This window comes from Coenobita brevimanus, chromosome 51 (assembly GCF_032717465.1).
Source record: "Coenobita brevimanus isolate Jiangsu-jjx chromosome 51, ASM3271746v2, whole genome shotgun sequence".
Taxonomy (NCBI): domain Eukaryota; kingdom Metazoa; phylum Arthropoda; class Malacostraca; order Decapoda; family Coenobitidae; genus Coenobita; species Coenobita brevimanus.
Genome location: NC_137004.1, coordinates 5086944 through 5159032, shown reverse-complemented (window position 1 = coordinate 5159032; position 72089 = coordinate 5086944). Strand labels below are relative to the sequence as shown.

At 43.1% G+C, this 72089-nt stretch overlaps 1 protein-coding gene across 1 annotated transcript; it reads right to left on the bottom strand.

The window, feature by feature from the left end:
• Positions 1-24257: 24257 nt before the first annotated feature.
• Positions 24258-38671, bottom strand: LOC145400288 (carbohydrate sulfotransferase 12-like). The gene is made up of 4 exons (XM_080272847.1): positions 38552-38671; positions 27493-27596; positions 26857-27012; positions 24258-24522 (listed from the first exon to the last, which is right to left on the bottom strand). The coding sequence occupies exons 1-4, from the start codon at positions 38669-38671 to the stop codon at positions 24258-24260; spliced, it is 645 nt and encodes a 214-aa protein (XP_080128973.1).
• Positions 38672-72089: the final 33418 nt, after the last annotated feature.

Genomic DNA, 72089 nt, shown 5'->3' with positions numbered 1-72089 from the left:
TATCTATATATATATCTATCTATCTGCGCCAAAGTGTAGTTGCTCATGCCTGTGGGGTGGCATCAGGATTCCAGGGGCTTATATAATGAGTAAATGAGTGTGTGGCCCATTTATTAGACAGACATTTCATAGTTTCTCCTGTCAGTTTTATTTTCTGGATTCCTACGTCATCATAAATTGGGAAAAGTGGTCTGGGTGATGATGATGGTGGTGGTGATGATGATGATGATGATGATGATGAGGAGGAGGAGGAGGACGGTGATGATGATGATGATGATGAGGATGAGGAGGAAAGTGATGATGATGATGATGATGATATTGGTGATGATGATGATGATGGTGATGTTGGTAATGATGATGATAATGGTAATGATGATGATGATGGTGATGATGATGATAATGATGATGATGATGATAATGAAGGTGGTGATGATGATGAGGAGGAAGGTGGTGGTGATGTTGATGATGATGAAGAGGAGGAGGAGGAGGAGGAGGAGGAAGGTGATGATGATGATGATAATAATGAAGGTGATGATGATAATGAAGGTGATGATGATGATGATGAGGAGGAAGGTGATAATGATGATGATTATGATAATGAAGATGATGATGATGATGAAGAGGAGGAAGGTGATGATGATGATGATGATGAAAGTGATAATGAAGGTGATGATGGTGGTGATGATGATGGCAATACTCAACCCGTTTACCCCTTCAGCCTGAGGACGTATTTTCATTTTCACCCTTTCCCTTCACTGTCATATTCATTTTATTTTCGTCATGTTCAGACGGATTTATTCTGCTGTAGGGGGATTTATTTGAGCTGGAGGGATTAGCTGTGGCCTTAATTAATCCCCCCCCACTACCACAGCCCCCCCCACTACCACAGCCCCCCACTACCACAGCCCCCCCCTACCACAGCCCCCCCCACTACCACAGCCCCCCCTCCACTACCACAGCCGCCCCCCTACTACCGCAGCCGCCCCCCTACTACCGCAGCCCCCCCACTACCGCAGCCCCCTCACTACCACAGCCGCCCCCCCACTACCGCAGCCCCCCCACTACCGCAGCCCCCCCACTACCGCAGCCGCCCCCCCCACTATCACAACCCCCCCCAAGCTGAGTAAAATCGTCTGGAAGTAGCACAGGTTACGAAAATGAAGCCCTCCAGTTGTTGTTGTCGTTGATGTTGTTGTTTGAGTAATCCTGATCTCACTGGGCGAGTAGACCCATCAACTGCAAGCAAGCAACCCCCCCGTAGTGCCATCCCCTGCAGTGAACCGATATACCCGTGTGATGGGCAGTGTAGAGGTTCGGTTCTTGGATGGACGCCGCATTTGCGTCTCCACCCCGTTAACAGGGGCACAATAGTAGGCGCCGCGTCACCCCGTTATTTCATTATATGGTTACCACCCAGCGTTGTAAATGGTTTCCTGGGTTACAGAAAACCATTAGAAGAAAAAACGGAGACAGGAAGGATGGGGAAAATTGGGAATGAGGATAGAAGGTATAGAAAAGGAATGATGAAGATGAAGGAAGAAATAGGCAGCACCACATCGAGTGAGTGGATGATGGGCACCACCACCTACCCGTTAGAAGAATTATATAGCCAGTCTTCGAATGGAAGGGTTTACGATTCTATCCCCAGACGATTTTTTTAAAAGATTGGATACACATGTAGAGTCACTGAGAGAGGGGGGGGGGGTTGAAAAAAAAAAAGATAAAAGAAAGTAAAGAAAAATCACACCTCTCTTTAGCCCACTCCATCCCACCCACTCCTTTCCATCCACTCCATTCCACCCACTCCATCCCACCCACTCCTTTCCACCCACTCCATTCCACCCACTCCATTCCATCCACTCCTTTCCACCCACTCCATTCCACCCACTCCATTCCACCCACTCCATTCCATCCACTCCTTTCCACCCACTCCATTCCACCCACTCCATTCCATCCACTCCTTTCCACCCACTCCATTCCACCCACTCCTCTTCGCCCACTCCTTTCCACCCACTCCATTCCACCCACTCCATTCCATCCACTCCTTTCCACCCACTCCATTCCACCCACTCCTCTTCGCCCACTCCTTTCCACCCACTCCATTCCACCCACTCCATTCCACCCACTCCATTCCACCCACTCTTCTCCGGAGTGGGACTCTTAAAAATATTTATGGTCGATTTTTTTTTTTTTTTTTTTTTCCCCAGAGAGACTAAGAACGTAGAATTTCCCTCTCTCTCTCTCTCTCTCTCTCTCTCTCTCTCTCTCTCTCTGTTTGTGTGTGTCTGTGGCTGTGTCTATGTGTTCAGTCTATCTATCTATCTATCTGTCTATCAATACACCCATAACCTAATGCCAGAGTTCATCCAGAGAGACGAGGACAGAAATATTCCCTAGCTCTATCCCTACTCCCACTCCAACCTACCATCCCTCCTCTATCAAAAGAACAATTATCTTTTTGTGTTCTCCTTTCTGTGTTTATAGTCGACCCTTTTGTCTATTCGTATCTATTTCCAGACACATAATTCCAGGGATGATCTAGGAATTCCAGGACAGAAATCTCTCTTGGTTCCTCTCTCTCCACTCCCAGTCCAAACTTCCTTCCGTAATCCATAGAAAGGACAGTGGGCTTCTCCTCTTCCTTCATCCCTGTCTTTGTGGTTGGTCTTTTCATCTAGTTCCAGACGCCTTGCCTTATTCTAGAGCTTATCCAGGGTAGTTGTGAAATAGAGCACACACACACACACACACACACACACACACACACACACACACACACACACACACACACACACACACAAGGAAATCCAGTCTTCTTTATCTCCACTCACATCCAAGACACTTTCCTTCATGTACGCGAGGTCTGTGAATTTCCTTTCCTGTTTACCTGTCTATCTTGGGCTCGAATTCCGGTCAGGTAAGGCGGCTCCGTAACACCTTTTCCCCACCGATTTATTTTCCAAACTACCCTTTAATATCCTCATCTTTGCTTTTATTATCTTTTTAAATCTCGACATAGCATAACACACAAGAATATAGTAACGACGTAGAATCGCCAGTAAACCGGAAAGGAAGAGATGTTATACTCTCTGTACTTCAACTTGGCTCAGTATTGACATCTCTCTATAATTAATCCCGAGTTATAAGAGTAGATTAGAATATGGTAATAATTAAGGGCGAATTATAGCACATCTTTCCAGTTCCCTTTTATTTCTCTCCATTCATAACTTATTCACAAATTCATTCCATTTCCCCATCATTCCCTTCTTCAGCCTCAACTTCCAGTGTCGCATCCACATCTCTTTTCGTCTCCTTTTCATTCCTTTTTCCATTTCCTCTACCCTCTTCCTAGTTATACATCTTTCAATTTCTCATTCCTTTTTCCAGTCCTGAATTCCACCATCATCATCTAACTTTCCACATCTTTATAAACATCCTTCCCCCCTGCTAACTCTTCTTTCCACTCCTTTTCATTCCCTCCTCCAGCACCTCTACCACTTCCTTCCTACGAGCACTTCTTTGAGCACCCCCTTTACTCCCTTCTCCAATCCTGACTTCCATCCTCGTTCCAACACTTCCTTCAGTTTCCCCTTTCATTCCCTTCTCAGCCTTTTCTCCATCTTCTAAATAAGCTTCCTTCATTTCCCTAACCATATTTTTTTTTTTTTTCTATTTTTCGTTTCCGTCATCTCCAATTTTAACTTCCGTCTTCGCTTGAGTTCCCCTTCATTCCCCTCATCATTCCTTGCTTCACCCCGTCTTCCTAAAAAACTTCTTCCATCTTCCTAATCACTCTTCTTCCCCCGCCTCCACACACCGCTGCCCAGCTTCAAGAGAGCAGTATCCTTCTTAAGTCTCCTATAACTTTTCTTACGGGTCTTCTCTGCTCCTCTGATTATTAACACTTTGGTTTTCCTTTCCTTTATTTCTTCTTCGTTGGCCGTCTTGGTTCCTTTAATGTCCTTTCCTTTTTTTTATTCCATTCTTCTCTGTTCATCAGGTGCTTTATTGCCTCCTCCTTTATTTCTCTCTTTGTCTTTTTTTAGTCCTTATTTCATTCCCTTTTCTCTTTTCCACATCACCATCTGCTTTCTCGTTTCTCATATCAATTTCGTCTTTCATTTCCTATTTCATAAATCCATCCAGTATCGCCATACTCTGCACAGAGTAACGTACAAAAAGATCCTAGCCAGCCATATCCAAAAATGAATCGCTATGGAAGAGGTGTTAATCTTGTATCGACTAATGTTGTTGTATTCTTGATTTATGACCTACAGGACATATGTACATTTATGTAGCCGTGAGGACCCCGTTTTGAAACACTGTATATTGCAGTCACTCTTCATCTGAAATTTATGTGATTATGATGATGATGATGGTTATTATTATTATTATTATTATTATTATTATTATTATTATTATTATTATTCACAGTAGTTCTCGTTTTTTTCCCGGCCATTTGTAGTGGGAAAAATGGATGGGAGGAAATTTCTCTCTCTTCTCGCTCCTGATCCTAGACTCATATTGCATCTTAATCATCGTCTTCTCTGCAACTAAAGACATTCGGAAAGACCATTATTTATTTATTTATTTACTGGTTTATTTTATTATTGTTTACCTTGGCACACCTTTATACTCCTCTCCCAGTCTCATCAACTCTCAGGTAAACCCCATCATGCGAACGCAATTTTTGGCTCATCTTTCACCCCGCTTTTCCTCTTTCCCCTTCCATACCTTCCCTCCCTCTCCTTCCCCTCACTCTCCTTTCCCTCCCACTTCTTCCCCTCCCTCTCCTTTCCCTCCCTCTCGTTTCCTCCTCTCCTTCTAAGCCCTCTCTGACTCACTGGATAGATAATTATAGTCGTAATCTACACAGGCCCTGAAAAAAATAAAGAGGTATAGCGCTGTTTCCTTTATACTTCCTCTCACGCCATTCTTTTCCCCTTACCCACTCCCACTCCCCCCTCTCTTCCCACTCTCCCTCCTCGCCTTTTCCTTCTCTCCCCTTATTCCTCCTCCCTCCCTCTCTCTCACCGTACTCCTCTCCCCGTCCTCTCTCTCACCCCACTCCCCAGGTCCATCAGCCTCCCCATCCATTTCAGTGCAGTTTTTAGTACAGCATCTTACCTTTCTTTCCCTCTCACTCTTCTTTCCCTCTCACTCTTTTTTCCCTTTCACTCTTCTTTCCCTCCTTCTTTTTTCCCTCTTACTCTTTTTTCCCTCTCACTCTTCTTTTCCTCTCACTCTTCTTTCCCTCTCACTCTTCTTTCCCTCTCGCTCTTCTTTCCCTCTCGCTCTTCTTTCCATCATACTCCTCTTTCCCTCTCAGTCTTCTTTCCCTCCTACTCTTCTCTCCCTCTCACTCATCTTTCCCTCTCACTCGTCTTCCCCTCTCTTCTCACTCTGCACCCTCTCATCCCACTCTCTGCCTTCTTATCCCATCTCACCCTCTCTTTAGACTATTCATACCGCTTCCTCTCTTTTCCTCTCATCCCTCTCCCCAGCCCAGCGTCCCTCTTTCCCTTTCATCCCTCTCTGCTGTTCCTTCGTCATATTTCCCTAGATCGCTACCCATCTTCAACATATTTCATTTCCCACTCCTTTACCCCACTCCTCTCCCTCCCTCTCAGCTCCTGTCCTGATCGCCTCTTGCCCTCTCATCCATCCCACTCACACCTCTCTTCAACCCCACTGCTTGCCCTCTCACAGCGCTCCCCTCCCTCTCAATTTCTCCCCTCCCTCTTACACCACTCCACCTCCGTCTTTGTCTTTCTCTTCCCTCCCTCTCACCCCTCTTTCCTCGTATCCCACTCCTTGCCCTCTCATCCCTTTCCTTTTCCTCTCACCCCACTCAATGCTCTCTCACTGAACTCACTCAATTCTCTTTTCTCTTACGCCTTTCCTCTTCCTCTCACCCCACGCCCTCTCACCCCACTCCCTCACACCCCACTTCCTCTCACCCCACTCCCTTACCCCACGCCCTCTCACCCCACTCCCTCTCATCATGCCTCACATATACCTAGCCAAGCGAATACAATTTTTTGCCCTAACCCAACACACAGCCCAATCCCGGAGTTTGATTGGGCCATTACCCGGTGCCTTGGGAGAGGGGAGGGGAGTGGTAGGGGAGGGGGTGGTAATTGGGGGGAAGGGGGGAGAGGGGAGGGGAAGGAGGGCAGTGCAGAGGGAATTAGAAAGTGGATGATGGTGCGGTGATTTTTTTTTTTTTTTTTTTTTTTTTGCTGGGGAGGAGGAAGTGAGGGAAGGAGATGCAGAAGTAAGGAGGGGAAGGGATAGGGAAAGAGGGGAAGGGATTACACAGGAAAGCAAACAGCAACAGACCTTATGGTCCTTTCGAGGCTGCTTGTTAGAGAAAACTATGACTACAAGATCTAACTCTACATGTTGAAGGATAAGGATAGTAAAGCAAGAAGGCTCCCCCCACCACCAAACCCTCCAGGAAAAAGTGAGAAATACCACCATGCAGCATGGAAAAACTGACATGGAAATTTTATAGGAAACACTGGAAAGGAAAAGTCACATTCTATACTTTATCTATAAGCTACCCGATAGAGTAACCTGAAAGAGAAAGTAAACAAATAAAATAATAGTTACGGCATGACATTATAAACCGGTTACATTGAGTTAATGGGAAGTCTGTGGACATAACGTGGAAGCTACACACTGCACAGTGTGGATGTTTAGGGGTGGTGCAGCAGCCTTGCCTGGCGCTTTTAAGGTAGGCAGCAGTCAATCAGGCCCTAGCTCCGTTTGCTCCACTGAAACAAGGAACTCTCCCATGTGGGACAAGTACACAAGTTTCATCCTGAAGCAGTGACCCCTGGTACATTAAAAAAATCCCGATGGTGGTCATTTGACTAACAGGGACCCTCAGTGATCCACAGCCCATCACAGGTCGAAAGTAAGAGTAGTGACCATTAACTCAGGGTTATCTGTGCAGATCCTAATCTGTGCTTATATTGCTTTCTTTGCACTGGGGAGATTGAAAAGTATATAGGACGGGTGTCTTAGATAAAAGGGGACTGCACAGTGTGGATGTGCAATGCACAGAGTGGATGTTTAGGGGTGGTGCGGCAACCTTTCCTGGCGCTTTTTAGGTAGGCAGCAGTCAATCAGGCAATAGCTCCGTTCACTCCACTGAGACAAGGAACTCTCCCATGTGGGACAAGTGCACAAGTTTCATCCTGAAGCAGCGACCCTTGGTACATTAAAAAAATCCCGATGGTGGTCACTTGACTAACAGGGACCCTCAGTGATCCACATCCCATCACAGGTCGAAAGTAAAAGTAGTGACCGTTAACTCAGGGTTATCTGCGCAGATCCTAATCTGTGCTTACTGTATATTACCTCATTTGCTTTGGGTAAATCGAAAAACGTATGATGACGTGACGTGACGCTATGTTAAGTTTACGGGGTGTCCTGTAGACACGAGGGGACTGCACAGTGAGGATGTTTAGGGGTGGTGCGGCAGCCTCGCCTGGCGCTTTTAAGGTAGGCAGCAGTCAATCAGGCCCTAGCTCCGTTCACTCCACTGAGACAGGGAACTCTCCCATATGGGACAAGTACACAAGTTTCATCCTGAAGCAGTGACCCCTGGTACATTAAAAAAATCCCGATGGTGGTCACTTGACTAACATGGACCCTTAGTGATCCACAGCCCATCACAGGGCGAAAGTAAGAGTGGTGACCGTTAACTCAGGGTTATCTGTGCAGATCCTAATCTGTGCTTATATTACTTTGTTTGCACCGAATAAATTGAAAATGTATAATATCGTGACGCAACACTATGTACGGGTACATTGTTTACAGGGTGTCTTGTAGACTAAAGGGGCATGAACTTACATGTACCGTAGCTATAAAAGCAAGTTATTCGGACAGAAAAAGAGTCAGCTGAGGATTTTCGTGCAAATACTTGTTTAATTTGTTTTTGAATGTCTCAATTGAGATACTGTTCACGGTATCTGAGGGTAATCTGTTCCAGATATTTACAACTCTGTTAAAGAAGAAGTATTTTGCTTCGTGGGATTGGAATCGCTTTCCCATGATTTTGCAGCCATTACTTCTGGTTTGACTCGACCGGTCTGTATCAAAATATTTATTCATGTCTAAGTTGTCATATCCCTTCATGATTTTGAAAACTTCAATAAGGTCCCCTCTTAACCTGCGCTTCGTTAGGCTAAATAATTTAAGTTCTTCAAGGCGTTCCTCATATGGTTTGTTTCTAAGTCGTGGTATCATTTTTGTGATTCTTCGCTGAATTTTCTCTAATTTTTCAATGTCCTTTCTGTAGTACGGAGACCAGAATTGCACACAATACTCAAGATGGGGGCGCACTAGCGAGTTGTACAAGGCAAGTATGACTTTTTCCGATTTAAACTCGAAAGTTCTTCCAATAAAACCCACTAGCTTGTTTGCAATTTTAACCGCATCGGTACACTGCTTGCTTGGTTTTAGGTCATTTGATATTATCACACCAAGATCCTTTTCACTGTCTGTACTTGATAACTGAATATTGTTCATTTTGTAATTTGCATGGACATTGTTACTTCCAATATGAAGTACTTTACATTTTTCTGTGTTGAATTTCATTTGCCATTTTTCTGCCCAGCTTGCTAAAGTATTAAGGTCATTTTGTAACTGCTGCCACTGTAATTTTGAAGTGACTATACTGGTTATTTTAGTATCATCTGCAAATTTGGATACTTTACAATTTAGACCCTCATCAATGTCATTTATATAGATAATAAAAAGTATCGGTCCAAGTACTGAGCCTTGGGGAACGCCGCTGATCACATTACGCCATTTGGATTCCTTTCCGTTTATCACAACTCGCTGTTTTCGGTCTGACAGCCAGTCTTGTAACCATTTTTGCGTCTTTCCTTTTATTCCATGTGCTTCTATTTTTCTCATGAGACGCTTGTGAGGGACAGTGAGTTTGAAGGGATGGGGAAGGGTGGGGAAGGGGTGAAGGAGGAGAGGGGAGTCCATGGGAAATTAGACGATGAAGCGTGGTGCAGAGATTATCATTATTATTATTATTATTATTATTATTATTATTATTGTTGTTGTTGATGTTATTATTTTATGGGAAGGAGGGAACAGGAGGAATTACTTAGTGCACGGGAAGGGAAAAATTATTAATTTTGTAAAAATAATAATAATGATACTATAATGATGATAATAATAATCATCATCATCATCATCATCATTTTTGTTATTATTGTTATTATCAGCATTATTTTTATTATCTAATTATAATATTAATATAATTTTTATTTCATCATCATCATTATCATCATCATCATTATCATCATCATCGTAGGAGAGGGGGTGATAAGGAAGCGTGAAGGGGAGGGGGAGTAGAGAGAGCGATAAGGACGAGTGGAGCGGAACAAGGGGAGTGGGGAGGGGAAGAAGGGGAGGGGAGAAGGGGAGAGTTCCGTAGAAATTAATGTTTAATGGTGCAAATTTTTTTTAAAGAGAGAAAAGAGAATGAGGCGGCAGCTAAAGAAGTGTTAGAGAGAGAGAGAGAGAGAGAGAGAGAGAGAGAGAGAGAGGCTGGTGGTGCAGAGGGGAGACCTTTTTGATCCCCCCCCTCTCTCTCTTTCTGTCTCTCTCTCTCTCTCTCTCTAGAGCCTGGGAGATAAGGAAAGAGGCTGCGATATAATGGGACTGAGTGGGAGGATTGGGAGCTGGCAGGATGGGCGGGGGAGGGGGAAGGAGGGGGTGATAGGGAGCAGAGAGAAGGGAGGGGTTGTGTGTGGAGTGGTGTGTGGGGGGGGTTGGGTTTGTGTGTGTGTGTGTGTGTGTGTGTGTGTGTTTTGTCTTACACAATTTCTATACATTTTTCTAATTCTAGGAAACACATCTTTATTTCTAGGTGTTAATGAAGCCCATATCTAAGCACTTTACCTTGAAGTATCTAAGAAGCTGAGTTAATTGACCTATGGTCGTACCATTCTAAAGTGGCGGTTTGGGTGGGGCACGAACCCCTGTACAGCGGTGCCACGTTTTCCGTACTCGTGATGCCCCTCTCTCTCTCTCTCTCTCTCTCTCTCTCTCTCTCTCTCTCTCTCTCCCCCGGGGGGATGTGCATCACCTTAGGGAATTTTGTTTCTTTTATGTCTTATAAACTTGTGCTTTCATTTCTTTATTTTGTTTTTTATTATATTATTGTTTTACATATGACGCCAGATGACCTCGGTGTTACGGCGCCTTTTTATTCAGTCATTCTCGCCCTCCTTCCTTCCTTTCCTTCATCTTTCCCTCAGCTTGACAATGCACTCAACACTGCCAATTGCCTGCCTTCTCTCTCTCTCTCTCTCTCCTTGGGGAGATGTGCTTCACCCTCGGGAATTTTGTTTCTTTTATGAGTGACTTATAAACTTGTGCTTTCATTTCTTTATTTTGTTTTTATTATATCTAATTATGTTTAAAAATATTATTGTTTTACATATGGCGCCAGATGACCTCGTTGTTGTGGCGCCATGATTTGTTTTCATTCAATCCCTCTCTCCCTCCTTCCTTCCCTCTTTTCCTCCATCTCTCACTCAGCTGCACTCAACACTGCCCCTGGTCTGCCTTCCCCCCTCTCGCTCTCTCGTCTGTGGTATTTTAGGATACATTTTGGTTATTTTCTTTTACGTTATAATGTACATATTGTAATTTTGGCTTTATTTCCACACCATCCAGGAGGTTAAAGTCTTGGCGCGTTTTTTTTAAGAGGTGTCCCCAAACAGGCCTATTCCTCTATCCCTCACAGATGACCAGGTCGGACTGGGTGTGTGTGAGTGTTGCCTCTCACGAGGGTTTAGTGTATATATTTTTTTTACTAAGAAACTGGCATATACTGTATTTGCTTATATTCCTGCACATTATCTTATAATCATAATTGTGACATTATTACCAACCCTAGAAAGACTGTAACAGCCAATAAAAGTGACTGCTTTTTTTTAAACACACTGTAAAATAATTATGCCACGTTTCTGTATTGCTTTATAAATATTTTACGCATAATCAGTTTACTGTTCTTTCATATATTATAATACACACGTTACGATTATATTCTTATGTGTTTATCTTATTGTTATGCCTATAACATATATCAGAGCCGTTCACATAGCGGGTATGGAACACGTGGCACCACTGTACAGAGGTTCGTGCCCCACCCAAACCGCCACTTGAGATTGGTACCACCACAGCTCCCTCCCATTCGTCTCCCTTTCTGTTTTTACTCTCTTCTCCTCCCCAAAGTTCCCCTCCATTCATCTAATCTCCCTCTTTACCTTTCTATTCTCATATACTTTCTTCACCTTCACCTTCCCTCCTCCCTCCGTCTCCCTCTGTCCTTCCTACCATCCCTTTCCTCTTTTAACTACCCCCCCTTCTCCCTTTCCACTACCTCTTGCTCCCTTCCATTCACCTCTTCTCTCTTTTTGCCATGTCTCCTCTTCCTCCCCTCCCTCAAATCCATTCCGTCTGTTCCATAATCAAATTATTTCACATTTCACATAACAAACACTCTCTCTCTCTCTCTCTCTCTTTCTCCATCTATCCCATCTTTTCACTCTTAACTCTTCCTCTATCAAATCAATTTCCATCTGTTCCTTTCACCACTCTTTCCCTCCTTCAATCATCTCTTCACTCCTTTCCACCCTAACTTCGCATCACCCCCTCCCTCCTCAATATTCACTTCCATCTGCTCCCCCCACCACCCTTCCTCCCCTCCATTCATCTCTTCTCCCTTTTATACCTCTTCTCTTCTCCCCCCTTTCGAGAAATCCACACCCATATCCTTCCACGACCTTCCATCCATCTTCTTAGTTTTCTCTCAAACTCCTCCCTTTCCCCCCTCCCCTTTAGCCCCCCCTCCCTTGAAATCCATCCTATCTATCTTTGCACCCCACCTCCCCTTCCCCCTATCCCCCCCCCCGAACCCACCTCCACTCCATTCCTCTCCACATACCCCTTCACTCCACTTACCCCTCCACTCCACTTACCCCTTCACTCCACTTACCCCTCCACTCCACTTACCCCTCCACTCCACATACCCCTCCACTCCACATACCCCTCCACTCCACATACCCCTCCACTCCACTTACCCCTCCACTCCACTTACCCCTCCACTCCACATACCCCTTCACTCCACATACCCCTCCACTCCACTTACCCCTCCACTCCACATACCCCTCCACTCCACTTACCCCTCCACTCCACATACTTCTCCACTCCACTTACCCCTCCACTCCACTTACCCCTCCACTCCACTTACCCCTCCACTCCACTTACCCCTCCAATCCACATACCCCTCCACTCCACTTACCCCTCCACTCCACATACTTCTCCACTCCACTTACCCCTCCACTCCACTTACCCCTCCACTCCACTTACCCCTTCACTCCACTTACCCCTCCACTCCACTTACCCCTCCACTCCACATACCCCTCCACTCCACATACCCCTCCACTCCACATACCCCTCCACTCCACTTACCCCTCCACTCCACTTACCCCTCCACTCCACATACCCCTTCACTCCACATACCCCTCCACTCCACTTACCCCTCCACTTCACATACCCCTCCACTCCACTTACCCCTCCACTCCACATACTTCTCCACTCCACTTACCCCTCCACTCCACTTACCCCTCCACTCCACTTACCCCTCCAATCCACATACCCCTCCACTCCACTTACCCCTCCACTCCACATACTTCTCCACTCCACTTACCCCTCCACTCCACTTACCCCTCCACTCCACTTACCCCTCCACTCCACTTATCGGTACCCCTCCACTCCACATACCCCTCCACAAACCTCACCTCACCCCGGACATCCCGCTGAGGCTTCCTGTTAATGGAGAGGCCCTTCTGAATCAAAAACACCTGACTCCTTCATTTAAAAAAAAGGAAAATAAATAAAAAAAAGAAATTCAATACCGCACTTGCCGCTCCCAGGTATATCCATCAAGTTTTCGAAAAATTACAGGTAATTAAAAAAACTACCTGCGGCTGAAATCCCATCGGCCCAATTGTTTATTCTCTCTCTCTCTCTCTCTCTCTCTCTCTCTCTCTCTCCCTCCCCTGTTTACTTTACATACTTTCCTCCACCATACTTCTCCCCCCCCCACCTCTCTCTCTCTCTCTTATAGGCCTATACTTCATACAACTAATACTTTCCTCCACCATACTTCTCCCCCTCCCCCCTTCTCTCTCTCTCTCTCTCCTATTTATACAACTATTTCTTTCCTCCACCATACTTCTCCCCCCCCCTCTCTCTCTCTCTCTCTCTCTCTCTCTCTCTCTCTCTCTCTCCTATTTACTTCATACAACTAATTCTTTCCTCCACCATACTTCTTCCCCCCAATTCTCTCTCTCTCTCTCTCTCTCTCTCCCTATTAATACAACTAATACTTTCCTCCTCCATACTTCTCTCTCTCTCACTCTCTCTCTCTCTCTCCCCGTAAACAAGAATACCCCTCTCTCAGTACCCCATTAACCCCATTTATTCTATTAACTCGCCTCCTGTGTTGGAATAATGGGTAGAAACTCTTTTAAGATTCTGAAAGAGAGAGGGGATGGGGAGAGGGTTGGGGAGAGGGATGGGGAGAAGAGGAGGGGGTGGGGATCCGGAAGGGAGTGAAGGGGAAGGAAAGGAAGTGGACTGGGGAGACAAAAGAGGGCTGAGGGGGGAGGTAAAATAAGAGTGATGGGGAGAAGGGGGGAGGTTTTAGCTGAAGAGAAGTATAAGGGATAGGAAAGGTAGGGAGGGGAAGGGGAGGGGGAATAAGAGGGAGGGGAAGGAGTGGGGGGGATAAACGAGGAGGGTAGGAGAGGGACATCAGAGGGAGGGGAGAGGTGTGAGCGAGGGAGGGGAGAGTAGGGGAAGTATATAGGGGAAAGGAGAGGCAAAAAGGGGGAGAAAAAGGTAGAAGTGGAGAGGACAGGTATAAGTGGAGAGGAAAGAGGCATATGAGGGGGGAGGGGTAGAGACATTAAGGGGAAGGGAAGGTATGGGGGGGGAATGTTTAGGGAAGGAGGAGGGGAAGGATGAAGGGACGTTAAAGAGTGAGGGGGGGAGGGGAGGGGAGGACAGGTATGAGGCAGGAGGGAGTATAAGGGGGAGAGGAGGAGTATGAAGGGTATAAGGGGGGAGGGGGAGGTATAGGGAGATAAGGGAAGGGGAAAAAATGACTTCTCGAGCTACCTAACTGCAATCATCAATCTTTTCCTCCCCTACCCTTCCCTTTCCCCTTCTCGTCTCCTTCCCCTCTCTTTCCCCTTCCCGTCTCCTCCCCTCTTCCCTTCCCTTTCCCCTTCCAGTTCCCATTCCCCCCTTCCCCTCTCCCTCACCCACTCCTTCCCACTCCTTCCTTCCTCTCGCCCTTACACCCTCTATTTTTCTTTTCCCTTTCCTTGTTTTTCCCTCCCTTCACTTTCCCTCTCCCCTCCTCCTCCTTCCCCCCTCCCCATTTCCTTCGTAAATCCAATCCTTTCCTCTTCCTCCTCCTCCCCTACCCACTTCTTTCCTCTCCCATACCCTCGTCTTTCTTCTCTTTTTTCCTACTCTTATGCCTCCTCTCTCCTCCTATCTTGTCTGTCTGTCTGTCTGTCTGTCTCTCTCACGGCCCCATACCATTCTTTTTTCTCTCCTTTTTTCGTGAAGTTCCTATTGACTCAGAGATGAAGCGACTGGCGTTGTTGATGAAGGTACGTTAGTTCGCTCTCCATTTTATTTATTTATTTATTTATTTACTACCTCCGCCACTCAGGTTATGTTTTTGCCGGCGTTGTTTGTTGTCTGTCTGTCTGTTAGCAGGGTTACTCAAAAAGTTATGCACGGATTTGGCTGAAAATTTTGGAGGAGTGCGACAGGGCCCAAGGAACAATCCATTAGATTTTGGTGGTGATCCAGATCATCATCCGGATCCAGGAATTTTTTGTTTGTCCACACGATATCTCTAAAACTTCTCAATGAATTTCATATGAAATTTTGTGGAAGAGTGGACCACTGGCCAAGAAAGAACTGAATAAATTTGGGGGCGGATCCGGATCCTGCAATGGTACTGGTGGAGGTATGCGTTCTCTGAGTGATGTCTAGTTTATTTATTTACTTGTTGCTGCAACGGCCCAGTCAGCTTTTGTGAGGTGCGAACAAATTTTTCCTACCTCATGATATAAAAAACTGACCATGCAGCCAAAACACCAAAAAAGGCAAACAGCATTAATAATAAAAAAAAAAAAAAATGTAAATGGAAAATGATGGCGAGTAGACACTGGCAACGTTGACTGAGCCGTACCCGCAACACGTGAGAACTGGGCTGCGTAATTTATGAACCACCCTGTATACCGCATTTCAACCCCTTCACTCCGATGATGGGATGACAATACTTGGGTCAGGGTGAGAATTTTCGCATCACGCTCCTTCCCTCCTTCCTCCTCTCACTCTTCTTTGTCTCTCCCAGGTCATCTTCCTTATCTCCTTCCTTCCTCCCACGCCATCCTTACTCCCCCCAGCCATCCTCCTTTCCCCTTCCCCCCCAAACTATCCTCCCTTTCTTCCTTCCTGTACTCAAGCTTCCCTGAGTGTGGTGGAGAGGGTGGAAAAGGTGTGGTGAAGAAGGTGGAACAGGTGTGGTGAAGGTGGGACAGGTGTAGTGGTGAAGGTGGAACAGGTGTGGTGGTGAGGGTGGAACAAGTGTGGTGGAGAAGGTGGAACAGGTGTGGTGAAGGTGGAACAGGTGTAGTGGAGAGGGTGGAACAGATTTGGTGGAGGGTGGAATAGGTATGGTGGAGAGGGTGGTTGAAGATGTGGTGGCATGAATGGAGGAGATGAAGAGTTATGGGAGTGTGGAAGAGGTGTGGATGTATGGAAGAGGTGTGGAGGTGTGGAAGAGGTGTGCAGGTGTTTATGTGCTATGAAGGTGTGCAAAAGATGTGGAGGTGTGGTAAGAGGTGTGGAGGTGTGGAAGAGATATGGAGGTGTGGAGGTGTAGAAGAGATATGGAGGTGTGGAGGGGGTGTGGAAGTGTGGAAGAGATGTGGATGTGTGGAAGAAGTGTGGAAGAGATGTGGAGGTGTGGAAGAGGTGTGGGGGTGTGGAAGAGATGTGGAGGTGCAGAAGAGGTGTGAAGACATGGAAAAGGTGTGGGAAACTGTAAGAGATGTGGAGGTACAGAAGAGATGTGGAAGTATGGAAGAGGTATGGAGTGCAGAAAAGGGGTGGACTGTGGAAGAGGTGTGGAGGTGCAGACAAGCTGGGCGGTGGAAGGTGTTGGGCACGAGCTTTTGTCTTCATGGCATCAGTATAAGGCACACAGGAATTGAGTATAAGATGGAAGGACACTCTCTGACGTCAGGGGAGGAACGAGAAAAATCTAAGACGGAATACAAAGCCAGCAGGGGATTCTCATCGAACTTTTGCTTACGACTGTACTTTAGAGAGGAACATGGACAGGCTGGAAAAAAGTTTTGGTGATGAAAATGATTAGGAATGAAAGTTACAAGGCTACAGGGGTGCACAAGGTGATGCTGTATGCGTGGCTGTGATTATAACCTACAGGTGTGAAGGCGGGTTGAAAGGGCACAATTGTGAGTCAGGCAGGTGTGATGGCCTTGATGATTTCAGGTGTGGTGAGAAAAACAGGTGCGACAGACTATGATAGGGTGTGGTGGCAGGTGGGGTTTCAGGTGCGATGACAGGCGGGGGATGCAGGTGACGTGGAAGGTAGAGTTGCAGGTGCCAAGGAAATTAGGCTTTACAGGTGTGGAAAGGATTGGAGGGAGGGGATTGCGGGTGTGGTGATGTAGTGTTGGGGGGTGGAATAAAAATAGGAAGGGTGGAGTTTCAGGTGTGATGCTAATTGGGTTTCACAGGTGTGGGGGAGATTGGAGGGCATGCGATGCGTGTGTGGTTGTATGGTGGAGGGGTGGAGTGGATTGAAAAGAGTGTGGTAGTAGATCCACTCAGTTTATACTCTCTGCACCTTGAATGGAGAAGCACTGATATAAAAGGACATACAATGAATAAGTGGCGTGCAACAGAATATGGTACAGCTTTAAAGGCCATCATTATAATAATTTCATATTTCTATTCCTAGTATTAAAATGACGCGAGCATAACCCAGACACACGAAAAGGGAAAATCCATTTGAAAAAAACTATCGCGAAAGTGCCCAGTGAAATAAGCTTCATCTCCATTCATTGTCAACTCAATGGAAGGAAATTCTTATCTTTTACAGGACGAAAAACTGTCATTACAAATTTCCTTATTAATAACTTTAATTACTCCTTTTCATTTCTCTGGACACACTCAGGCCTAGGTAATTAATTTTAACTAATGCCGGAGAGCTCCATACATCTAGGAGTAAACATTAGTAGTTATAAGGTTAATGTATGATGGCAATAACAGCAGAAATGATACTGTAGTGTGTTCAGGTGCAGTGTCTGGGTGATAAGGTGTGAGTGATGAGATGAGGGGGTGAGCGAGACAGGGAGAGGAGGGGAGAGGAGTGTGGGCAGAAGGAACCCCAATGACATATCCAATTGGTGGGAGGCGAGTGTGGGTAGCAAGTGGGAGATTGAAGGGAGGAGAAGAGATATACATAGCAGGAGAAACAAATCGCTAAGAGAAATGTGCTACGAAGTCTCCTGTGCCACCCGATACATGCCCATCTGCCTCTTATCAAGTCAAGATCATTCCCCGTCCTCATCCACAAGCCAAGCAAAATGTTCGATCACACAGGTTGAGATGGAGGGAGAATACGTGCTGTCCTTCCACTATAACTCCCCTCCTTATTCCCATCACAAAGAATAACGTTGAAATGAACACCAGATATCTGCGGTTCTTCCACTGTAATTCCACTTCCCATCCACAGGCCATGAAGCTGCTCGATCACGTACACCTGGAGATAAAGGCAGGTGATGTGCTGTTCTCCCACCGTAACCTCCTCCACGCCACCGACCAGCAGGACCGAGATACACAAACGCATTCACGATCCACTTCTCGTCGTAACTCAGGCTTTGATTTGCAGAAGGGACAAAGAGACTGTTGAATCTTCCTCTGCCTCCTGTTCTAACTTCACAAATATATCACAATTACGAGACGGAAATTACAGCGGGTTATAATCGTTTTCTGCAGATCAGGGAAAGGGGTACAAAGTCGTCGTCTTCGTCCTGTAAAAACATAGCCGCGTTACGACGGGGAAACCATTTTTGATATGTCTGAGAATCCCATCCCGGAACCGCTCCAATCGCCGCCACTGCGTCTTCATCTAGGTCTTCAACAGGGCATCCCACCGCCCCTTCATAGACCACCGCCACTCACGCCACACACCCCTAAGGCATAATTCCCCCAATCCCCTCGTGGTCAAGCGGTTCAAACTCCCCAGGGCCGATTTGTCTGGGGAAACTCAGTGCCTCGTAACTATGGCTTGTAGAACTTCACGCACCCACGACACCGTAGAAGCTGTAGAAATACCTGGTTGTATCACGTGAAGATAAACGATTGCAGACACCTTCCTAGCCAATACCTACGTGTTATGGATTTTCACGCAACCAAGACTTAATAGTTAGGTTATGGGAGTGGTCTAGTTCCTTGATCGTCATTATTATTATTATTATTACTATTATTATTATTATTGTTGTTGTTGTTTGTTGTCGTTGTTGCCGTTGTTATTTGCCGTTTTGTTATTGCTGTTATTATTATTATTATTATTATTATTATTATTATTGTGTCCCAATCCACTGTACCTTGCATCATCTCCATAGGTTCCTGACTCACTCCTTCTCAAGTCAAACAAAGAGGAACTGGGAGACAAGTGGTTCCTTCACCATACTGATGCTAAGTCCGTCAGAAACGTACACTCTAGATGGACACAAACATTAGTCTAATAGAGTCCAATAGAGTTCAATGGAAGGACACAAAAGTTTGTCAACATTTCACCTCTTGTATGGTCGGGAACAAAACTCATGTCACTTCTCGTACCTCTCTCTCCGTGGGCTTTGAATATCAGGCTCGGGATACACAGACGCACTTACGATCGATTCCCTGTCGTAACTCAGGTTTTTATTTGTAGGAGGAACGAGGAGGTTGTACAATATTCATCTTCCTCCTGTACTAACTGAATGAATAAATCTTAAGCTACGACACGAAAATTATGGCAAGTTATAACTGTTTTCTGCAGGAGGATCAAGGAAATGAGTCTAAAATCTTCCACTGTCTAGTTCTTCCTCTAAAAACATATCTAAGTTACGACAGAAAAATGATCGTAACTGTCACAGAATCTAGTGACAATTATTGCTCTATTTTACCTTTCATGAGTTTCATCAGTGTCACTTGTTCCGGATTCAAGAAACTAAATTTTAATGATCATGGAGAGATAACTAGGAGAGGTGACAGGACTGTAGATGTTGTGAGTACTTGTCATGTTCCTCTGCTGGCTAATATTCCTGATCTGAGAGAGGATTGGTAAGTTTCTTGGTCCACACTTACCGGTATTTCTCTTTGATATGATGCGTCAGGGAGGAAAGTGACGGACATTTCCCACACGTAAAGCAGACGTAGTGGAATACTAGGTGAACTTTTTTCCCCTGACTGAACAAGGTGCCAAAAAAAGTACTTTTACATTTTCCATTGTTCTGAAACAGTGAATGAAATTTGGAAACATTCTCCATAGCTCTCTTTTCATGCATATGCCTGCTGTTTCTATGAATACAATAGATAGAAACTTATACATGAATCAATAGCGTAGATTTAGAAATATATGTCTTAGGAAAATAAGCATTGTTGCTGTGCGTTTTTTTTTTTTATTCTACTTCTGAAGGGATAGAGAATTTCACAACATATACAGAGTTCCCTTTTCATACTGTATTAAAAAAAGGAAAGCACATTCACAAAAAGATACTGGAGAGCAATTTCAAACATTTCGTCCACTGTTTCAAAACATACAGACGGAAAGTTTCAGTTCTGGAGCGCGTGTGCAACTGAAGAAAGGAAATTAATATCGTTCCACTTTATAGTCTAACCATAATAATAACCTTACACAGTATTCTGAAAACTTTGGCAGGTTTCATAGGTGATATAACTGAGTTCCAAAAGACAATGTTCACCGTCTCATTATCTACTGCCATGAAGCGAATCGAGGTGTTCGGAACTGTAAAACTGGGGATTTGAATGTACACCAACCACTGTGGGTCATATTCTAGGTCAAGACTGTAACCTAGGAAATAAAGTGCGTGCCTTAATGAATTTTGTGTAGTTGACTGGTACTGATCCTGTCCTTTTCTTCAACGATCAGGATAACAATGGATTATCGTGAAAAATCAAATAACCGAAGAAAACTGCTTCAAAGAATAGGGATTCGTCTCTGATTTTCACCTTATGTTCCCGTGAATAACATGAAAATCGCAGGCTTTCTTCATCATCAGTTACACAATTAACCCCTTGAATCTGGATGACGTATTTTTAGTACATTCTTGCTGATACTAAGCGTTTTTATTCAACTGAGGAAATGACTCTTGTATTAGAATTTATTAGGGATGCATCTAACGTGCTTAGTCCAGAAAGTCTAATTTTAGCTTAATAAAATCACCGGATGGGAAACATAAATTGAAGAAGAGATTCCCAGACTCAGTGGGTTAATTCCTGTGAAGTGCTGAACGGGGAAGGGAAATGATACAGAATCAACATTTTTAACTATATAAGGACCAACATTTTTAATTATATGTCATTCTTCATCTTTTGGGCTTTGGCTTTACAGGATAATTTAATTTGTGTTTCTATTAATTTATGTACTAGATTAATTGCTATCTATAAACAGTATCTACCTGGTAATATCAGTTTTTAACACTTACCTATCTATAAACATTACCTGGTATCTATAAACTTAATCCATGGCTACCTATGTATTAAAACACCTGTCTGACAACATTCCGACACGACAATCAATATAATAAAACGTTACATCAATACGCGACACAGCCACAAAATATTTACAAGGAGGAGATTTGTGCATCTAATTTTGCCACAAATTTCACTGAATATATGGAGAATATTGCTGAAAAAATGATGTACGGGACTGTCAGTGAACACGATTTATGGTCTAGCTATGAATGTTCACCTCCATCATATTTTCAGGAATACTATTAAGTACTAAACTATATAACTGAGGTAGGTTATCAGTATGTAAATATTTAGGTTAATGACTTACAACTGGCACTGTAAAGAAAATATATACATCTGAAATTCGACTCGAGTACTTTGGGTAATCTTTCATTCTCTTAAACTGGCAAAATATTTCCCTTGGAGTTAATGTAAGCTCTCTTTCTAATATTAAAATACTTTCATTATAACTAAAGTAAGCCATCATTCTCATACCAATATTTTTTATACAGTCAAGTAAGCAGTCATTCTCCCATGCTAACAAAATCTCTTCTTGCAGTAATAATAAGCTCTCATTCTCTCATACTAATTTTAAAAGTTGTTTAAGTCAACTCTCAGTCTCTCATACTAACATTTTTTTTTTTTTTACAGTTAAACCAAGCTCTCATTTTCTCACACTAACAACGTATTTTTCTTGTAGTTAAAGCAAGTTTTAATTCTCGCACACTAACAAAATACTTTCCTTATAAACTTTCAAGGTGTTACAAAAGAGTAGTATCTTTTTCTACTAAAATCTGAGATGGGTCGAGTGAGTTTGCTGACACTTAAGTAAAGCAGTTTCGTGAGTACATAAATATTGATCTTAAGTTCAGACAAAAAGCTATTCACTGTTTTGCATCTTTCGTCATTAATCAAAGAGATGGTTTAATAGGAATTTCTGGTCCTGATGTGCTTGAAAACCATTAATATTTTGCAAAACCTACTCGTGTATTAAGGTATGTTGCGACTTTTAACTGTTGATTTTTCATTTACGGTGAAGGGGGAAAGTTATTATACCAAAGAGAGAGATAGAGAGAAAACCAAAGTTCATATTTTCCACACAATGGTTCCCCACACACTTCAACGATCAATAACGTACGACTGTGTTAATTTTGTAATCACGTAACTGTACATGAAGTGCTGGCACTGGGTCACCACTGTTTTTTTCAGATTCACGCACAATACACTCGGGGGAAGTACTGAAAAAAATCATAGCCAATTTTTATAATGAACATCTTCATAAAAATTAACTACCCAACTTTTACAACATACAAAATCTCTATAAATTAACTGTTATCACAGATAGTTTGGCTTTTCATATTGTGTCATTGTAATATTCACTACAACCTGATAACGAAATACTTGGTGGCTGTACGAGTGACAGCAATCATATATACAAGCAATCTTATAAGCAACTTGAGGTAAGGAGACCTTATAAATACGTCCATAAATCTCAAAGACACAAGTTCTTCTTTAGCTTGTACAACAAGCAAAGTTAAGATTTGCCCAGGGCTTAGTGAATCCTCTATAATATAAAAGTTGTTGTGCTTCCGTCTGCAAGGAAGCTTGCTAAGTCATCCTGCTGGTGGAGTTTGGTTTGGGTGGGTACCCAACAAACACACAAGGGGACAGGTTTATTTTGCTAAAAAAAAACTGTGAAAAAAGTTGAGCTATTCCTGTTACACACAAATCGACATAAGACTCGAGTTATTTTTCTAGAACTGATCATAAGCTTCAGAAAAAACTGGAATAAAATAATTATTCACTGATTCTACAGAAAGCAGTGTAAACCATTAGCTTTATTACTATCACTGAACTTAAATGTCAACATCATATTTTATCATTTTTTTTTTTCAGTGTGATTTTCATGTCAAATCCTTGAAGTCTTCTGTTCATGTTCCTTATGAGGCAGCATGCTTACTGAGAACATCAAAATTTCAGCCATTCACAAAAAAGCTACGAAGAATTTGTTACTCTTGTTTCTATTGTAATAAAACCTTTCCACATGGTCTGTGGGCACCTGTGGTGTTGGAATATGGCACTGGAGAATATTTTTCAAAATGAGTATGTAGCCATGATGAAGTGAAACACCTTCCCAGCTCCTAATTCACTGTCTGAATGTCGTCACTGTTGCCTGTATAAGCACGGTTGGAAACCACAGGTGCCCAGTGATAGTGTGGATGGGTGTTTATTGTTTCGTTCTGGCACGAGCGGCGAGGATGGACGGAACCTTGTAGCCGAACAATTCCATGTCGATCTGGTAATGATGAAGGACCCTAGCGAGGAGGCGTGAAGGAAGATGAAGGTAGTATTCCAGATAAGAACGGTCCAGCGTTAAGTAGTCCCGGGATCTTGTATCTTCCCCAGATTTTCCACTCCTGAAGCAATATATCTATATTATATAGGTTTGACAAATGTCAAATTCCGCTGATCACATACGGCACAGCGGGAAAGAGTGTATGTGATGACAGGATAACAGCACTTTGGACAGACTGCTAAAGATAGGTACAGCTGTACAAAAAGAGGAAAATGAACAACAGAGAACTTGGAACACTTTTCACATATCATGAGCGTGTAACAGACAAGCAATTTACCAAACATTAGGTACCAAAGCACAATCCTCAAAAACATTGCCTCTGAAGAATAAGGTCTCATTAATTTGTTGCTAAAGTTGCCCCAGGTTCATCTAGACGTGAACCTGACCGGCTTCATGCAGAAAATGTCCTACTGCCGCAATCAACCATCCTCTTTCAGTTGACAGGGAGGGAGATGAAGGACGTCTGTAAAACCTGATGCTGACACAATCCTCTTCCTGCACCCTTCTTGCTAAATGGGATCAGAGCAACCTCCATTAGCAATGCAAATTATGGACAGCTTTTAAAACTATTCAACCTGCCACTAGGTGATTTTGCATAGGTTACGAGAGATGCATCAAGTTGAAAGGGTAGGAAACCGTTTCGTAAACCCTTCCAGTATAAGGTCGACTTTTCCTTGCAACTGCCACACACTTTTTGTTGCGGAGGGGCGGGGAAGGGGGTGCTTAGAAGAGACTCCTCAGCCTGAAGAGATTTACTTATTCAATTAAACCTTTAGGCTGTGAATGACCTACTGTTTACTTTACTTTGGTTAATGACAAATTTTACTGATGTATTTAAGAGAAATCCAGGGTACAAAAATTGTTTAAAAATATCATGGTTAACTTTTCGCAGAGAATAAAGTACTTCGAGTCATATCCCAACTTAGGATGGGCGATTTAAGTGCTCACAGAAACTCCCCTAAGGGTCAATTCTTACGACCAATATGAAAGACGAAAATGTTTACTTCTTGTTGCTGTGTTGACTGAGGTTGATGGTGGAGATGTTGAGTGAGGAGGCGAGGAAGGCGAGGTCCTCACTGAAGGTCTCCAGCATGAGCACGTATTGGTACGGGACTCGGCAGGGGGAGCACGTACGGCCGATCGGGAGCCAGTGCCTCTCTGTTGGTTTCTTGTCCAGTGCGAACTGCACGAATTCTGCAAAGGACACCTGCAATGGCGGCCGCGTGCTTTTGTGCAGGTACCTGAGCGCCGGCTTCCAGAAAAACCTGTAATCCAAAAGAACTCTTGCCAATGCTAACTATGCAGTGAATGTCCTTACGGTGGAAGGGATGAAGATAGTGTATATGGGCTGTATCTACAAGGAGGGAGTGTACAGGCGTGAGAAGCGTACGGGAGAAAACAAAATGAGGTTAAAAGAACAGTATTGGTGCACTAGAGGATATAAAAGACAGGGTCGACAAAACCATTGAGGAATGTCAGAGGATTAAAAAAAAAATCTGGATGAGAGTCAATACTACGAGGAAAATGCAAAAACAAATTAAAGATTGCCAACATGTCCACGGGAATACACGATAGTCTCCACACAGCTAAAGTACACCGACACTAATGAACATAAAAGGGTATTAGATCTGAAACTCTGTGCCGGTGCAGTTTGACCTCTGACCCCGAAAAACCCTTTAAAAAACCTAGGCCAAAAAAAAAAAAAGGTATCTGAGGGGTTTTCTTCAGGGAATAATGATATCAAATTTGAACAGAATTAGAAACAAAAGAAAGGAATCCAACTGAAAAGCGTTTGGATGAATGAAGAAGAAAGTAACAGAGCAAATACAGTAGGTCTCCATCACAGTTAGAAGACTCGGTAAAATAGTAATGGGACTGTAAAACGTTGTAACAGATTCTGATAAAAGTGAAACAGAGATGCTGAGAGAATTTACAGAAACGTTAGAATGTAAATACCGAGAATATTGGTTACTGCTGATTTTCACGATATGTAGGCTGCTGGGTACGATAAGGTAGGAAAAGAGGAAGCAGACGAAGTGTTAACAGGAAGCAGACGAAGCAGACGAAGTGTTAACAGGAAGCAGAGGAAGTGTTTATTGGTAGCAGAGGAAGTGTTTACAGAAAATGAAATGTTTGAAATCAGTATGAATGGGGCTGTAAAAAGTGCCTCGAGAATGGGGAGAGGGGGGGGGTTACTGCTTTGTGGAATGATAAATTGGACCTTTCCTTTGTGTCCTACTGTTATAAGGTACGGCGAGGATTAATGAAGCAGGTATTATGAGGCTGTTGAAAGGTCGGGGCAATTAAAGTTTACGTTCATATAAAGATACTGTTTACGGTATGCAATTCATGTGAAACAGGGGGCTTCGTATCATCTTTTCCTCTGATATTTATTTTGCACATTGCACCTTAAAATTCTCTTGCAGACGTGGGACGGAGATGAAAGGAAAAATGGGTGAAAAGAGGCGTGTTTATTCCCCACTGGTTTCGCCTACGGATAGTGCTGTTACCGATACGATTCGCCAAACCGATATTTCGCCGATACTTGCATTTTATTCCAATACCGAACCGATACCGATATTTACGGTCGATATTGATTTCTCGGATATGGACGGAAGAAAAAGTAAAATGTTCTTTATTGATGTTTCCGTACATTGTTTTGCCCGACTTTGCGTGAAAATGTTGTTACCTTGACACTGTTTTGCAGCTTAATAGACTTGCTGAAAATTATTAAAGGGTCAGAATAAAATGTGTGTGTGTGTGTGTGTGTGTGTGTGTGTGTGTGTGTGTGTGTGTGTGTAGTAGGTAAATGGTGTAAACACGCTGTCGACATAAGAGTGAACTGCCTAAAATCATTAGGTCTTATATTTTTTATCTAGTCGCAATATTTACCGTCAGTCTTCTCACCGCAGTCTAAATAAAGAGGTGATTTACTGTATATTATAGGAGAGACGGCAGTAGATGGGGGTAGTAATGGGATAGTAACTCTGGGACAGCGGGATGAACGACATTTGGAGATTTCGATCATTCGCAGCTTCTACACCAAAACAATCCTTTAGTTGACAGATAAACATTACACTACATGTCTAATAAAAGGCTGGGAATCTATGGCCGCTTCTCTGTCATCAATACATCACAGATCCGGGAACCTGTGAACTGAAGGGTCAACAGTGCTGGATTCTGTTTAAGTCAGATCCACGTTCAGGTGTCTATCTTGTTGGTGTGTTTACATGCTAAATATTACTTTTCGAGGCTGGATCACCTCTTGCAATGAACATCACCTGTAAATATTAACTGTAGCTGCTAGGTATGTGGCATGAAATCGCTGAATGACGAGCTTTCAATTGCCCTAATCCTCCTCACTTTCCAAGCCAAACAACGGCGGCGATACATGAACAGGTAAGTTTCACCTGTCTGGTTTATACAGACTAACGAATACTAACGATAGAAGGGGGATTGGTAACGGCAACTCAATAGAAAATCTGGGAAATCTTCAGCTGACAGGTATAGATGGACAGACTATAGCGTAAGACGAAAAAAGACAATGATGATGATGATGATGATGATGAGACTATAAGGTAAGATACGGTAATTCTCACCTGTAATGCCCTGCTGACTGCGGCGCTTCCAACTTGCGACCGTCAGCGAACTTGTCCCTGAAGGCCGACACGAGGCGAGAGAGAGGGTGTCTGACCGTTACGACCGTCACAGCGGACTTGAGGCGTCTCTTCGTCTCCTCCGTCCCCAGCACGTCCCTGGCAACACCATGTCACTGAGGGTCGTTTCTAAGGGTCGTGCATTTTACAGCTTTGGAGGTACTCTTACACCTTCTCCTTAGCGAATTAATTTGCACACTAGGCCTTGCTATGGGAAGTTGCGTATCACTTTAATACATCTACCTGTTTTTCCTGTTTTTCCACTGCCTTTCCCCTACCATTCTCCTATTTCTCCGATTTTTTCCCTGTTTTTCCTCTACCTTTCCCCTACCCTCACCTTATCCTTTCCCTGCGTTTCCCAGTTTACCCTACCATTCTCCTGTTTTTCCCCCTGCCTTTCCCCTACCATTCTACTGTTTTTCCCCCCTGCTTTACCCTAACATTCTCCTATTATTCCCCCCTGCCTTTCCCCTACTTTTTCCCCTGCCTTTCCCCTACCATTTTACTGTTTTTCCGCTGCCTTTCTCCCACTTTTCCCCTGCCTTTCCCCCACTCTTCCCCTGCCTTTTCCCCCCTTACCTTGCCAAGACCCTGCTTTTCCAGTACTTGGTGTGGAAATCCGTGATGTTGGGGTGGAGGCCGCGCATGTGGATGAGATGCGCCAGCCACGTGGAGGAGGCGACCTGGGAATACAACAGGGAATACAAACTGGGAATACAACAAGGAATACAACCTGAGAATACAACACAGATGCTAGGCTGGGGAAGGGAATACAACCTGAGAATACAACACAGATGCTAGGCTGGGGAAGGGAATACAACCTGACAATACAACACAGATGCTAGGCTGGGGAAGGGAATACAACCTGACAATACAACACAGATGCTAGGCTGGGGAAGGGAATACAACCTGACAATACAACACAGATGCTAGGCTGGGGAAGGGAATACAACCTGACAATACAACACAGATGCTAGGCTGGGGAAGGGAATACAACCTGACAATACAACACAGATGCTAGGCTGGGGAAGGGAATACAACCTGACAATACAACACACATGTTAAGGAATACAAGCTGGGAATACAAAAGGAATACAACACGGATGCTGGGCTAGGGAAGGGAATACAACCTGGGAATACAAACTAGGAATACAACAAGGAATACAACCTGGGAATACAACCTGGGAATACAACCTGGGAATACAACAAGAAATACAAACTGAGAATACAACAGGGAATACAACAAGGAATACACCTGGGAATACAACAGGGAATACAAACTGAGAATACAACACTGGGAATACAACAGGGAATACAACCTAGGAACACAACCTGGAATAAAGGGTCAAAACAAATCGCTAGGGAAGACGTGTTAAGACATTTCCAAACCCACCTAGAGCATTTTTTTTCTCCTCTTTAACTGCTACGATTTCTCTGGGCTGAAAAAAATCGTCTAGTTTTACCCTAATGATGTTATATAAAGTTACAGATACACAGACCATACAGACCTAGGGGTACCAATGGCTGGGGAAGCATTATTAGTGATTTTGTAATTGTTTTTGATGTCGCTGATTGCTAGGATTAATTTTAGTTCCATAAATTTTTCTAGTGTTGCCCAAAACAGAAAAACCAATTGTTAAAAAAAAAGTAAAGACTGTATTTAATATTCTTTTACCCAGCCTTCATTGGGAAAATAGATAGGTATGATGATGATGACGACGATGACGACGACGACGACGACGACGACGATGATGACGACGATGATGACGACGACGACGACGACGACGACGATGATGACGACGACGACGACGACGATGATGACGACGACGACGACGACGATGATGACGACGACGACGATGATGATAATGATGATGGTGACGATTCTGCTGCTGCTGTTACTGAGGCACTCCTTTTGCTGATTACGGTTCCCTTATAAATACCACCACAACAACTTCTTCAATAAGAGGTTTCTCCTATTTTATACCAGGATTTTATTCAGCTTTAGACAGACCTTAGACGATTTCCTTCAGCTTATAGAAGGGGCGTCTGGCAATATGGAGGTCCCAGACAAATTTCACTACCACCTTTGGAACGAGAGGTGTATTAATAAACTAAAAAAAATCGTCTGGTGATGAGAATAACCAAGAAAAAACAAGAAATAACCAAGAAATAATCAAGAAAAAACAAGAAATAACCAAGAAAAAACAAGAAATAACCAAGAAAAAACTAAGAAATAACCAAGAAAAAACAAGAAATAACCAAGAAAAAAGAAATAACCGAGAAATAACCAAGAAATAAACCAAGAAAACGAGAAATAACAAATATATAACCACGAAAAAAAAGAAATAAACCAAGAAAAACAAGAAATAACCACGAAAAACAACAAATAACCAAGAAAAAGTAATAACCAAAAAAAAAGAAGAAATTAAGAAACAAACAACAAATAACCAAGAAAAAACAAGAAATACCCAAGAAAAAACAAGAAATACCCAAGAAAAAACAAGAAATACCCAAGAAAAAACAAGAAGTAACCAAGAAAAAACAAGAAGTAACCAAGAAATAACCAAGAAAAAACAAGAAATACCAAAGAAAAAACAAGAAATAACCAAGAAAAAACAAGAAATAACCAAGAAAAAACAAGAAGTAACCAAGAAATAACCAAGAAAAAACAAGAAATGACCAAGAAAAAAAACAAGAAATAACCAAGAAATAAAGAAATAACCAAGAAAAAACAAGAAATAACCAAGAAATAAACCAAGAAATAACCAAGAAAATACACCACTGTAGTGAAGGGGTTATGATGAGAAAATGGCCGTAGGTCCAAGATAAGGCCGTACTGTGAGAGCCTGTGTCTTCCAATCACCTGGTTTCAATTACCTTTCCTACTTATCACACACCTGTCACAAACCTTCACCTTAAACCCATCACCCCTATGACGTATCTTACACTGAGGAATGGAGAATGGGAGGCTGACTGGGAGAGAGTATGCGAATGAGAGGCAGAGGAGACTGAGGAGGAGATGGAGGTATGAGGCGGAAAGATACTGTATACAGGTGAGATGTGAGATGAAGGGAGTGCAGCCTGATAGCATGGAAAAGGCTGATATGGAGGAGATTCTTGTGGGAAATTCTTGCTTTCTTCAGCATAGGAAAGATCTCAAGAAATATAGTCAAAGATGTCTTCCTAAATTCAATATAAAATCGAAAGTATGAAGCTAGATTAAACCAAAAGTGAAATGAGCAGGTAGCATGTTTTACTTTCATATCTTAAAGTGTGTGTGTGTGTGTGTGTGTGTGTGTGTGTGTGTGTGTGTGTGTGTGTGTGTGTGTGTGTGTAATTCACCGGGTCGGTCAGGCTCACTTGATGGTCGTGATTGTCAGCTTTTACCCTCCCGGAAGGGAGCTGAGAGCTCATATAGTCCGATCTAAGGGCAAGGCTGTGACCTTCACACACGCACACACCCGTCCCCTTGCTCAAGGGGGACAGTAACCACCCACTTCGTCAGTGAAACTTTTCGCAACCTGAGCGAGGCGCGAACTCCCGTCCACCAGTTGGCAAGCGGGAACGTTACCACTGCACCAGCGAGCGGTATGTGTGTGTGTGTGTGTGTGTGTGTGTGTGTGTGTGTGTGTGTGTGTGTGTGTGTGTTTTATCACTAAGTATCACGGCATCTATAAAAATACACCTGCTACATTCACACAAGAGTCACACCACTACCACACCACCAATAACCACACCACCACCACACCAGTCACACCACCACCACACCACCCACAACCACACCACTACCACACCACCCTCTAACACGCCACAAAGTATCATCCCACACGACGTCACACCTGCCACTAAACTGAACACCTGTGAGGAAAGGTCGTAGGTGTATTCCGAGTAAATTACCTGGGTGATCTATGGGTCCGCTGCCACACCTGTCTCATGCAGAAGACTACACCTGTCTACTGCACCATACTTGTCTTTCATGCACATCTGCCTCTCATGTGCAATACTTTTCTCATCCACCACAACTTTCTCATTCACCACACCTGTCTCATGCATGCATCACTCTTGTCTCTCATGCACATCTGTATCAAACGCCACACCTTCCTCATTCACCACACCTGTCTCATGCACCACACCTGTCTTATGCATCACATCTGTCTCATGCACCACACCTATCTCATGCGTCACACCTGTCTCATGCACCACACCTGTCTCATGCACCACACCTGTCTCATGCACCACACCAGGAAAGTGAGAGAGGAGGGGAGCCAGGAGGGATGTAGAGAGAAAGGGAGGTAGAAGGAAAGGGAGTGAAGAAAGAAGGGGAAGACGGGGGAAAGGAAGGAGAAAAGGCAAGAGAGAGAAGAGGGGAGGGAGAGAGAAGGGAAGGGTGGGAAGAAAAAAGGGAGAGACGATTGAGGGCAGGGAAAGAGGAGGGAAGGGAGAGAAAAGGGAAGAGAGAAAGGAGAGAAGGAAGAGACGAAGAAAAGGGAAAAGGAGGGAAGTTAGTGAGGAGAGAAGGGCGAGAGGAGGAAAGGGAGTAAAGAAGGACGGAAGAGAGGAGGGAAGGGGGAGAACAGGAAAGGGAGAGAGGAGAGGAGGGCAGGAAAGAAGGGGGGAAATGAAGTTGGGGGAAGAGAGGGCAGAGGAGTCAAGGGAACGAGAAAGGGGGAAGCAGAGTGGAAAGGAGAGATGGGAAGAAGGATAAAGAGAAGAGAAGAGAAGAATAAGAGGGAGAGGAAGAAGGTGAGAGGATGGAGATGACAACAAAGGGGAGAGGACGAGAGGAGGATAGCGAGAGGACAGATGAGAAGAGGTGGACAGCCGAAAGGAAGGAAGGAAAATGATCTAAACGCAATGCACGAGAAACAACAACTATCATACGCTTTTCCTGAGCAATGGATCATGAAACTCGCACAAAATATTCTATAAATCTGTGTCAGGCTCCAAAGATGACAAGAGTAGGTTTCAAGATATAACTCTCACTCTCTCTCTCTCTCTCTCTCTTTACGAGGCGGATCCAGATTTAGTCTATGTCCGAAATTACCCAAAGATTTTCTGGTCGATATTCCGTATACTTTGCCTCGGTGTCATTTTCCAAGGTTACAAGGCTGCTCACATTTCCCTCAATTTTATTTTCCGGTGTACAGAATAAATAAGTAAACAAACTCACATGTGCAGTCGTCCTATTCATCATTTCATTTACCCACGCCCAGTCAGGTAATATTTATTCCAACGTGTGTGTGTGTGTGTGTGTGTGTGTGTGTGTGTGTGTGTGTGTGTGTGTGTGTGTGTGTGTGTGTGTGTGTGTGTGTGTGTGTGTGTGTGTGTGTGTGTGAGAGAGAGAGAGAGAGAGAGAGTAATTATACCTTTGGGGTGACGCAGACGATGAGGTTATGTGAGGGTGCGTAGTAGGTAAAATCCTTGAGGGTTCTTCTAAGGGAGAGACGAGGCCTTCCAACACATATTTGCTTCAATCGAGATGCTCTTTCTTGCATCCTATGGCCAACTGAGGTCTGGCGCTGAGTGAGGTTGGGTGCTGTGTGCTGATCTATAGTGCTGTTGCCTAAGTTTTTGAGGTGGTGATGGGCTGTGGTGGTGTCGAGTGTGATGTGGTGGTGGTGGATGGTGGTGTTATGATGGTAGTTACTGATATTGCTGGTGAGGTGGTTGGTCCTACTGGATGTGGTGTGAGTGGATGTGGTGTGAGTGGATGTGGTTTGGGTGGAGGTGGTGTTGTGGTGGATGGTTTGGGCTGTAACGGACTGGTCGTGAGTGTTTTTGTTTGTGAAGTTGCTGTGATGGTGGGCATTGTTGGCTGTGATGTTGTGAGTGTAGGTGATATTGTGGTGGTGCTGCATCGAGTTCGTACTCCTCACACTAACGTGGAAAGATCCGCTTGTTAATTCGGTTGTTGTGTTGGATATCTGCGCTTCTCCCTCAACAAAAATACTTTCACGTCGATGAGTAGGGTGTGTTGTGGTGTGGCGAGACTCTGGCAGGGGGTCGAGGTAGGGTACGGGTACGATATGCAGGAAATGAGCGAGATAAAGCAGGAAGACTGAAGAGACTCCTGTGAGGATTAAAACACTCTTCACCCCAAATTTCATCGTGAATTTAGAGAGCGCCGGACCTTGTGCTCAATACTTTACTCCTCAAGATCATCAGCAGTCGTCCCAACCCTGCAGGTGAACGGGCAGGCTGGCTGAACTTAGTAACTCCTTAAATACAGCTGCATTTCCTGTGACAAATTCGCAACCTCACAATTCCTTCAAAACAGACGTGGCGCTTAGCATAACAAGTTGTATATCAAGACGATGTATGCTGGGCTGTACACATGTTTTCTTGGGCAATACAGCGAATGCACATGTCGACCCAATCACCCGAGTGTATGATGCTCGTAGATATGTCACGGAAAACTAAGATGCAGGGAGAGGCATAGATATGTCGGAACCAATGGAGGATAGTTCGGGGGAAACGATGATAAATGTGACGGAAACAATAAGTCAACTGAAAGGGCAATGAGAGGTGTGTGAAGGACGTCAGGAGATCAAGGTGCAAGGATGGTGTTGAAAAATATATGATCTGAGAAGGATTAAAAAAAAAAAAAAAAATATGTTGATACAAAATGGACTAAGGCAAACCAAATCAATGAGAATAAAGTGATGCGTGATGGAGAAGAGCAAGATAAAATTGAGAATGAGTACACCGCAAAAACGGAGTGGTTCAAGACAGACTAGAGCAAATCAAAATAATCGGAAAAGAATAATGCGAGAGGAAGACAAGACATGGAAAAGGGACTGGTATGGGCATGCTAAAGAGGAGAGGGAGTGTGTGAGAGTGTGGTATGGGGGAAGGGAGGCAACTAACTGGTGTCAAAGCTGAAGGCTGGAGGGAATGAGCCCTACTTTTAGCCTAGAGCAAAGGTTAACACACACCTGTGGCACACCTACTTAACACCTTCAGTACAGATGTCGTTTTTTACACCTCATGTTTCTTAACCACTAGTTTGTATTGAGCTTAGGAGAGAATTAGAAGTTAGCTAGAAAAACTCACGACTGGAGGGGTTAATTACAGCCTTGATTAACCCACTAACTCTTAAAAAAATAAATAAATAAATGAACTTCCTTAAGCTCAATAAAATTATCAGGTGGTATCGTAATGAAAATAGAGACTGAAGGATTAAAAAAAGACTGACAGACCATAAAAAAGGCAGCGTAGAGACAGTAAATACTTTCGTATATTACATCTCCAGACAGACAGACAGACACGGAAAGAAGATGGTGGAAGTCTTACATACAAACCTGCAGCAAGAAGGGGGAAACTGAACAACAAAAATGATCTGACTTAATATCATCTCACCTCATCTCGGCTGAACTTATCCTAAACGAGAGCACATTTATATATCAAATTTCGTCTGGGGTTTACTGCTTTATAATCATTTTTCTTAATTTACGAGACTTAAAATGGCCACAGCTCACGTTTACATTTTTCTCAGGTGCTGGAAACTGAGTAGGATTCAATTCCCTTTCATTCATCTAATCCTTACTCGAATCTCAGAGCCTGCCCAATCAGTGCTGGTGATCAATGGATGTTTTGTGTTGAAATAAGTCACTATCTTGTTGCAACGTCCTTACACTATACTTATACTGAGATTCTAGTTTTCAAATCTTTTCCAGATAGCCTCATATAAAATTAATTAAACGTTTTACATGAAGTTTATTAACAGTACCTAAATTGCCCGATGGGATATTTACAGAAAGGCCCCATATAAAATTAATTACACTTTTTGCACTGAATTTTATATATAACACCTGAATTACCTGAAGGAGTATGATGGAGATTTTTTGATGGTGTTGTGATACATGAAAGCTACCTGTACATTAAGATTTCTCTCCCTCTCTCTCTCTCTCTCTCTCTCTCTCTCTCTCTCGCCATTTTTTTAGAGATCATTTTTTTTTCATGGAAGGGAAGGACACTGTTTCCTGACTGGTTTAGAATTTTGACTTACTAATTCTACCTCCATAGAAGCGTTTATTTTCTTTATTACAACACTGGGATAATATACTGAGTGAATATTTTAGCTTTTATCCCAGTGTTCTGAATCTTTTTTATCTCATATCCAAAAATTCGGGGTCTGAAATCCTGTATGCCCTCAAGTACAGTGACATTAAAATACAAGGTTACCTAACACCTCTTCTTCAGCAGTTTATTCTCTATATTGCAAACAGATGTTCATTTGCATCTACAACTTTGCTTTGTTGATATATGTTGCACTAATATTACAAAAAGGGGAGAGTAATATGTGATCTGTAAAATATTACAAAAAGGGAAAATAATGTGTGATAGCCAAAACAAATCGCTTAGACAGAGGCGTCACGATATTCTCATAGTCAACTACAGTCAATTCTTTTTAACTAGGTGAGGATTTTCGTGCTTTTGCAGGATATTTCACACAGCTCACTGGCAGCAGACAATACGACGGCTTTACATCCACTTCACTGCACTTCTTCGTGACTACAACCACATTCCTGGGTTAATCTCTTCTCACACCCCAGCGTTGAAGAGAGAGAGAGGGCAATTTTACATCCAGTTAAAGTGAAGAGAGTATAAAAATAAGGAGCAAAAAATGACGATGGCCAAACGCAGTGGAACCAGGTGGGGCGTTACAGCAAACTTCGCGGCCCTTGTCCCTTAGCGATTGATTAAACATATTCCACCTTAATGATCTCTCTCTCTCTCTCTCTCTCTCTCTCTCTCTCTGTATATCTGGCACTGGACTTCCACATTAAGTCAAGGCAGCTCATGGCTACGTCACACATTCAGAGAGCTGGCACCTACTTATCACCCACACTTGACGGGTTGACAGTTGAAATTTATTATACGTAAACAACGTTCTTTCATAAAAATAAGCCTAATCGTATTCACGCTTCGATCTAACATTACATCGCGATGATCTAGGCCTTCCAAAATGACTAAAAAGCGAGATGCGGCACCCTATCCCTGACTGGCTCCTACGTCATCACTCACCTGGACGCCACCTGGACAGCTAACAGTTTAACGAGAAGATATAATTGTTGTTCACCCTCACGAAAAAATATGGGCACTCTTACAGCACGTATCATTCTGCAACATGGATGAAGCACTGTGACTTGCGGGGACATCCTGTAATTATAAGTGCAAATATTTGGTAATTATTAGAACTCAGTATTGCAAAAAAGATTCACTTACTGGATGATGTATGTTCTGAGGCACCACATTTATAGACTCATGTGTGTCTTCGGAACTTGCATTTTCACAGCCATCGTACCCAAAGGGGGCGATAATTTTCTTTTTGGGGGGGTGTACAGCCCCGGCCAAGCCTCTCACTCTGCTCTATAGTCCAGCAATTATAAGGCTCATCCTTGATATATTGGAAACTTGGTTGGGCCAGGAAGATTAAATATATATAACTTCTTTCCTGACAATCTCAAGACAATTTTATTAATTTTTAGAGGGATTTTTCGAACTGGGGGGCTTTTATATAACCGTCATTAACCTCTTCACTACAACTGGTCTTCCTAAACTGAATAAAATCGTCCATAAATGACAATTAAAGTGGTAAATAAGTATATAATCGGACTGAAAGGGTTATCACGTCCAACGCAGGTAAGGGTGTCAGGAAGCAAGGTTAGGAATCAGTTACAGTATGGAAATAAATCGCTTAGGAATGGGTGTTAGGGAGCAAGGTCAGAAATTAGTTACAATATACAAAATAAATCGCCTAGGAAAGGGTGTTAGGGAGAAAGGTTGGGAATTAGTTACAATATACAAAATAAATCGTCTAGGAATGGGTGTTAGGGAGCAAGGTTAGAAATTAGTTACAATATACAAAATAAATCGCCTAGGACAAGGTGTTAGGGAGAAAGGTTAGGAATTAGTTACAATATACAAAATAAATCGTCTAGGAAAAGGTGTTAAGGAGCAAGGTTAGGAATCAGTTAAAATACGGAAAATAAATCGCTTAGGAATGGGTGTTAGGAGGCAAGGTTAGAAATTAGTTACAATATACAAAATAAATCGCCTAGGAAAGGGTGTTAGGGAGAAAGGTTGGGAATTAGTTACAATACACAAAATAAATCGTCTAGGAAAGGATGTTACGGACCAAGGTTAGAAATCAGTTACAATACGCAAAATAAATCGTCTAGGAAAGGGTGTTAGGGAGCAAGGTTTGAAATTACTCTAATTACAATACACAAAATAAATCGTCTAGAAAAGGGAGTCAAGGGAGCAAGGTTAGGAAATAGTTACAATATGCAAAATAAATCGTCTAGAAAAGGGAGTTAGGAAGCAAGGTTAGGAATTAGTACAATATGCAAACTTAATCGCCTAGGAAAGGGTGTTAGGGAGCAAGGTAAGAAATGGGTAAAATCAGAGGAGTAACTTCAGATTTCAGGCTTTTTGCATGTTTACATACTGCCTGGATTCTACTTAGACAGCAGCAACAACAACAACAACAGCAAAGGCAACAACAACAACAACAACAACAACAGCAGCAGCAGCAAAAGCAATAACAGTAACAACAGCAAAAGCAACAGCAACAACAACACCTGCAGCAACAGCAGCAGCAGGAACAACAAAAGCAACAGCAACAACAATAGCAACAACAACAGCAGTAGCAGCAGCAACAACAACAACAACAAAAGTAACAACAACAACAGCAAAAGCAACAAAAGTAACAATAACAACAGCAACAACAAAAACAGCAATTCCACCTAGAGTTATCATTAAGCTCTATATAAAGGAAAAACAAGGGAAATAAACCACGATTTTACAACTATACTCCTTTTACTCTAACTTGGCCTAAAACTACTATCCCCCCAGTTTGACTTCTGAGTTTTAACAACAGATTAACACTACACTATACGATGCTGGTCACGAAGAAGTGGTACGGTACGGGAAGGATGTAAAGCCGTAGAATTGCCTTTTTAGGTCAATGACTGACATGAAATAAACTGCAAGTGAACAAAAATCTAAGCCAAGTTAGGGTAAAAGGACTACAGTACTTTATACTTCATTGTTCTGTACTGTTTTCGTAATACATCAGACTATACTTCCTTCACTTTAACTTGGCTCAAATTTTCATCCTTTTGCAGCTTATTTCACGTAGGTCAGTGGCGAAAAAAGACAATACTGCGACTCTACATCCTCTCTGTAGCACTTCTTCGTGACCAGCATCATATTTTAGTGTTAATTCATTACTATAGCCCAGCATTCACGATGGACGGATGGTAATTTTAGGCCAAGAAAAAATGAATAGAGTGTAACTGTATAGAAAATTTCGTATCCCGTCAGCATTTCAGGTAGTGCCGGACGAATGGATTTCAAGCACTGTTAGGGAGTCTCATTCTAACTTCATAACCTTCAGAGAGCGCATACCTCCGCCAACGCCTAAACCAGACAACTCAGATCACCACCAACATTTAATCAACTCTTCCTTGGCCGATGACCCACATATCCACAAAATTACACTGAAATCCATCGATAACTTTTTGAGGCACCTAAGTGCGCGTCCACACGTCCTCAAAAATGAGTTGACAACACAGCTGGCAACATGTTTGAATACATGTCTGCAGGAGTATTTGGACAGATGTATGCAAACATGTTTCAGTGCAGCTTCAAACTTGCTGCCTGCAGAGGTGATGGGATTAAGTTTATTCATACGAGGCGGCTGAGAATTGAAGATATTGGCAACATGATCTGGACACTGCTGTTCCATCATGTTTGCAATTCGTTCGTTACTGTGTTATGTACATGTTGCCAGCACTTGATCCAGCCCTTACGGACAAACAAACAGACGGACAAACAGGAGTAAATACATAAACCTCCTCCCGATTTCCTTGGCGACAGTAATTACTAATGTCAATATTGGAGTTTGAGTGTGGGCAGGTGTGGAAAGTTGTGTGTAGTGGCCGGCAGGTGTGGAAAGGTGTCTAGTGGCCGGTAGGTGTAGAAAGGTGTGTGCAGTGGCCGGCAGGTATGGAAAGGTTTAGTGGCCGGCAGGTGTGGAAAGATGCATGTAGTGGCCGGCAGGTGTGGTAAGGTGTGTGTAGTAGCCGGCAGGTGTGGAAAGGTGTGTGCTGTGGCCGATAGGTGTGGAAAGGTTTAGTGGCCCGTAAGTGTGCAAAGGTGTGTGTAGTGGCCGGCAGGTGTGGAAAGGTGTATGTAGTGGCCGGCAGATATGGAAAGGTGTGTGTAGTGGCCGGCAGGTATGGAAAGGTGTGTGTAGTGGCCGGCAGGTATGGAAAGGTGTGTGTAGTGGCCGGCAGGTATGGAAAGGTGTGTGTAGTGGCCGGCAGGTATGGAAAGGTGTGTGTAGTGGCCGGCAGGTATGGAAAGGTGTGTGTAGTGGCCGGTAGGTGTGGAAAGGTGTGTGTAGTGGCCGGCAGGTGTGGAAAGGTGTGTGTAGTGGCCGGCAGGTGTGGAAAGGTGTATGTAGTGGCCGGCAGGTGTGGAAAGGTGTGTCTAGTGGCCGGTAGGTGTGGAAAGGTGAGTCTAGTGGCCACGTACCGTTCTAAATTAGCTTACTCAATGCACCAGCCACCTCCATGACACCAGTACAGCTCAGTCATATCCCAGCTTCCGTGCTTGTGGCCTTCCCTCTCTCTCTCACCTCTTTTACCGATAAGATAAGGGATTCGCAAACGTAAAGGTGGTCCGTATATTGCCCCCCTCCAGTCTAGTGTTCTGCGGGGACGGCTCAGTGTGCTGGTGTGGGGCGCGATGACGTTTTGGGATGCATCGTGAACTTATAAAATCAAACATGCAATTGAAAAAAGTTAAAAAAAAATCTATGAATAATATAAGGGGTTATGGAATTCACAAACACATTTACGATAATTACAATGGATTCCCTATCGTCATTTAGGGCTTCATATTTCCCAACGCCTCTTTCCTAACGATTTATTCTACAAACTACACTTCCATACTCTCTCATATATTTCGTATTGATATTAAACTTACATAAATAACACACCAGGGAGGGCTGAGGTGTACTATGCAAAATAAATCGCTAAGGAAGAGATGTTACGGAGCCTCCTAAGCCACCTGGAATACGGTCCTCTTTTTTTTTTTTTTTTTAAGGAAGTACTAGAAACTAAAGAAAATTATATATACATCACTCTTTCTTTATCTTCCTGGGAAATCAATATTGAGGAAAACAAGACGCGGTGCCAAGGCACAGCCAACCCGTCCCCGGCAGTCATTTTAGTGCTGACGTACAAACACAACAGGATATCTAGTCAATGATGTCACATATCAAATTTGGAGTAAATCGGGTGAAAATTGACGACTTTATGCCGATCTGAAATTTTTGGCCCGACCCCCCCTGACACTGACCCCCCTACCGAGAACTGGGGGGTGACCCCCCTGATGTAATGAGGCATGTTATAGGAAGCAGATTTGAAAGATGCACCTTTAGGGTATGGTTTCATGTCGATATGACGAACTTGAATGGAGTTACGCCTTCAGTGATTTCTTTTTTTTTTTCTTTTTCTTTTTTTTTACATTTCTGGGGCCTAAGCCTCGGCCTTGGCTTAAAAATTAACCATGTGATTAGAAGGTCATAGCCCATCATCCCTGTAGATTTAGTCAAAATCGCACCAGGAGTTTTCGTGTAAAGCTGTTAACAGACAGAAAGACAGACACAGACAAACAGACAGACAAACCAAGTGAAAACAATACCCGTTCCCGAGTCCCTCCAGGGTGAGGACGGGTAATTATCGTGTAACTAAAGCCCTGTCCACACGAGCGGGCAATGCCCGCGGGCACAAGCGAGCAGTTTGCCTGTTGACGGGCTCACCGCTTGTGCCCGCGGGCATTGCCCGCTCGTGTGAACAGGGCTTAAAGATACTGGAATATTTGTTTTTGTAGTATAGGCAAGGACCCATATTCTCGTTGGATGAGGAAGCCCCTTAACACCTTTTCGTAAGCGATTTAATTTGATTATTACACCTTACTGTCCTCTTCTGTATTATATAAACTCTTCCGATGTAACCATACTCCGCATTAACAACGCAAAGAAACAGATTAACTAACCACATTAAAAAATAAATCACTAAGGAAGAGGTGTTAGTGAGCTTCCTTAACCAGCAAGAATACGAGCTCTGGGTTTTCGAATGCGAGTTGCTAAATAATAAAAGTTTTTGAGACCTACTGTTGAGGTTAGGTATCACGAAGGCATATAAAGAAGGATGAATGTAGGCCCCTGAGAGCATAACAGGACACTGATAGATTGATAGACAGACAGACAGATAGACATAGATGGACGGATAGACAGATGGACAGATTGGGATGGACGGACGGACAGACGGGCTTACAGACAGATAGATATGGACATACATACATGCATGCATACATACACACATACAGACAGACAGAAAGACAGGCAGATTGTCAGACACAGGCAGACAGAGAGAGAGACAAACAAACAGACAGGTAGACAGGCACAGACAGACAGACAAATGGACGCAGACAGACGGACAGACAGACATAGACTGGTTGACAGACAGACAGATGGACGGATGAACAGACAGACAGATGGATAGATAGACAGACAGACGTACAGACAGATAGAGACAGACATACAGAGACAGACCCAGCTGTTAATAACCACAGGACAGCATAACAAAAGCCATAGACCTTAAAATCAATAACAAAACGGTGATCCAAAACCAGGAAATAGCAGCAGAAACTCACTGGAAATTCACAGATGAAGAACTCTGAATCAGTCCTACCCAAACATGTCAACTTCCTACAAAAGCTCATCGACTTTGACATAATGCACGGTATCACCTGTGTGCCAGTGGTAATCAACGTCTCTCAGAGTTGCCAATTTACCTGTTCCGTATAATTCCGTATAAATAAACGTGGAAAGAACATGAAATCCTTAAAAACAATAACATCATGTCTACTGCATCACCTCATCATGTGGCAACGCAAAACATGAGCTGCCCGCAAGAAGAAAGTCTTCAAAGTGATTAATTTTTCCTTTTTGAGGTGCTAAATATTATCATACAGCGTTCATACCTGGCTGCACTGGAGAAAGCACAGGTGGAAGGTGCAAAATTCTGCACATTATATATATACCGGTATTTTCATGATATTTTTCAGTTTTAAAAATATCCATTAACTTCTCGGCCATTCTAGAGAGAGAATGGCCTTAACCTCACCTCCTTATCTTTCGTCAGTCATTACCACATCACAAGAGGGTACGACAGATGTTAAGTTTCTGTCAGAGATAAAGTGTTCCACGTTTACCCGGCCAATGATATCTCTCAGCCGTAATGTATGGTCGTGTTTGTGTTCCTGCCAGTCGCACACACACACCAGAACAGTCAAGTCATCCACCTCTTCAGTTTTATCTTGGTTTATTATTGGCCCTACCAGACGATTTTATTCGGTTTATGTTAGACGTTTTGAAGTAGCAGTTACACTCCTTTCACATGAACCTGGCCCAAATTTCCATTCTATTACGGTTTATTTCACTTCAGTGGCATAAAAAAAAAAAACAAAAAAAAAAACAGCGGCTCCACAACCTTTTCGTAGCACTTTTTCGTGACTAGCGACATAGTCTAATGTTAGTCTATTGTTACAGTTCACCCTTCAAGATAAACATATGACATTTTTAGGCCAAGTTAAAGTGAAAAGAGTTTACTAGTTGCAACCTCAGGCTCTCGTCTACACCTGACCCCGGTGGAGTGCAGACTGAAACTGTCCTCCTTCCAAAGTCCACCATCTTCCTTTCCGGGGATATGGAGGGGAGTGAGGGACGTTTGTGTAACCCTGCAGCTCCCCCGCCCGGTCATATTAGTGCCACCGCGTGAAGGCTTCCCTCCTCTGTACCCGCCTCGTAGTGAATGGGGTTAAAGGTGATTGTCTAAGCTTATTCTTACCACCTTCTGAAGATCTGATTCTCTTTTAGGGGTGACGACTCGTGGTGAAGGGGTTAGTGAAGTTTGTTTTTGTCCAATTCGAAAAGTGTATCCTAAACTAAATAAAATCGTCTGGAGATAGAAATAATAATATAAAAACATCGGCATCGGACTGAAAGGGTTAAGAAGAACAAGAGTAGCGAGGAAATGAAAGAGTGAACGGGTGTGGGAATACAGTAGTGTCCCTGTTAAACAACGACCACAGAACAGGGCACAGAACACAGGTCAGAGGACACAGAAAAAAGCTCAAACAAGAGACAGCACAAGTGTGACTTAAAAGTGTGTGGATATCGCCAATCATAGAGTACAAGTGTGGCGTACAAGCGCGACAGAACAGGGGTCAGAAGACACAGAACAAAGCCCAAACAACAGACAGAGCACAAGTGTGACGGACAAGTGTGTGGATATCGCCAATGATAGGGTAAAAGTGTGAAGTCCAAGTGTGACAGAACATAGGTTAGAGGACACAGAACAAAGCCCAAACAAGAGCATAAGTGTGACGTACAAGTGTGAGGATATCGCCAATCATCGAGAAGTCAATAGCCTGCAGCGAGGAGGCATTTCAAAGACGAAGAGATAGTAAAAGGTTTGATGGCCTACCGATAGACTGAGATAAACAACTGACTCCCTGATAAACGTGTGCATGTGTGTCTCGATATTCCAGGTCGCGGGGGACAAAATAAACTACAACACGAATGCGTATCAGTCTGCCCAGGAAGAGATTAGATACACAATCGATGCCCTGCGATAGCAAGTGATATCGTAGTAAGTTGCGATCATGGCGCGGGCGGGAGTGAAAGGCTTGCTGCTTATTGCAACCCTCTCCACCATTCTACTCTTCTACTTCTCGGACCTCCCCTACAATAACACAGCCGCCTACCTCCTCCTAGCTAGATTTAACCCCGGCACTCAACTACTAGCCAAGTCTAGCCAGGTCGAGGCTAGGATGAAGGAGAGAGAGGCCAGAGTGAGGCGGGTGTGTCAAGAGGAGCTTCACTCTTCTCCAAAAACTGCCATGAGCAATTACCTTTACTACGATACCTCACACAATCTCTTCGTTTGTGTGCTCCCTAAGGTAAATTGCAATTCTTTTACATACACGGTGCTCAATATATAACGCTCCTCTTCCACATCGCCCAAGGATTTTTCGTGTGTTAGGGGACGGCTCAGTTTGTGTTACCTGCAGATGTTGCATTCATTTATTTCATTCTTTCACTGCCCACACCCACGTCCACACCAGTAAAGAGGACACTGCTAGGTGAGTTCAGTACATGCATCATTCATTCATTTCCTTCTCCCACTGCACACAACCAGCCCACACCAGCAGACTGAGCCGTCGCCACAACACAAAAGATACCGTCAGGTGAGTCTCGAAGGGGGGCGCAATATATGGACCACCCTATACTGTATAATTCCTTCCTGCCATTAAACTGTCCTATATTTTTTCATCTATCCACTCACCTGCCTAACTCACCTGCAAAACTTACCTGCCTAACTCACTTGCATAACTCACCTTCCTACCTCACCTGCAAAACTCACCTGCCTAGCTCACCTGCATAACTCACCTGCCTAGCTCACCTTCATAACTCACCTGCCTAGCTCACCTGCATAACTCACCTGCCTAGCTCACCTGCATAACTCACCTGCTTGACTCACCTGCATAACCATAAACAACTTCCTCCACTACCAACCCTCACTGAATCTTTTCGTGTGTCTGCTCCACGAATTGCTTCATTTGCAACTCGCTTCCCCAGATTAGTTTCCCCCCCAGACCTCAACCAACAGTAGCCTAAGTCCAAATGTTACTGATTTTGGAAAATTAACAAAGGACACCTGTAATTTCGTGTATGGATTATTTTTTTATTAATTCATGTTTTTCCCCAAGGCATCTTATTTAAAGTATTTTTAAACTTACGTATTATCTATCCCGTCTGTGTAAGAAAGTTCCGAAGGTCTTAGTGACTTTTTCCACCTAACAGCATCGTCGTAATGAAGGGATTAATGAAGGCTCGGAGCAACCTCTTCCCGTTCGAAAAGTCTGTCTTGAACTTAATAAAATCTTAAGGAGAAAATAAGAAGGAAGACTGAGAAAGCTTAACACCCAGGCCTTACGATCAAGAGCTTCGTTTCACCTCTTCCTTAGCGATTTATTCTATATAATTTGTCAACCTTAACATTCTTTTGTATCATAGTTTTATCATGAATCTTGTTTATAGTTTTATCCTAACAAAATTTACGGCGATAACATACAAGATGACAGAGGCTGTATATTCAGAACAAATAGCTTACAAAAGGATGTTACGAAATCTCCAAAGTATCTCCTAATACTACTGTATGACTGAACTTTTGACCTTGCTCTGTGGCCTTGACCTTTGACTGTTCTCGAATTTGGAATATTTCACTCTTGCGTGACCACTAACATTTCCACCAAGTTAGTTTATTTTGAACCAGTTTTTGACACTGACATTTCACCTTGGTTTTGAACCTATTTTCCTCAATACTGGATATTTTAATCTTTGGCTGACTCTAAATCGTCCCACCATAAATAATCCATTTTTTTTTTTTAGTTAAAGGGCCGAAAGTCTGACCTTGTCCTATGAGCTTTAATATTGTACCAATTGTTCTTAAAATAGGACCACTTCACCCTGTCCTCACCCTCCACCCTCCCACCAAGTCTGGTCAAAATCGGATCAAAACTGGAAAAGCTGACCTCTTCCCTGACCTCTGACCTATTTCGGGCATTATCTACAGTGTATCCGACCTAGCGTTGAATGAACCCCCTCTGTGAGAAAAGGTGAACGATTTCGCCATTTTTGAGCTAGAGGGGTCTACGAAAGAAGAAGAAGAAGAAGAAGAAGAAGAAGAAGAAGAGGAGGAGGAGGAGGAGGAAAGACGAAACAAGAAGACTATGGAGTGATAGATTTCTGTCGACTGTGCTTTAGCGTGTGTGCGTAATCAGATGTTTTAGCGTGTTTGCGTACTTAGATGCTCTAGCGTGCTTGCCTAATTAGTTATTTTAGGAGGAGAAAAGTATGAGGATTATGGCTTGAAACTTGTAAACATTTGATACAGCTGTGTTTGGGAGATAAGAAGGATGTGATTGGTTAAGGGCGTGTCGGAACTCCCCCGCCCCCGTCCCCTCCACACAAAGCGCCTCCCGAGACACTGATAACAAACAGACGTCCAGGGTACAAAGGATAATGGACTGATAGGGCGACCACGAGAACAAAGATACCGCCAGTCCTCTATTAGGTTAAATGCACTGGGTTTGTTTTCATCCGACGGAACAGGGCAACAAAGGGAACTTGAATACTGGGTCGTGGTTGCATGAGGAGCGATAAGCCTTGGTAATGGACAGGGATGAGTCTCCATGGTTACTAGTGCCGATGACCCTCCATTATGACCACGCCTAGCCGTCAACCAAGTAAAAAAGGGTTGGGCATCTTTATTACTGTATTCTCGCTCGCTTCGCTCGCTCGAACACCTAATTTAGTCACAGTTGGGACCCCCGACATATGTACCCGAGTGAAAGATTTATCACATCAGCAAGAAATGGGGGCAGGGGTCGGGAGCAAAACTCTGTAGTACTGTAGCGAACTTCTTTGGATATCTCAGCCAATTTTGAAGTTACAAGAAAGAGAGACACCCATTTGGAATTCGCATAAAAATCCTCAATTATTTTCATTTTACAGGCAACCCGTAATTCCCAACAGTTTTTCCGTTAATCGAGGAAACAATTTTTTATAAGGCAGATTAGCCTAACAGCCGACTGCGCAAGAAGTATCTGTCTAAGGTTGCGTGAGTAGCGCTGCAGTATTTTCCGACGATTGCTGAGAGCAACCAGGTTTTGCCTTTTCAAAACAAAGAATACCTTCTGTTTGGCCCTTGACCTAAAATTAATACAAGAGGAGTACTGGTTTTAGGAAGTGTGAGGGAATATTTTTGATGTAATCTAATAAATTCTTTTTAGTTTTTTCAGGTCAGGAAATCAGAGGAAGATGATAAGCTACCGGTACATAAGACAATATTCAGCACTGCCTGACTTGCTGGCTCGCTCGCTCGAACACGCTACACACTTTCAGTGTGGACGCCTATTACATGTTTAATTTTTAGTTTAGAGTAAACCAACAATAGCAGTAACTACCATTTTACTGCCCTCCAGAGGCATATTTCTGCAACTCTTTTTGTACAATTGGATTAAATTTAGAATGGAAGTTGAGAAGGTTAGCTGCAACTCTTGAACTGCGGCAAAAATCTGATTAGGCTAATTGCGCATTTTCAACTCGCTGTCCTTTATTTTTTTATTATTATTATTTTTTAATGATAAGGATGAAGCTAGTCAAAGATGTCTCCGTGTGACTGAACTGATAATAACCGGGCGGCTCTACTGCCTGATTATATCAACGTACATTAATTCCTTATCTTCTGCACGGAGATAGTGGGGTGCAGTGAGGGCGGTTTCGGCCTGCAGTTCGCCGGGTTAAGATTTACATGAGCCTGACTTTACAAAAACAAATGGAAGGAGTACTGAAAAAAAAAAAAAATCGAAAACTGCATTCTTTGGTCTGCACAAAAAAAAAAAAAAAAAAAAAAAAATTGAGCATCTCTGTTGATTTCTTCTTGTGGCGACCATCTGAACCACAATAACTCTAGGATGTGCGGCAAATCAGAGCAATGCTGGGGTTCAAATGGTCTCTCAGGCATAACAAAGGCACTGCAGCCCAATCTTACCTTCACTGGCTCAACTGGAACTGACTGGAATGACTGGAATAACAGATGACACGCCATTTGTGAAGAAAACGGAAGAAAATTGTAAAAGAAAAAAAGGAATGCTATATTACACACCCTGCAGTTTGTGTCAGCCTCTTCAGTCCGACGATACAACTTTTACTCCTACAGACAATTTTATTCAGCCTGAGAGACGCTTTTCGAACTGGGGAGGTTAGCTTGTGCCTTCACGTACCCTCTAAGTATATTCTTTTTACTGTAACTTGGCCTACATCTGCCATCTCTTCATCTTGAATCCTGAGTTGTGACAAGAGATTCACACTAGAATGCGATGCTAGCCATGAAGTGCCATGATAAACACGCAAAGCTGTAGCCTATACGAGTACTATACCTCATACCAATTAATTTGGCCAGGCATGTATGGCAACACTGTTCCCACCGAGATTCTGATTGGCTGGAGGTGTTTGTTCGATTTCGTTGTTGCTTAAACCGATACTCTCTTTATTATCAGATATGATACTGAGTTTGTCGACAATACAATCGTCAAAAGCAATAAGAAATCCGTTACATGCTTAACAACAATGAAATCTGCGTAGGAAGATAAAAATATGAGTCAACAAATTATTATAACAGTCCAAGTCAAGGTCAGCATTCGAACAATTCCTTTAAATCGCCGACACTCGATAAAATTACAGAAAATTAAGGAAACCTGCTTAATCTAAGCGCTGGTGTAACACACATTTAAATTTTAAGATCAGTCCGCACCCTTAAATCGTGCCACAACTCTAAATAATTAAACATTCTGATGAAAAGACGAGTTGTGCGGGGAGGGAAGTTTGAAAAAATTGCGAAAATCAAAGTAGGCTAAAGGAAACTATTTCATTACATCTCCTCTATTATCATAGTACGGACTGGACTTAAAATTTAAATGTGTGTTACACCAGCGCTTAGATTAAGCAGGTTTCCTTAATTTTCTGTAATTTTATCGAGTGTCGGCGATTTAAAGGAATTGTTCGAATGCTGACCTTGACTTGGACTGTTATAATAATTTGTTGACTCATATTTCTATCTTCCTACGCAGATTTCATTGTTGTTAAGTATATAACGGATTTCTTATTGCTTCTGACGATTGTATTGTCGACAAACTCAGTATCATATCTGATAATAAAGAGAGTATCGGTTTAAGCAACAACGAAATCGAACAAACACCTCCAGCCAATCAGAATCTCGGTGGGAACAGTGTTGCCATACATGCCTGGCCAAATTAATAGGTATGAGGTACAGTGTCGTTTTCTGCTTGTGAGTGACATGAAAGAAGCTGATAAAAGAAGAAAATCTAAGCCATGTTTGCGTATAACTAGTATTCAAGAGATGATGATGATGATAATAATAATAATAATAATAATAATTATTATTATTATTATTATTAATAATGTCAACCAGTAATCTGAAAAAAAAAAAATCACCTAAAAAAAGATAAAATGACATTTTTCGGATTTCCAGCATTAATTTTCCATACTTATTTTTTTTTTAAATTTCCAGGCAGGGTCGTCAACGTGGATTGACCATCTACTGAAAATGGCAGGTGTCAATACTACCAGTATCAGCAACGTTCACATCCCACGACTCATGAATAAAATCCGGGCGAAGTAAGTGTGATGAGGTGCGGGGATGCAGTGGAGAGGGGTGTGGATGAAAGTAGTGTGACCTGGAGGAAGGGCAACGTGATGGTAGGGGATGACTGAAGGATGAGATGGAGAGGTATACAAATGAGAGTGGTAGTGAATGAGATGGAGGGATGGGATGAATAGGTATAAGAATGTGGTGTGGGCTGGGGGAAGGATAGCCTGATGGGATGGGACGAGAACAGACCAGCAATGGAAGATACCGGTGGCTACGAGTCTAGGTCCTGCGAATTAGCGAAGTGGTGGTCTCAACTCTCCCTACCTCCCATTTTCTACCCTCCACGCAAGCACTGCCCTGTTCGACTGGTGCTATAGCCTACTCCGCCATCAGTAGCTAATATTTTTTATCACTGTCATTCTCTTTCCCTCACGAGTCTATTGGGGAAAACACGAAGCGTCGCCTGGAAAATATACAGACAAAATGATGTAGTCAAATCAATGTTTTCTAATTGTTCTCTGTCCTTAGACGTGATTGAGGAGGTGACAACAAAGCCTCAAGTCAGTCATCTTTAAACCCTTCCTTCCAATGATACACTTTATCCTCGCTACCTACAGATGGGTTTGGTAAGGGTTGCAGAGGCCATTGTACTGATGGAGTTAGAAACGTCTCCATCAACTTCTTAAGAACACAATTTTTCTCTTTACGCTGAAGGGAATCGCCTTAGGGTAGCATGCATAAGAAGAAATATACGTCATAGGACTGAAGTGGTTAATCGATCTCTCTCCCTCATGACTGTGTTAGTAAGGGCAATAAAGTGATCCTTAAATAATGTTACTTAAAATTAAGGAAACAGACGGTCCCCCTAAATCATGCTATGGTTCCCTCAATCATGCTATGTCCCTCTCAATCATGCTATGTCCCCCTCCATCATGCTATGTCCCCCTCCATCATGCTATGTTCCCCTCAGTCATGCTATGTCCCCCTCAATCATGCTATGTCCCCCTCAATCATGCTATGTCCCCCATGCTAAGTTCCCCTCAATCATGCTATGTCCCCCTCAGTCATGCTATGTCCCCCTCAATCATGCTATGTCTCCCTCAATCATGCTATGTCCCCATTGATCATACTATGTCCCCCTCAATCATGCTATGTCCCCCTCAATCATGCTATGTCCCCCATGCTAAGTTCCCCTCAATCATGCTATGTCCCCCTCAGTCATGCTATGTCCCCCTCCATCATACTATCCCCCTCAATCATGCTTTGCTGCCTGATCATTCTCTCTCTCTCAGGAATCTTTTAGGGGCAGAGGAAATAAAGCAACGCCTCAAATCCGAATCAGCAGCCAAAGTGATGACAGCCAGACACCCGTTGACTCGTCTCGCGTCAGCCTACAGGGACAAGTTTGTTGGTGGGAAGTTGATAGAGAAGGCACAATCCCACGGACATTACACGTAAGCTGACAAGGGGGCACGTATGCTGACACTGGGACAAGTAAGCTGATATGGGGACACGTATGCTGACACAGGGACAAGTAAGCTGATATGGGGACACATATGCTGACACAGGGACAAGCAAGCTGGCACGGGGACACGTTTGCTGACAAAGAACATTGCACGAAAGCTGATAGATTGCTGACCCCTTGAGATCAGAGTCGTATTTCGTATTTTATTACTGTTATTAAATTTAGGGGAGGGTTCCAGTAATAAGGGAACTAATTAATGCTACACGTAACCTCTCCAATTTAAAAAAAATAACTAAAGATAAAAATAAATAAATATATAAAAACCAATAAATACAATCGTCTGGTAGAAGGAAGAATAAAACTGTGCGGAGGTAAAGGGGGTGGATTTAGCATAAAAGTGCCCTGTTTAGCAACTCAAGAACCGCTAAGGTTATTTTAAGTGTAGCAACAACACCTTCAGTACGTGGATCTCTTCTTAAGCTGTACCTCTTGCAAACCCAAAGCAATTTTATCTTAAGAAGGACCTGATCTTACGAAAGGATTTAGCAGAGAATACGTTCACCATACTCCTTTTACTCTAACTTGGCCTAAAATAGTCATCTCCCCATCTTGACTGCTGAGATGTAAAATTAGGTTAATACTACACTATGATGCTGGTCACGAAGAAGTGCTATGTAAAGGATATAACCTAAAGCGGCAGTATTATCTTTTTCTGTCACTGAGCTACGTGAAAGGAGCCCAAAATGGAATGAAAATCTGGGCCAATTACAGTGAAAATCTGGGCCAAATTTGAGTGAATAGAGTATAGTATCGTACTTGAGCAGCGCAAAATTTACCATCATCACTGCCATATCAATTTGTTTAAAGCGGAACTGATAATTTTGGTGACTGATACCATAAATAATGATGATGATGATAATGATAATGAAAATGATGATGATGATGATGATGATGATAATGATGATGAAATTTACCTCATCAAAGCCATATCAATCTGTTTAAAAGTGGAACTGATAATTTTTGATGACTGATACCATAAATAATGATGATGATGATGATGATGATGATGATGAAGGTAGTGGGGATGGCGGTGATGATAATGGCCTCGATACCAAGATAATAGTGATAATCAAAACAATAAAGAGAGATAAAGAAACACATTAAAGAGATACCCTGAAGAGATATAACAGGTCTAGTTTCACAGTGAGAGTTAAGGTCACTTTCTGTCCCTACTACGATTTTTCTTATTTATTTATTTATTTATCCATTTATTTATTGTAGGATGGACAAGGTAAGCAAAGGGCACAATCTTCCTATGCCTCTCGTTCTTCCTGCAAATACAAATCCTATAGTACGTTTGTTCTAACCTAATCAAAATCCCTGTCCTCCTTCAGCTCGTAGATTTCGGAAGCTCCCTAACATCTCTTCCTTAGCGATTTATTTTTGGATACGGCTGGTTAATAATCTTCAGTACGTTATGTCTGCAGAGTATGGAACACAGAAGAGGACGGTATAGTGTAATAAGATAAATAAAATGCTTAGGAAAAGGTCTTAGGGATTTTCCTCAACCAAAGACGGTGCGGGTCCCTGGTCTCATGTTGCTTCGGAAGGTTATGATTCTCTCTCTCTCTCTCTCTCTCTCTCTCTCTCTCTCCTTCTTCTTCTTCCTCCTATTCTTTTGTTAAGGAAATAGTAAGTCGAGCGCACATTCTTCCTATACCTACTTCCTGCTTTTCCTGCCACAACGAATCATAGATACGACAATAAATCCATCCTTAATCTGTTTGTAAATCCCCCCAAGGTGCTGGAGAGGGGCGCCTTCACGTGGTGGCATCAATATAACCAGGCGTCTCCACCGCCCGGTCAGACAAACGCCCCTCAATTCCATCTCTATCCCCCGAAAGGTGAAAGGTGGACGGCAAAAGGGGACCTATCCTCAGTCTGCAGTCCACCGGGTTCACTATGAGCCTGGGACCGCAACAACTAGACCGATACTTCCTCCCCAGACCATAACAAGACCAATAATTTCTCCCCAGACCATAACAGCGATATCAATAATTCCACCCCAAGCCATAGCAGTACGACCAATTATTCCTCCCCAGACCATAAAAAATTCCTCCCCAAGCCATAACAACAAGACCAATTATTCCTCCCCAGACCATAACAGCAAGACCAATCATTTCTCCCCAGGTTATTTTGGAAGCCTGCTCTCTCGTGGCTCAACAGAAGCACCAATCCGCCCCTGCAGCTCAACTTCACGGAATTCATCCAGTTCGCCTTACTCAAGCGGCCAAACGATAGACACTGGCGGTCGGTGAATAGTGTGTGTTCCCCGTGCGGTATCCATTATCAGTACATCATGGACATCGGCACCTTCAACGAGGACATGGAATACCTGGTGGACACTCTAAACATCACCAGTATCGACCCCAGTACCAGGAGGAACAGGTACCGGTAAATATATCACTGGTTTATTATTTTTATCGGTGCACAGGTACAGGTAAATATATGATTGGCTTATTATTTTTATCGGTGCCAGGTACCGGTTAATATAGCACTGGTTTATTATTACTACCGGTGTCGGAGAGGGAGGCCTTCGCGCGATGGCACTGATATAGCTCAGGGTCCCTCAGCTCCCTCCCTGTCCCTTCAGACGACGATGGTGGACTGCCAGAAAACTGACAACTTCAGGCTGTTCACTGGGTGTTCGTTGCATATGAACCTGGGACGACGACAACAACAACAACAACAACAACAACAACAACAACAACTACTACTACTACTACTACTACTACCATGTGACTGTGCCCTGTGACATTCCCCTTCACCAAATTACTCTCAGAATCTAGTAACTTCATTCTTGCCTAACCCTTAACCTTTCCACCACCTCTGGTTCAACTCAGATCACAACTACCATATCTAAGCTGACTTCGACCAGTGGCCTTATCCTTTGGCCTTTCCCTTTGATCCTGACCTTTCAGTGCTCTCTCTGTCTCTCTCTCTCTCTCTCGTATGTACAATCTAGGACACAGCAATCTTCCCGAAGTTTGACGAATATTTAGCTGAAAAATCGAACCATTTGAAACACGCACTAGCAGAGACAAGGTTTTCAGTGTATTTCATCATATTTCAGTATATTTCGCCAGGTGTACATTTTCTTTAGACGGAACTGGGAAGAAGTTGTCTTAGACTGTACGTACGTATGTATGTATGAATGTAACTACAGTACCTTTATATACACATATTGTATGTATGCATGTATTTATGTATCTACACACACACACACACACACACAAACACAACAGCCACTCTCGCTCCTCCAAGTTATTTAGGACAGAGATAGGACTATAGATGTTAGATGGAGCCTTCACTATCCCTCCTGAATAAAGTCGTTTGGAAGTAGTAAAAATAAAAACCTAAAGACCGCTAATTATGTCTGATAATTAGGGTAAATGGTAGAATAGTCGCCATAACAACATAACAAGGCGTCTATAACAACATAACAAGGTACCGATAACAACATAACCAGGTGTCTATAACATAACAAGGTACCGATAACAACATAACAAGGTGCCAATAATAGAATAACAAGGCAGCCAGCGCCTTGAAAAATAAAATGAAAATAAATAACAGTAACTATCTGTAAAATATTTTTTTAAAATGTAACTGTCCCTCTAAAACGAAAACTGGCTATATACAAAAAAAAAAAAAATAAAAAATAAATAAAATAAAAATAACCGCCTGATGAAAGCATATATAAATAAAAAAACAAATTGGTATCTTAAAAAAATAACTAGGGAGAAATTAAATACCAGTTTCTTATTTCAGACACTCTCGATCTGATGAAACGACGGATCCATCGAATTACCTGACTCTCGACAACGCCACCCTCCAGTATTACCTCCAACTCCCTCCCCGCCTCCTCGCAAAAGTTCTCTCAGCGTACCAGCGCGACTTTGATCTATTTGGATACGAAGTTCCGTCCATCCTGACCAACATCGCTTACAACACCACATCAACGTCATCTATTTGGACGTCAAGTTCGGCCCATCCTAACAAACATCGCTAACAACACCACATCAACGTGACCACTTTGGACGTCAAGTTCCGCCAATCCAAACATTGCTAACATCACCACATTAACATCGCTAACATCACCGCAACATAACCCGCTCCGGTGTCCTGTATGGGGGAGCATAATATTTCCCGCTAAACTTCAGCAAACACTCACACTTGACCTCTTCAGATATCAATTACACCCATCCTTTTTAACATTACTAACCACCACAAATTGACGTGATCGTCCTTCATCTACGGAGTCAAAAATTCCACTCACTTCCACATGCTAACATTCACGCTATCAGTTCGATTTTGATCTCTTCGGCTGCCTATACTTCTCTTACACTAACCTGGTCCAGATTGTTGTCCCTTTGAAGCTTATTACACGTTGCTCAGTGACAGGAAAAAGGCAGTACTACGGCTCCACATCTTTTCCATAGCAATTCTTCGTGACTAGCATTAGAATCTAGTGTTAACTCTTGTTACAACTGAGCGTGCATAAGAGAGCAATTTTGGGCCAAGTTAGCGCAAAAGCAGTACTGTATAGTTCCGTCCATCCACACTAACACTGCTAACCTCTCACCACAACATGACCCAAATAATTCTCTGTCATAAATGTGCCATAATCGTTCTCGCTTAACCTGCCACAGAATCAACCTCAAACCAGCTCGGGCCTGCTGTCTTTGGCAACTGCTTCTTCAAATTCCGCCCGTTTTCGCTAACGTTGCTAACCTCACCCCAACACGACTAAAATAATTCTTGTTTTATCTATTACTACGGCATCACAGTATCGCTTAATCTACCACAGACTTCGCACTCTTTCCTTGTCCTTCCTGGGTAAAACAAATCACACTTACGAAAAAGAAATGATCGTAAGTGTGATTATCTTGCACCAGTTTCACCCTAGACTCCGCTACCGACATCCATCCATCCTTTCCTAAAATACCGTCTAGGGTTGCCAGTATGACAATTTTATAACGAGATCTAAATATTTACTTCTATAACAAGTTTTTAAGTCTTAGTTTCTCTCCTAACCTTAGCATGTCATCAAATAAATAACTGGTATCTTGTGTAATTACCCTTTTGAAATGTTAACAGGCTTAAATATTAGCTGTAAATAACAAGCATAATTAAGTAAGCATTCTGTGAAAATGCTCTGAGTACATAATGGGTTAATTAAGGACACCAGAATTTAAGGACAAACCAAAGGAACACCCGCGAACTCAGGCATGACCAAAAGCACCCCACATGGCCTCCCTAGCAATGGAATACTGGATATGTTGGTTCTCCACTATCTGTGTTAGTCATGGAGGCTCAGTAGTACCCTTAAGACGAACTACTATATGAAAATCTGGTTGGAAAACTTTGAAAGCTTAGAAGTGCAGAGATACCAAGAGCTGAGATAATGCTCAAAATGTCGTCTCTTGAATTAAAAGGAACCGGTCAAGTCAGACACTGTTCACATGTCGTAACTCTACCGGACATTTCTAGCCTGAAGGTTCCATACTATTCGTCAATGAAGGCTGGAATGCTGATCTCTCAAACTACTACTACTACTACTACTACTACTAACAGTAAACTCCCAGCCCAAAAGCAGTCAAGATGGAGAGTTCCCAGCCCCTACATCACTTCAAAATCTCTCTACCTAAAATCTCGTGGCCAGTGACATGCAAGATTTTCGCATAATAATCTGTACGTAGAACGAATAACATGCTAGTTTATGGAATACAGGAGTCTGCCACAACTCTCCATTTGAGGAAAAGAATGGTTAAAGGAAAAAACGTAGACAGAGGCGAGTGGGAGAAGGCTGTGGTATTAGACTGTTCGGGGGTACTATCGATGTTTTCACTGCCTTTTTTTCTCATATACAGAGTGAAACTAAAGCTTTATTAATCCTCAGATACGCACATCATTGTTAACTGACGTGATCTGGTACGAGTATGGCTGAAAACAAAATATGTAACCAGAAATGCGACCAGAAAAAAAAAAAAAATCGTTGCTTCTGCTACTAGTGGATATTATTACAGTCAACCGAGAAAGCCCGATGAAGTTATGTGTTTGGTCAGGTTTATATATCTGTCTATCAGTCTGTCTGCCTGCCTGACCGCCTGCCTGTCTGCCTTTTCTGCCTGCTTGACTGCCTGCCTGCCCGCCTTTGTCTGCCTGCCTGTCTGTTAGCAAGATTATAAGGAAAAGTCAGCAGATTATCTTATTTCTTTATTTAAATTTTGAATTTACCTATACACTGTATATACACTGTATATGGCTAGTGAGGGAGTGATCGCCCTCTACCTACACAGATCAAAAGCCCTCGGGAGCAGGGGGGTGGTTGCTTTCTCAGGCAGAGGAACTCCTTGAGAGTGAAATGGCTGGGAAGCATGCCGGCACGTGACTGGCTACAGCATAGCTGGGTCTTTCGGGTGTGGGCAATCAGGCAAGTTAGCTGCCTACTGCGACTGCAACACAATGGCAAGGTGTTCAGGAAGTTAGCCAAAGAAACCTTGATGGACTCTGAAAGAACAATAATGGCCCCCAGTCCCGTGCAGCCCTTAAATGGGCAGGGGGTGCTAAGAATCTCACGGTTGCCTCAATTACAATCTAATTCCTTTGTTAATGCAAAAAATACAATTAAAATTGGTAACTGGAATGTGAGAACGCTAAATCATGACGGTAAAATTGATGAGTTAGTGAAGGTTTTTCAAAATTACGGACTTGATATATGTGCTCTGACAGAAACTAGATTAACTGGAGTCGATAAGTTGGATTTGGAGGATGGTATACGTTTACTGATATCTGGCCGACAGGACGGAATGCATTATCAGGGAGTAGGATTGTTGCTGGGCTGTAAGGCAAATAAGGCTTTATGTGAGTGGGATCCTATAGATGAGCGATTGTTATACGCACGGTTTAAATCAAATCATGGCAACATCAGTCTGTTTGTGTGTTATGCACCTACTAATGATGCACTTGATGAAAGGAAAGACACATTTTATGAAAAGTTGCAAGAAGGAGTAGGAAGGGTACCTAGACATGATGTTTTTATCTGCATTGGAGACTTTAATGCAGTAATGGGCTGTTCAAATGAGGGATTTGAGGCATGTATGGGTAAGATGGGAGTTGGTAGTAGGATGAGTGAAAACGGAGTGAGGTTTGGAAGCTTCTGTCTAGCAAATGACTTAGTCATCGGGGGCACACTCTTTCAGCATTGCAATATACACAAGACAACTTGGGTGTCGCCGTGTGGAAAATATAAAAATCAGATTGATCACATCGCTATCAGTAGGAGGCATAGAAGTTCTCTGCTAGATGTTCATGTTAAACGGGGAGCGGATATTGGTTGTGACCATCAACTCAGCATTGCAAAAATAAGGTTTAAACTTAAAAATCAGAAGAAGGAAAAATCTGTTGTTGGTAGATACGATATTGTTAAGCTTAGAAGGGAAGGAGAAGAAAAGGAGGAATTCAGATTAGAATGCAGAAACAGGTTTTTGGTGTTGGAAACGTTGGAAGAGGGGGAGAGAAGTGTAGATGAGATGTGGGAGGATGTGAACAAAGTTTTGCATGAGACTGCTGAATGTACGATTGGAAGGAGACATAGATTCAGGAGAAAGAAATGGATATCAGAGGAAACGTGGGATATGATAAAAAAGAGAGGTGAGGCTAAATTGAGGAGTGAGATGCAATGCGTTGATGAACGAGAGATTGAATTAGCAAGAGCTGCTTACTGGAGTTTGAATTCAGAAGTAAGAAGGTTAGCTAGGAGAGATAAAAGAAGATGTGTGGATGAAAAGGTTGCAGAGACTGAAATCTTAATAAACAAAAATGATGGACAGAGTCAAAGAATAGCATATGAATCGATTAGAGAACTGAGTGGTAATGCAGGTAAACGTAAGGAAATACCAGTTAGAGACAGGGAAGGAAATTTATTGACCAAAGATGGAGATATTAAAAATAGATGGAAAGAGCATTTTGAGACAGTTCTTAATAGACCAATACCACCAGAAGAGGATATACCGTCTGCTCAGGAAGATTTAAATATAGAAACAGGAGAGTTGAGGCTTGCAGAAGTGGAGAAAGCAGTAAAACAGTTAAAGAATAATAAGGCACCAGGGGAGGATGGTTTATTTCCGGAAATGTTTAAAGTGGAGGGAGATAGATTAATAATGATCTTGACCAAGCTATTCAATAAGATATGGGTGACGGGGTTACTACCATCAGTTTGAAAGAATGGTGTAATTGTTAAAGTTCCGAAGAAGGGAGACCTGAGTGAATGTGGTAATTGGAGGGGAACCTCTTTGTCACCGATAGCTTTGAAAGTTTTCAGTAGAGTGTTGTTAAATAGGTTGGAGCCGGTGGTTGAGGGTATTCTGAGGGATGAACAGGCTGGTTTTAGAAAGGGACGTGGTTGCAATAATCAGATCTTTATAGTTAGGCATTTGATGCAGCAAGTTAATGAAATGAGAGTACCGTTAAGTCTTTGTTTTGTTTCGAGAGAGACTATGGGGAAGATCATGAGACATTATGGAATACCAGAGGAGTTTGTGAGGGTCATTATGAACATGCATGAGGACACATTTTGTAAAGTGATGGTTGATGGTTGTCTGAGTGATTCGTTTGAAGTCAAGTCCGGAGTAATTCAAGGTGGTGTTCTATCGCCTTTACTATTTATATTGGTCATTGATTACATTATGAAACGCGTTGGAACAGAAACCGGTGCAGGTATACTTTGGGGAGAGAACAGGAAACTTTTGGATTTAGATTATGCAGATGATATAGTTTTGATTTGTGATGGGCCAGAAGAGATGCAGAGAGTGTTGGACTGTTTGGTGAGTGAAGGTCGCAAGGTGGGTTTGGTTATTAATTGTGGAAAAACTTAAATAATCAATATGAATATGGAAAATGCGCAGGAATGTGTAATTGGAGGTATGGTTGTAAAGCAAGTTGATAGGTTTAAATATTTAGGTACTTATTTAGCCAAGGATGGTTCTTTGAACTTTGAATTCGAGGAAAGGTTTAAGAAGGCTAATCAGGCAATGGGAATGCTTAAAAATATTTGGAATAATAACAGTTTTTCTGTGCATACAAAAATCAAACTTTATAAGGTAATGGTTAGGAGTATCTTAATTTATGGACACGAGTCTTGGTACAGCACAGTGACTATGGAAAATAAATTCTTGGTGTTTGAAAATAAAGCACTTAGAAGAATATTAGGAGTTAAGTGGTGGGAAAGGATACCAAATAGTAGAATTAGAGAAATAACGGGAGTGCAGCCGATCGATGAATATGTTAGATTCTCACGATGGAAGTGGCTAGGACATGTGTATAGGAGACAGGGAATAGTACGAGGTACACCAGGGTGGGTGGCACTTGGTAGGAGAGGTAGAGGAAGGCCAAAAGAGACGTGGGTGAGGACAATGAGACGGGAAGCTGGAGATGAGTGTTGGGGAGATCTTGAGGAGTTAGCACAAGATAGGATGTGGTGGTGTGAGTTCATCGAGGCCCTATGCATCCCCGAGGGTGCCACAGGAAATGATTGATTGATTGATTGATTCTAAACAAGCCCTTACGTACTCGGGAACGTTGTCGCTGGAATCCAAGCAGGAAGAGTCAGCTGACAGTGACTAATTTTTCGCAGTTACCCATCCATTTTACTGCTTTCTCTGAATAGGAAGCCCACCCCGACTTAATCAGTGGTGTTACAAAAGGTGTGCGGGGAAGTCAAGCGAGCAGATCATCTCTGTCATTAGACTTTGAGTTAGGTTAGGATGAAGTAATTCGTTCTTCTTATAGCATTCAGTAAAAGGTCAGGGGTACAAGACAAGGATAAAGGTTCAGTCAGCCGTCATGCCCGAGCGAGAGGCTCATCAGCTTCGAAGCATTGTGACGAACAAGCAATAAATGTTTGGTCAGAGGCAGACTCCGTGGAGAGAATGCATCAGTACATAACGTCTACATGATTATTTTATTTTCTGTTATCATACTTCAGAACCACAGGTGTTTATTGATAAACTGGACGGGCGTTTCAACCGACTGTGAGGAGCCAGTGTTGTTGGCGTCACTTAATAAGCTGGTGGTTACAGTAGATTTTGCTGGATATTTCCGCAATTGTGCTCCTGCCTGTGATCTGTCGCCTTGTTCCCACTGCACCCACCAAAGGTATGCTGTTTGATTTTATTAATTCTGTACCCATTTGACTCTAACTTGGCCTAAAATTATCATCCCTCCAACTTGAATACTGAGTTGTAGCAATAGATTAATACTAGAATACGTAAGTCACAAAAAAAGTGCCATTGAAGAGGAGCCGTAGGGCTGCCCTTTTCTGCCAATGACCCATGTGAGCCGCAAGAGGACGAAAATCTGGGTCAAGTTACCCTGAAAAAAAAGTAATATAATGCAGGATGCTATGATATTCTAGGAAGTTGTGGACAGTTGAGAGTTGTTTGTGAATTGCAATAAAGGGACAGGCAGACAGACAGACAGATAGAGGACAGACAGATGCAGAGAACGGAGACACGATAGGGGAGAAGAATCCTGACGTTATTATGAGTGTAGTTGACTTCATAGCATACTACATTATATTTGTGCCCTAACTTTAGTAGCATGTTTATGTATAACCAAGGTTCGTTGACAAGTAGTGAACACACACACACACACACACACACACACACACACACACACACACACACACACACACACACACACACACACACACACACACACACACACACACAATACTCTTTAACGGTAGTTGGTGGTGGGGAAATTTGTGTATGTAACTGTGGTGGTGTGGGAAGGTTGCCATGGTAGCACACGGGCCACACACACACACACACACACACACACACACACACACACACACACACACACACACACACACACACACACACACACACACACACACACACACACACACACACACACACACACACACACACACACACACACCTGCACATAGCTGCACTTCCACATATCCACACCTCACAATGTCTCCAAAGTCACATGCAGTAGAATATGGCATAGAAGACCCTGGTTGTGATATGATTACCCCAGTGAATCCTAGATCATACTTTTTTATTTTATTCATACTGTCTCAAGACGACTTTATTTAATACGATAAATCAGTGGCAGTGACGGTTAACTAAGATATTAATCCATGCGCAGGGATGACGAACGGCCAGTAACAGGAGCAGCCAACATAGAGCTATGTGGCATTTCTTTACTGCAGTGTGTCACCATATCCCACCCCACACCACCACACATCCCCGCCAGTCCCTCTCTACTCACCAGTCTTCGAAACGACCTAACATAATCATTCCAGAGCCAAGAAGTGTAGATGTTGATACAAATTAACTTGAAATACAATTATGCCTGAGTTTCTCTCCTCATCTGAGGATTACATCAAATAACTAGTATTTTGAGTAATTACCCTTTTCATTATTAACTAACAGTAAACTTCCAGCCCAAAAGCAGTCAAGATAGAGAGTTCCCAGCTCCTACATCACTTCAAAATCTCTTTACCTAAAATCTCGTGGCCAGTGTCATGCAAGATTTTCGCATAATACTCTGTACGTCGAGCGAATAACATGCTAGTTTATGGAATACAGGAGTCTGCCACAACTCTCCATTTGGGGAAAAGAATGGTTAATGGAAAAAACGTAGACAGAGGTGAATGGGAGAAGGCTGTGGTATTAGACTAATGGGGGTACTGTTGATATTTTCACTGCCTTTTTTTCTTATATACAGAGTGTAACTAAAGCTTTATCAATCCTCAGATACGCACAGCATTGTTAACTGACGTGATCTGGTACGAGTATGGCTGAAAACAAAATATGTAATCAGAAAAGCGGCCAGAAAAAAAAAATCGTTGCTTCTGCTACTAGTGGAAGTTATTACAGTCAACCGAGAAAGCCCGATGAAGCTATGTGTTTGGCCAGGTTTATATATCTGTCTATCAGTCTGTCTGCCTGCCTGACCGCCTGCCTGTCTGCCTTTTCTGCCTGCTTGACTGCCTGCCTGCCTGCCTTTGTCTGCCTGCCTGTCTGTTAGCAAGATTATAAGGAAAAGTCAGCAGATTATCTTATTTCTTTATTTAGATTTTGAATTTACCATTCTAAACAAGCCCTTACGTACTCGGGAACGTTGTCGCTGGAATCCAAGCAGGAAGAGTCAGCGAACAGTGACTAATTTTTCGCAGTTACCCATCCATTTTACTGCTTTCTCTGAATAGGAAGCCCACCCCGACTTAATCAGTGGTGTCACAAAAGGTGCGCGGGGAAGTCAAGCGAGCAGATCATCTCTGTCATTAGACTTTGAGTTAGGTTAGGATGAAGTAATTCGTTCTTCTTATAGCATTCAGTAAAAGGTCAGGGGTACAAGACAAGGAAAGAAGTTCAGTCAGTCGTCATGTCCGAGTGAGAGGCTCATCAATTTCGAAGCATTGTGATGAACAAGCAATAAACAGAACGTCAGAAGCAGACTCCGTGGAGAGAGTGCATCAGTGCATAACGTCTACACTATTATTTTATTTTCTGTTATCATACTTCAGAACCACAGGTGTTTAGTGATAAAGTGGACGGGTGTTTCAACCGATTGTGTTGCGCGAGTGTTGTTGGCGTCACTTCATAAGCTGGTGGTTAGATTTTGCTGGATTTTCCCGCCATTGTCCTCCTGCCTGTGATCTGTCGCCTTGTTCCCACTGCACCCACCAAAGGTATGCTGTTTGACTTTATTAATTCTGTACCCATTTTACTCTAACTTGGCCTTAAATTTCCATCTCTCGAACTTGAATACTGAGTTGTAGCAATAGATTAATACTAGAATATGTAAATCACAAAAAAGTGCCATTGAAGAGGAGCCGTAGCTCTGCTCTTTTCTGCCAATAACCCATGTGAAGTAAGCGGCAAGAGGACGAAAATCTGGGCCAAGTTACCCTGAAAAAAAGTAGTATTGTGCAGGATACTATGATTTTCTAGGAAGTTGTGGACAGTTGAGAGTTGTTTGTGGTTTGCAATAAAGGGACATTGAGAAAGAAAGACACAGACAGAAGACAGACAGACGCAAGGCAAGGAGACAGGAAAGGAGAGAAGAAGCGTGGCGTTCTTTTGAGTGAAGTTGACTTCATAGCACATTATATTTGTACCGCAGCTTTAATAGCATGTCTTCTTATGTATAACCAAGGTCCTTTGACGAAGAGTGAGCTAACACACACACACACACACACACACACACACACACACACACACACACACACACACACACACACACACACACACACACACACACACACACACACACACACACACACACACACACACACTGCACACACACCAAACCATACACCCCCCATCTCCACCCCACCCCACACATACAACACATCCACCCACCCTCCCTCCCCCAACACACACTGCAGCCACATCAAACCATACACCCCTCATCTCCCTACCACCCAACACACACACCACATCGACACACACACACACACACACACACACACACACACACACACACACACACACACACACACACACACACACACACACACACACACACACACTGCAACCACATCAAACGATATACCTCCCACCCACCACACACAACAATTCACCTACACACACACACACACACACACACACACACACACACACACACACACACACACACACACACACACACACACACACACACACACACACACACACACACACACACTGCAACCACAACAATGCGTACACCCCCAACCCCCCGCACACAACACATCCACACATACACACACACACACACACACACACACACATACACACACACACACACACACTGCAACCACATCAAACCATACACCCCCCACCCCCCACCCGACACACACACAACACATCCACATACACGCAAACACAGACAAACACACAAACACACAAACACACACACACACACACACACACACACACACACACACACACACACACACACACACACACACACACACACACACACACACACACACAGCAACCACATCAAACCATTCACCCCCACCCCCCACACTCCACACACAACACATCCATCCACCCACCCACCCACACACACACACACACACACACACACACACACACACACACACACACACACACACACACACACACATACACACACATACACACACATAGTACTCTCTAGTGGAACTTGCGGGTAAGGAAATGTGTTTATGTAACTGTGATGGTGTCGGGAGGTTGCCATGGTAACACACAGGCACCTTGCACCACACACACACACACACACACACACACACACACACACACACACACAATTTATTTTTGGATAGGGCTGGTAAAGAGACCTGTATGATCATGAGAGTTAATAGAGACAGCATTAACACTCTTATAGCAGTATGACTCACTCTCAGCTGAATGCTATCGCCAAGCAGTACCTGGAATAAAATACTAGAGTTACCCCTACTATGAGAGGGCCCGGGTACCATCTAGTGGTTGTGAAAGTAGCTGAACAAGTTTTTCGTCTTGGTAGGCGTCGCTACTTGGCTACTATTGCTAGTGGCCGTATGACAGTGGAAGGACGAGGGTGTGTGTGTGTGTGTTGCTGTTGCATCATTCCCCTGAGGTAAGTGTTGGCTATTTGCTGTTTTTAGCCATTAAGGTGACTACATTAAGACACAAGGATATCGTACTGACAACCAGGAAGTATCATGGCCCAAAGAAATAATATCTATAAGGCTACTAGACGTAATTCTGATGAGACAAGGGGGATGTTAGTGTGAGGGAGATGAGGAGGCCTTGTAGTCCAGTGCTGCCGTTTTGTGGAAAATCGTCTGCTAATGTGGAAAAACAAATGAACGACGAGCATGGATGTGGGCAGGCGGACGTCGTTCCACACTAATTGTTCACGTTATTTTGTAGGAATAAGTGGGATTTTGTCATGATTGGTAGGAACTAACATGTATTGTTATTCAGACCCTTCACGGTTAAACCAACGAATATGTAGCGTTTGTCTATAATACTGTCATTTAAAACAAGGAAGAATACGTCGTGGAACAGTCTACCTCTACCCACCCGGCGATATCATAAAAAAATATATGTATATATTATTTACAAGACACGTGCCAACCATTAGCAGTCCACACTTGCTTTGTAATATTAAAGAAATACCGAAACAATGTTGTAAATCCTGTACAGTTGATATACTAGAAAACTTGGATGTGGATAAACTTACTTGTCTCTTGGCTGGTTATTAATCAACATTTGCTGACTTATTAACTCTCTTAATCATTTAACGTCCTTACACTTGAATCATAATAGGTCTGACATCATTAATTATACCCTCTCTTCCAGTATTCACAGTATACCAAATTTTATGGTAGTTATACCAACAATACATCCTCTGTCATCCTGGTTACTAAACGAGACCGTGTGCAATAATGTCGTCACAACCAGTGTGCAATTCACGGCAACTCTGTCTTGTACCGCGTCAATGTTGGTGTCTCAGCACCAGTGAAATAGCAGTGTGAGTGTCGTCCTGTTGATTCTCGTGCCGATCAGACTGGTGGACTAGGTTCGCCTGCCCCCTTGTCCCTGTCCACCCAACAGAACAGTTTGGGACCTGAATGTAAACTGATAAGTGCGATTCAGATTTCAGAGGGACAATGTGATGGGAAAAAAATATTGTATGTAAGTTATTTTGTCCTGAAGCGCATGCACACACACACACACACACACACACACACACACACACACACACACACACACACACACACACACACACACACACACACACACCGCTAGCTGGTGCAGTGGTAACGCTCTCGCCTGCCAACTGGTGGACGGGAGTTCGCTCCTCGCTCAGGTTGCGAAAAGTTTCACTGACGAAGTGGGTGGTTACTGTCCCCCTTGAGCAAGGGGACGGGTGTGTGGGTGTGTGAAGGTCACAGCCTTGCCCTTAGATCGGACTATATGAGCTCTCAGCTCCCTTCCGGGAGGGTAAAAAGCTGACGATCACGACCATCAAGTGATCCTGACCGACCCGGTGAATTACACACACACACACACACAGTACTCTCTAATGGAACTTGCTGGTGGGGAAATGTGTGTATGTAACTGTGATGGTGTCGGGAGGTTACCATGGTAACACACAGGCACCTCGCACCACACACACACACACACACACACACACACACACACACACACACACACACACACACACACACACACACACACACACACACACACACACACACACACACACACACACACACACACACACACACACACACACACACACACACACACACACACACACACACACACACACACACACACACACACGTACGCGTATATTGTGGTGGTGTTCCTTCATTTTACCAAGGCCGAGATAGTCGTTTTTTTGCAGCTTATTTCCGGTAGTTCAGTGAAAGAATTAAACTTACAGCTCTACATCATTTCCATACCACTTCTTCGTGACTAGCACCATTCTAGTGTTAACCCCTTGTCACAACGCAAAATTTAAGAAAGAGATTGCAATTTTACGCCAAGTTAGAGTGAACAGGGTATAGTAGTGATACTGCAACACACGTATATTTGTCCTCCTGTTTACAGGTCAGTCCACACGCAGTCCTTAGGTCACGTCTTCCATAGAGCAGGTAACGCATGGACAGCTAGCGTAACTAAATGGCAGACCAGAGATGGAGTGAGAGGATGAGGCACACAGAGAACAAGATAGAGATGATAATCGCAGATCCACCGAGCAGGGACGGAACGAGTTAACAACCAAAGGATCGGAGTGGAGACAGGTGAGAGGGGTCCTTATCCTGCAGTGGTGTGTCACAGGCTGATGATGATGATGATGATGATGATCATGATGATGATGATGATGATGATGAAGACGGATGTTGCTGCTGATGATGTTGATGCTGCTGCTGATGATGATGTTGATGCAAACTCTAGAATATGGTTAGATGATAGTGATGTATTTGATGATAATGGTGATGATATTGATATAACTTCTGTACTACATTTTTTACAGTGTTGGGATGGTGATGACATGCTGCTGCTGCTGACGATGATGATGATGATGATGACGACGAGGAAGATGATGATGGTGATGATTACGACAACGAAGACGACGACGACGATGACGACGACGACGATGATGACGACGACGATCTTCAAGTCATTGGCTGAGTCACCTCTCCCTTTCCTTTCTGTTTAACTTCGTGTTTTGGTGCCTGGGCATGTGTGTGTGTGTGTGTGTGTGTGTGTGTGTGTGTGTGTGTGTGTGTGTGTGTGTGTGTGTGTGTGCTTGCTTCTGTTCGTGTATGTATATCTTGGTTGATGATACCATAGTTATTCAAATGGCAGAATTATTTCCACACATTCATAGTTTTATTTCAAGGGTAAATATTATTCCAAGAACATATGACCTTTTACCTGTACAATTACGAGACACTTACGCAATATTCTGAAAAACTTATTACATCCCATAGACCACAGCACAGGGTTCCATAAGTCACTGATCACCGTCTCTTTATGTATCGTTAGGAAGTGGAGTAGACTGTAACACCAGTCGAGCAGGGCAGTACTCCCGAGGTGGATGGAAAGCTGATGACAGGGAGTGCTGGAGCTCCCGTTTCATCAGCCCTCAGGACTAGTTCCTGACCATCCCCCTTTGCTGAACTTTTTCAGTGTCTCAGTTACACAGAGAGTAGGCCAGCATGCTCTCCAGTACAAATTTCTCTAACTATCTTCACCAAACTACATGCACAGTACACACTACACTTCCTATTCAAAATTCACCAAAAATGGCGTCGATTCACCAAGCCTCGGAGTCCCCAAGGCAGGGGGGGACCATAAATGCCCCCGCCATCTGCCCCTCTCCCGGTGACGACTCGAGGTGCCTGGAACCACTGTCTGACTCTCTTCTTCTTCATTTCTGCAACATTCGCGGCCTTTCATCTAACTTTCGCTCTGTTGAGCACCACCTCTCCTCCTCTAAACCTCACCTTCTTTTTCTAACGGAGACTCAGGTGTCTGAGGCAACTGACAGCAAACCCTATTCTGTATCCTCCTACTTTCTCTATACTCATTTCAAAGCCAAAGGTGGCTGTTGTGTATACATACGCAACGACTTATCTTGCTCTCGTGTTCCTGAACTTGATTCTTCTGAATTCTCCACACTCTGGCTTCGGCTTTCCTGTCATTCTCTGACTAAATATATCTGTGCTGTTTACTTATCCCCTAATTCTACTGACTATCAAAAATTCTTCGACTATCTTACTTCTACGATGGAACACATTCTGTCCATTTCTCCTTTCTCTGAAATCTCCATTCTTGGAGATTTCAATGTTCACCACCACCTTTGGCTCTCCTCTCCTTTCACGGATCCACCTGGTGAACAAGCCTACATCTTTTCTATCCTTAATGACCTAGAGCAGCTTGTACAGCACCCTACCCGTATCCCTGACTGCCTTGGAGAGAGCTCCAACATACTTGACCTCTTCCTCACAACTAATCCTTCTGCTTACTCTGTTAATCTTTTCTCTCCGTTGGGCTCCTCCGATCACAACCTTATTACCTTAACCTGTCCTATCACTCTGGTACGGCCTGTGGACCCTCCAGGGAAGCGTCATCTGTGGCATTTTGGAGCCGCGGACTGAGAGGCCCTCAGGCAGCACTTCTTTGATTTTCCCTGGAATGATTATTGCTTCCATGGCCGTGAGCCATCTGAGTGTGCCTTGCGCATTACAGAGGTTATTCTCTCGTGCATGGAAGCATACATTCCTTTCTCATATCCTTTGACTAACGCAAGAAAGCCTTGGTTTAATCACGCTTGTTCTAATGCTGTCCGCAACAAGGAGAAGGCCTACAAAAGGTACCGGAGCCAACCCACCACTGAATCACATCGTCTTTACGTTTCTGCCCGGAATCGTGCTAAGTCTGTTCTTCGCTCTACTAAAAATAATTTCATCCATACTAAATGCTCTCAACACTCCAACTCGAATTCTTCCCGCTCCTTCTGGCACCTTGACAAAAATCTTTCTGACAACTTTACCTCATCATCCTTCCCTCCTCTTTTCTACTCTGATGGTTCTGTAGCTATTTCTTCTACTGATAAAGCAGATCTCTTCGCACAGACTTTCTCCTCCAATTCCATCTTAGACGATTCCGGTGCCGTTCCTCCATCACTTCCCCCCTCTGACTTCCTCATGGCTGACATTAAAATTTCTTCAGTTGATGTATTTTCTGCCATCACTGGCCTCAGTACTAACAAGGCATATGGGCCTGATGGGGTCCCTCCTGTTGTTCTCAAGAACTGTGCTTCTGTGCTTACACCCTGCCTAGGCAAACTCTTTCGCCTTTGTCTGTCAACTTGTACCTTTCCTTCTTGCTGAAAGTTTGCTCTCATTCAGCCAGTCCCAAAGAAGGGTGACCACTCCCAACCCTCCAACTATTGTCCAATTGCTTTAACGTCCTGTATTTCAAAAGTTTTCGAGTCAATTCTTAATAGAAAAATTTTAAGGCATCTTTCCTATCACAATCTTCTTTCCGATCGTCAGTATGGGTTCCGTCAGGGACGCTCCACTGGCGATCTTCTCACCTACCTTTCAGACTCCTGGTCATCCTCCTTTCGGGACTTTGGCGAAAGCTTTGCCATTGCACTTGACATCTCAAAGGCTTTCGATCGAGTCTGGCATAAATCCTTAATTTCCAAACTGCCCTCCTACGGTTTCTATCCTTCTATCTGTGCCTTCATCGCTTGTTTCCTTTCTGGTTGTTCTAAAGCCGCTGTTGTAGACGGCCATCGTTCTTCTCCTAGATCTATCAACAGTGGTGTTCCTCAGGGCTCTGTCCTATCACCAATCTCTTCCTTTTATTCATCATTGATCTTCTAAGCTGTACATCTAACCCTATCCACTCATACGCTGATGACTCCACCCTTCACCTTTCCATTCGGTTCCCGCAACGCCCATCTCAACAGTTACTTCAACAAACAAGGGATGAGGCTATGGCACACCTAATGTCTGACTTGGCTCGTATCTCTGACTGGGGTAAAAATAATATGGTTGTCTTTAATGCATCTAAGACTCAGTTCTTACACCTATCAACTCGACAAAATCTTCCACAGGTATACCCACTAATGTTTAATAATATTCAGCTTAATCCTGCATCATCCTTGAACATGCTTGGGGTTTCATTTACTCGGGACTTAACTTGGAAAAATCATATTACATCTCTTGTAAAATCTGCTTCCAAGAGATTGGGTGTGCTAAGCCGACTCTGCTCTTTCTTTACCCCTGCACAATTGTTGACTCTATACAGGGGTTTTATCCGCCCCTGTGTGGAGTACAACTCTCATGTGTGGGGAGGCTCCCCACATACAGCTCTTCTCAATAGGGTGGAGTCAAAGGCTTTTCGTCTCATTAACTCTCCTCCTCTTACTGACTCCCTTCAACCTCTGTCTCTTCGCCGCTCTGTTGCATCTTTATCTCTTTTCTATCGCTACTTTAATGGTCACTGCTCCTCTGAACTGTCTGCTTGCATTCCTCCACCTTTACGACGGGCGCGTAGCACCCGTCTGGCAGCAAACTCTCATCCCTTTTCTGTCCAACTCTCTAATGCAAGAGTTAACCGTTACTCCCAGTCTTTCAGTTATGCAACAGGTCAGCTCTGGAACTGTCTCCCTCTGTCTGTATTTCCTGCTGCCTATGATCTCCAGTCTTTCAAACGCAGTGTGTCCAGGCATCTCAAAATGATCGGATCTTGAATTTGGCTCTCTATTGTATTTTGTTTTTCTCTTGGAGGGAACTGTTACTGCGGGCTCATGGCCTTTGGTTCCTTCTTCCTCGCATAAAAAAAAAAAATATATATATATATATATATATATATATATATATATATATATATATATATATATATATATATATATATATATATATATATACTTTGGTCTTTATTTAAAGGTAAGAATTAACCTCACATATTCTTTTTAATTTTAAGGATACAACACATGATTTTCTACATTTTATCACAGTAGCTCTAGGACCGGCCCTGCCCGTCTGCTTCTCACTAACCATATTCGGATGAGAGGTGTTGTACTCATATAGGCTTTAGAGATTATAGTGAAGCCAAGTTACGTTCTACCAGCCCCACACATTGTCACACACCATCACCCTCTCACACCACACCACCCTCCCACACCGTATCACACCACACCATACCAATCTCTCACACTACACGACACGAAATCACACTCCCACACCACACCACAAAAAATCCTCCTCCCACACCACACCACAAAAAATCCTCCTCCCACACCACACCACACCACATCACACCACA

What these genes read in the sequence shown, in the direction of transcription:
- LOC145400288 (XM_080272847.1), bottom strand. Translation starts at nt 38,671, where the DNA reads ATGATGGAACAGCAGTGTCCAGATCATGTTGCCAATATCTTCAATTCT. An exon ending in TTGAAGCTGCACTGAAACAT is followed by an intron (nt 27,597 to 38,551) that starts GTTTGCATACAT and finishes TTGTATTCCCAG; the next exon opens with GTCGCCTCCTCCACGTGGCT. An exon ending in CAGTCAGCAGGGCATTACAG is followed by an intron (nt 24,523 to 26,856) that starts GTGAGAATTACC and finishes TTTGGATTACAG; the next exon opens with GTTTTTCTGGAAGCCGGCGC.